Here is a 68238-nt window from a genome sequence, read left to right as displayed (position 1 = left end):
CTGTGAGGACAGGAAAAGCTCCGCCCGGGCATGTAGGGTCAGCAGATTTCCGAGAATTTACTAAAACCGTTAGCTGAGTTTCGCTTTCTCTTTAACACTTGATGTTGCTGTTTCTGCTGGGCCGGGGCTCCCCCGTCCTCGGGGGTCGGACCCTGGAGGGGTCCCCGTAGGGAGCCCTTTCCCCCCGAACGCCTCGGACGGGAGGTGCGGGGGCTGCGGGGGAGGACACACCCGAGCGGGGGCTCCTCACTGCCCGGGCTCCTGCGGCATCTCGGGGCGTTTCCCGAGCAGGTTGGGAGCGCTGAAACTGCGCGGCTCTGACGAGCGACCCTAGCACTGTGGACAGCGGAGCTGACCCCGCTCTGATGCCTCCCTTCCACCCGGCAGCCTCAAAAAACAACCAAAGCTCCCCTCTGCACCCCGCCTTTGTCCCGCTTCCTGCTCCCACTCTTCTCAGRGAAGGACGGCGGCAGCTGCCCGGGCCGGGCCGATGAGGGGCAGCGGGTGCCGTAGCTCATGCGCCGCTGCAGCTGGTTGAAGGGGACCAAATCCAGTTGCAAGTTGATCTGGTTCCTTTTTACCAGCCCCAGGGACGCATCGTCTCTCCGGAGGCGCCGTCCGGGCCGTGCTGCTGATGGGGGCTGCCGGCGTTGGGGTCCCAGCCCAAAAATACATACTTCTTAACATTCCATAAGGCCGGCCGTCTCCGTATGGGCATATGAAGAAGTATGTAGGGTTGGGAGGGAGAGGCGGGCGGAGGGGCACGGGCACGGGGCTGTTCCTGCTCCCGGCCGGGCTCTCCAGCTCCAGCGAGGTCCTGGAAGGAGCCGAAGGTCCTGGTGAAGTCCGAGGTTGTGCAGAGGCTGTGGGGAGCACCCGCTGCCCTCCCCAAACCCGGCCTCGGCCTCTGCCCGGTGCAGCCCAGCTGGAGACGCTGCCCCTATTGCTCCTGTGCCCGCAGCCGCCCCGCAGCTCCCAGATTCTCGTGTTTGGAGAGCGAGCCAGGGCCGTGGCCAGGCTGTGTGCCCCGCGGTGCCTGGAGGGTGCTCAGGCCGGGGTTTTGGGGGGTGGCTGCCCTTCGTGGCTGATGGGATGCTCCAGGATGCGGCCGAGGATCAGCACTTTGGGTTCTGTGAGGAGATGGGGACAGGGCCAAGGGCCGAGTCCTGCGAGCCCACAGGGGCCAGCAGGAATGGGTGGCACAGGGGGCCCCTGTGCCTGGAGTCACCCCCGCAGGGGGAATGGCCCCGGTTCTGGCTCTTGGTTGGGCAGGGGTCCCCCCGTGCTGCTGCTGCTGCTGCACCGGGGCACCAGGCACCAACCCGTTCCCCTGTCACCCCCCAGGACACTCCACACCCCACAGCTCCCTGTCCGTGTGCCACAGCAGTGGTGCCAGGTTGGTACAGCAGTGCCAGCCTAGGGGGGCACCCAGCTCCCACCCCCCAGCCCCCTGCCCACCTTTTTGCAGGGTCAGGAGTGGGACAGGGGGCTCTGAGCCCTTCCCACCCCCTCCCCACGCAGCAGATCGGGTGTGGAATGCTGGAGATGCCTTTGCCCATGGCAGGGGGGGCATTCAGCTGAGAGCTCAGGGCCTTGAGATCCTAACGGGGCTGCGGGGGTGCTCCTCGGCCCCTGCACAGCTTGGGCAGGGCAGGGTGACAGAGGGGACGAGTGTCACCACCACGAAATGCGCCTTGACTGCAGTGACCTTCCCACCCCTAAATCTGCAGCTGGAACGGGACCRTGGCAGGTCCAGGGARTGTCTCTGGTTCCCAGGACTGTCCCCTCCCAGCACASRGSASTGAGGGGTGTGTGGGGTGCCCGGCCATGGTCAGGAGCGCTGTGGCACTGACCGGACGTGGCTCAGCCGTGACTCAGCGCCGGGAGCCGTGGCCACACGCGCTGCAGCTCCCTGCAAGGAGCCGCTGGGTGCCAAGCACAGCCTCACCTCGGCAGCCCTGCTCACAGCACCCACAGGCAGCAGAGCTGCTGCTCGGTGGGACCCCTGAGACATCAAACAATTCCGTGGGGCACAGCGTGACACAGCCATGGTCCCCTTAGGATGCTCCCCCGGCACCCCAGGAGCTCCCGCATGGATGGTCCCGATGATCTGTCCCTGAGGAGCCCAGACACGGCTCCCAGGACACAAATCCCCATCCCAGCAGTAGCCCAATCTCCCCCCAAATCAAACCGAGTGTGTGTCCTGAGGCCAGAGGCTGCAGAGATGCACCCACTGAACCCCCGGGGCTCTGCCGGCCCTGCAGGGCAGTGCGATGCTGCCGTGAGGACTCACTGTGGCACTGCTGGGTCCCAGGGACTGGCAGCACTGGCAGGGTTCAGTGGGAGCCAAAAGCTCATGGCTGCATCCACCCTGAAACCCCAGAGCCAGGGCAGAGCGTCCGGGTTCTCACATCGCAGCCGAGTTCATCTCCAGTCACCTCGGCTGACCTTGGGCAGCCTCCCAGGAGTGGGGATTAGAGATACCCCAGAGCAAGGCGCCCRCACTGCCCCATCCCATGGCACGGCTCCCACAGCCCTCGGCCGGGCTCTCCCTGTGACCTTGGAGGGCTGCACGCAGCTCCACGGGATGCTCGCTGCATCCTGGGCACCTCGTGTGCCCCAACTCCAGCCCAGGGCTTCCCTGCCTGTTCCCAGCACCCCTTCTCGCCCCTGCCCTGTTCCGCAGTCTGGCTCTGCCCCGCTGCCCTCTCTGTGCCCAGACATTCCCAGTCATCACCACCAACCCCTCTGCAGCCCTGGGCGTGCCCCCACMCCCGCAGGCATCCTTGAGCCCTCTCCAGCCCCAGCGCTGCTTTTGGYAGCTGCAGACCCCGAGCCGAACCCCAGCAGGGAGCTGTGCCCTGGCGCAGCCCCTCTTCCASGAATTCTCCGTGTCCGCAGACCGGCTGTGAGTCCCCGGCCTGGAGAGCCCCCCGGCATCTCCACCGGCCCCGAGAGCAGCTCTGTGCCCGAGCAGGGTGGTTTGTGGGCACCGGGGGCAGACGGCTTTGCAGGGGGAGGCGGAGGAGCCAAGGGGCTGCGGGGCCGGCCGTAGTGGCACCCAGGCGCCCGCAGGCACCCAACAACCCCAGCCTGGCTATAAAAGGAAGAGTCTTTTTTTTTTTCTCCCGGCTCCGCCAGCGCCGCGTCCCCGGCCGAGCTCTGCAGCCGCTGCCCCGCAGGGCCTTTCCAAGTTTCCCATCCAGCGCTGCCCCCCCAGCCGGCTCCCCCCGGCTCATCCATCCCCGGCAAACCCACTGCAGCAGCTGCTGAGTGGCTTATAAAACACCAAGAGACCCAGCAAGGAGGAGGGCGGTGGGTGCAAGGGGAGCGCTGGCGTGGGGAGCACCCCGATTCCCGTCCTGGCGCCCCTTCACCCGCGGCATTGCCCGTGTCACGGCTGTGGATGCACGGCCCTGGTGCACACGGCAGTGGTGGCCAGCACTTCCCTCTGTGCGAGTCCAAAATGCGATGCCGAGGTGCCCAGGTGTTGTGTTTCCCTTCCCACCCCATCCCACCCGAGTGGGGTGTCCCCAGTTTGCRTGGCCGAGGGCACCCCCGGTCCCTGGGGAGGGGGTGACCGGCCCCGGAGCGGGGTACACCCGCAGGCAGAAGGGCCGGGTGSTGCCCGCAGAGCCGAGCACTCCCCACCCGGGACCTCCTTGCAGCCGGGACCTGCCGGGGGGGCCCCGCTGCACCCGCAGCTACAGAGAGTTACTGCTGCCCCCCACTCCTCCGCCTCCAACCGGGCTGGCCCCAAGCGGGGGGGACGCTGCGGTGACCCCCAGCCCAGGGTGTCCCCTCCCTGCCCACACCGAGCCGCTGCCGGAGCCCAGCAGCAGCAGCAGCAGCATCCCCGGCCCCGGCGGGCTCAGCACCGGCCGGGCTCGCTGAAGGTTAAACGCGGGCGGCGAGGAAAGCCCCGCTGGCCCCCGCAGACCCCGCACCTCCCGCCCGCAAGGCCACTCACGGTCCTGGAGGTGACACCGGCCGCAGCASGCTGGGCTGGCGGCAGCGAGCCGCGGTGACACCCGSCACGAGCACGCCGCTTCCCCGCTCGCCTTGACTTTGCCACAGGACTCCTCCGGCTCGTCCGCAGGAGCTTGCAGCATCCTCCAGTTCAGCGGGAGAAGTTCCTCGCCAGGGAGGGAGGGAGGAGGGAGGGATTTAAGGCAGACCCTGCCTGGGATGCAACATCTCCGGGTGCAGTCGGAGACCCCTCGCTCGCTGGGCACCCCGAAGCTCTCTCCTCGCTCGCCCCAACCCCTGCTCGGTGTCCCGGCACATGTGCCCATTTCTGGGGATGCTGCGTGGGTGATCTCTGCTCAGAAAACCTCTCCCTCCCGGACCGTGACAGCCAGGGCAGCCACCAGCACGCAGACAGCCGGCTACCTCCGCCACTTGCCCCCCGTCCCCCAGGTGCCCTGGGGGTCCCAAAGCCATTTCGGGGGAGCCGGCACACTCCGCTGGGCCCAGCAGCAGCCCGGGGCAGCTCGAGGGCAAAGCGGAGCTYGTGGAGTGCACAGGAGGGTCAAACCTGTCACCACTTCAGCTACAGGACATCCTGATGGTCAGGGGGACCCCTTGGGGATGGGGATCCCCGGGCTGCCCCAGATCACCAGCTTGGGGTGTCACCAACACCCACGGGGCGAATGTTCCAGCATCCAGAGCCGCCAAGTCCAGGGGTACAGAGCTGCTCTGCCCACCCAGAGCCCCGCCGGTCCTACCTCTACCTGCGGAGAGCTGGCGGGGCGAGGGGGACCCCCTRCCCGGGGCAGGATGCTGGGAGACACCTTAGCGTGGCTCCCAAAGGGAAAAGCCAGGACCAGCAGCGTGGCATCCCCTCCCGCGGCGGTCCCGGCGGTTCCCTGCCTGCCACGACACCCTCCCCACCCGGGGTGCGCTCTGTTTGCCTGCTATTTTTGGCAGCCTCCTAAGAGCTCCTCTCAGGCTATTAATAATGAGAGTGAGAAATTCGTTTGGCCTCTCCTATATAAGGAAAGGTAGAGGCTTAGAGGCAGCTAAATATACTGGCGCGTGCGGGAGCGAGCGGGGAGCCTTTGGCACCGCGTGTGGAAAAGGGATTGTTTGAACAATGGAAAGACAGACTCACTCGGCGCACGGGGCCCCGCGTGGACGGACGGGCGGACGGAGGGATGGACGGAGGGATGGACGGAGGCTGTCGGTGCCCGCGGGACTCCACCGCAGCACCGTCGGGGTTCTGCCTCAGCAGGAGGAGCGGCGGGAGAGGGGAGGAAGGAGCAGGGGCGCTCCGCAAAGCTCCTGTCCCGAGCTAGCCACGCTCGCCCCAAAATGCCTGTAAAACCCCCCCACGGCCAGCAGCGAGCCGGGGAGTGACGCTGGGTCTGTGCCCGGTCAGGAGGGACATGCGGGATGCTGGCGGCGGGGAGCAGATGGGATGGGGCGATCAATTCTCTCTGGGATGTGGCCAGCGGAGGGTCGGTCCTGCAGCTCAGCCCCCTGCAAATGCCACCCTCGCTCAGGGCAGTGAAAACGCTCCTGGCCGGCTCTGGAACAGCCCCGGGGGCGCTGCAGGGTGCCGGCGGTGTCACAGCGTGTCCTCAGCACCCCTGCAGTGTGTGCCCACACCCTCGGCACAGGGGCGATTTAAGGACCACATCGGTACTGTCACTGTGTCCCCGCGTGGCGAACGGGGACCCGGGCGAGGTGTGGGAGCTCCTGTCAGTGCCGAGAACAGGGAGAGCCCGGCTGGAAGAAGGARAGCAGCAGCAATCCGGGGAATCCTAACGACAGGAAGGCGCTGGGGAGCAGCGCCAAATCCACACGGTCGGAGCAAGGACAGCACATGCAGCAGGATGAGTACAAAGCGAGGAAAAACCGTGCTCCCCTGGCTCCAGAAAGAGCCTTTTCTTTTTTTTTTTAACTCCTCCTAGCCTCGGGTGCTGCTTCGGGAGGCACAAGGGGTGAAGCTGCGGCTCCAACCCCGAGCTCCCCGGCTCCGTCACGGTCCGACAGGTGCCAAATCCCCGCACCCGCTTCCCCCAAGGACCGCAGGGCATTCCCGGGATGCTGAACCACCCAACACTGGGACAGCCGAGGTGGGCAGAGTCCTCGAGCTGCTGCCTCGGCCACCGTCACAGTTGCCTCAGTTTCTCGAGCTGTGAAATTCCGGCARTAAAACCCATTTCACAGACTTCGAGCCTGGGGCTGCTCTGAGGCTCCAGCCTGAGCCCTATCCCCACCCTGGGGATGTGACACAGACCAAAAGCTGCTGGAGGCAGGAGMAGCTCTTTGCCCTCAGGGCAGTGAGAAACCTCATCTCTTCTCCCCGTTCTGCCCCGGGGCTGGTGCAAGTTCTCCCCTCCCGCAGCCGGAGAGCTCAGCAGATTTGGCTTCCTCTGTCCTTAGGTGACATTGAGGAAAGTGAACTCTGAGGGTTCCAGCCCACCCCATGGACCMCGTGCGCTGTTCGTGGACAGAAGGGCAGCTCTGAAGGTGAATCTCCTCCCTTCTCCGAAAAACCAGTGTCCTAGTGTCCCTCTTGGCCACCGTGGTGCTAAAGTGTGTTCCCTACACAGCCAGCCCCAGTGAGAGCTGGGCAGTCACAGTCATCTGCTTTAAGGACTCCACTGATTAATAAACGTTCCTCTGCTGCATGAGGAGRTGCTGCTATCCAAGTGTGGGGCAACTCGAGCCTCGACAATGCTGTTATTCTGTTTCCCTGTGAAATCAAGCCTTTAGTGAGAGCTGTCCCACAGCTGAAACTGAAAAAAAAAAAAAAAAAAAGCGATTGGGCAGCAGCAAAACAACTTCGTGTTTATTTGCAACAAACATTTTTTTCAAAAAAAGTGACACTGGAATCACCAAACATCATTAACCAAAGTGCAGACAGGTTGGGCAGCCCCAGCTATGCAGGTTGAGGAAAAGATTTAAGAGCAAACTGTTTCAAAACTAGAATTGACTTTAAACATCTTCACTTGAACATGTTAAAGAAAACAAAACTGAGTGAAGGTGCTGGTTCATCTGACAGATGTCTCAGCCTTTAACTTCCACACGTGGGCAACTTGTAGCCAGTGTTTCTAATTGTGAAATCATAAAGCATAGCAATGCAGAAACCTTCCTGAGCAAGGTCACACTCACGGCGCTCGGGTAACAAACCAGCAGTGAAATTAGTGACACTGGGGAGGAGGAGAGCAGRGAAAGGGATTCCAAAAGCCCAGGAAGGCTCTGTGCACCCACCTAGGGCAGGCTGTGCTCCTGGGGCACTACAGATGACCGTTCACCCTGGCCAGAAGTTCCCACTTTCAGCCTGGGGGTTCTCACCTCTGTCAGCCACACACATCCTTGTGCCCCCCAAAGCTGGGGTGCAGAGCTGCCTGTCCCCATTCCTGAAGGTTTGGTGGCACTGAGGGCTAACATGTGGAGGGGGAAGAGGCTGCATAGCCAGGGAATACTAATATGGGAGCTAGGAATGTAATGGGAGCTTGTGCTGTGCTGCCACAAACCTGCACTCAGTGACAGCAAGTGACTACAAGCCACTGGGCACGGAGCCACAGCCCTCCCCAAAGCCCAGCCTTGGGTTAAGGTGTGCAGCCCCTCAGTACAGCACCCCAAAGGAGTGATCCTACAGTGAGACACAGGGATAAAGGAAACAACTGCAGCTGAACAAAGGTGTTGGAGGGAACAGTTGCACGGATTTTAATTTCCTCACCCGTAACAAGCAGCCAGGTTTGTTGTGTGTGCTGAGAGGGGCCCTGACCCCTGCAGGAGCCAATGCCTGATGGCTGCGCCCCCATCTCCTGCTGGGGGACCTCCCTGGGAACAAAGGGCTCAAAAAGCACAAGCMCCAAGGATCAGAACCAGGGAGAGCCCAAGAGCTCCCCTCTCCCAGCACAAAGTGCTCCCAGGTGCAGCCTCAGGACCGCTCCTGGTCAATCCCTGCAGCTCCAAATCCTCCTGTTCCCTTCCAGGGACAGTAAGAGTTTGTCCACTTACACCCAAATGAAGGGACACGCTGAGGATGGTGCCACCCAAGAGTTAAGTGTGAGTGAGGCCATGGGGCAGCCAGCGCTGGGCTGTGCCCTCTGAGGAGCATCCTCAGCCCTCCCCGTGTGTGGTCCCAGGCGGGTTTGGAGTGAAGGAGCCGTGGGGAGAGCGGCTGCAGGAGGCTCCAGGAAGGGGAAGGCTGAGCCAAACCCCAGCTGTGGCCAGACAGCCCAGGCAGAGGGTGGCCCGTGCTGTGACGCCAGCAAACGCTGCGGGCTCGGTGCTGGGAGAGCTGCAGGCACAGCTGATTGCCCAAAAAATAAACTCAGCACAAGCCACGACTACATTCAGTGAGGMAACGTTCCCTCACGTTCAATAGTGTTTAATCTTCATCTAGCTCAACACAAATCAGTAGTGCAGCAATATAAATACAACTGAGGAACTTAAAGCCTTTTGGCTTTCATAGCTCAAAAAGAAGAAGAAAAAAAAAAAAAGCCGATGAAACAAGTTTCCAGTTTTTAAATTAAACACAAAGAAAGGCAATGAACTGCCCACCCATCCCCAGAGGAGCAGTGGCATCCTTCATGCCAGCACGAGGCTGAGCTCTGCCCGAGGACAGGGTGCAACTCATGACAGCAGCACAGTGAGATGGGGGAGTGGGAATGGGAAAGGACCCCCGTGCCCACCCTGGGGCTCAGGCAGCAGGGACACAGTGACACGCTGTGCCACGTGCTGCTGGCACTGCCCACTGCCCTCGGGTACCCAGAGCTCCCTTTTCCACCACCAAAAACACCACGTGTGCTCTTCACACTGCGAYAGGAGCACACAGGGCTCTGCAGCCACAAGAGCACAAGGCCAGTGAGCTGCCAGCCCGAGGGAGCAGCCAGCTGGGGACTGCAGAGACCAATCCCCGTCACCTGGGATGTGCAAATTTTAAGGGAAAAAAAAAACCCCAAACCAAAAAAACCACAGTACATAGTGTTCCATAACTGAGATATGGTTAACGTCCAGCCTCATGGACGGCCTGGTGACCAACAGAAGGTGCTGGGGCCACTGAACATGTCACAGCTTTGGAATGAAGCCAGACATTGGACACGGGTACCAAAGGTGGTACCCAGCTCTGCAGAACTTTGCTGAAGGAGGAGGTCTCACAGCCTGGGCAGTAACCACAGGTCAGCTTTTCACATGTGAACAGGCACCAAGTCTTCAACATTCCCCATGAGAGTGGCCTGACAGCGATTCAGAGCAGCCACAAACCCCTCTCCTACCTGCAAACTGCCGGAGTGTGACCAGTGTGTTTACATTCCCCCTCCTCTACACTCCAACAGCAGCCAAGTGCAYGTGAAAGGACAAGTCTACATTAAAATAGTGCTTAAACCATTAGGGAAGGTGGGAGTAAAGGAGAAGAAAKTTGTTGGACAGCACAGGTAGCCTGTGGTAGGCTACTGGAACCTGAAGGGAGCTCAGAGCACAGCTCAAAGACTTGACTTTCCTTCTCCAAGGAGCTCCAAGGCAAGTGAGCTGCAAGTCCACAGGTGCTCCCTCCACTGTATCTGAGGTGGCTTAGGAGGGTCCTGCACATTCACAGTTGCTCCAAGTGGYTCTGTCCTGCCATTCTCCAGATGCCAGCTATGTCCTTTTCTGACTCTTCTCCTGGGGTTCACAGTTGCCTTCTCCTCCCTTTAATTTCCCTTGAAGTTCAAATTCAAGTACAACCAGTTTTAACCAAATGAAAAGAAACCCACAAAACCAAAGTAACTTTTTGTGAAACGAGTTAGCAGCGTTGTCCTAATCAAAGTGGCCTCCAAAGGCCCTGGTAGGACWGGGATGGGAGCAGCCTTCCCTGCTGAGCTCCAGCCAAGGCTGCCCAAGGGGAGCTATAGGATTTCCTCCCTCTGGCTCTTGGGTTTGAACGTCACTTGTCCGTTGCGCAAGGAGCCGTTCTGGCTGCGGAGGAGTTTCCCTTTTTCCCTGTCAGGCCAYGTGAAGATGGCTTCATCACTGTCCAGCTCGGACTCCGAGTGCATCAGGCTCGTGTTGAGAACCTGGGCTTTCTGTCTGCCACCTTGAACGAGAAACATTCCCAGGTTAGAAATGCTCTTAACACCAGTGAAGCACCTCACCTTACTCCATCCTCTGCCAGTCTCCTTTTCTGATCATGTCTAAGAGGCAGCAGGCCTGACTTTTCTGTTTGTCTCTTATTCCCCTCGATGCTGAAGCCAAAGTGATCCTGTCTCAGACACTCTGGCATGTCAGAGGTCACAACAACACTCCGAGAGAGCAGAAAGCACAACAAGCAGGCAGGAAGGCAATGATGTGACCAGAAGGGGCTGTGTGTAYACGTGGGAGCTGTGTCTCCCTGACCTTGCTCGGGGCATTGCCTAAAAAAATGCTCTGAGGGCTTACAACTTGAGTAAAGAGAATGTGCAGGTGTGTGAGGGGAGATCTCTGCCATCTCACTACCCTCTCTCTACTCTCCTCTYGCTGCTCCTGCCTGCAAGGGAAGAGAGATAAATTAGCAGGATGAATYTAGATTAATGCACAAGGACAGGAGAGAGACATTTACTGATATTGTCAGCAGAGGAAATATTTAAATTTAGCTTTTCCTTAATGGAGAAATGCAACATTTCCTCTGTTAGCAGAAAGCTCCCTGGACATACCTAGAAAGGAAAAAGACTTTAGTCAGCAGCCAGCCTCAGAAGCTGCAAGATGAGTTTAGTTACCAGAGAGCACATGGTGAGGCACATTTAGTGCATTTATTGCACAGTGGGCTCTGAGGTGACAGATGGTCAGATGAAAGCAGGGTTGGGTGCTGAGGGAAGGGAACACACCCGGGTTTCCTTCAAGGGTATCCGTGTTTGAGCASTTGGGACAGCCTGGTCCTCGGAGGAACAGCTGATCAATCTGTCACTGCAATGCCCTCTGTGCTGCTCSTGGGCACTGCTCACTCTGCTGGAGCACCATTAAATGGGATAATCCCAGGATGAACGGTGATTTTCTGCTAGCAAACGAGGATCAGGGACTCTTTTCCATGCAGAGTTAACACATCCTCTTCTCTAAACAAAACCAGGACATGCTCTGATCTGAAACACTCACTTCAGCAGCTGCAGAGCTCCCTGGCATTCTGCAGAGTTGTACTTGGCACATCCTTTCCCACATTTCTCTCTTTTCCTGGTCAGTCAGCAGGTGACCACAGCTTGGTTCAGGTATCAGATAAAACCACTCCAGCCTGAAATAACTCCCTGATCTTTGCAAAGCACTTGACAAGCACTCTCAGGACAGCAATGCAGGCAGGAAAATGCTGGCTAAGAACACTGAACACAAACCCTGCACCTCTGGAATGGGCCAACGGGCCTGCAGCCACATGGAGCACTGAGGAATTTATGGCTCTCCCTCCTAAAWGCATCTGCTTACTGGAAAACTAGAGGATGAGTTAAAACGTGRAATCCTCACAGCCTGATGCTCACAGGAGCAAGAATAAATAAGTTGATGAACCAGTTGTTTGTGGTGGGTGAGCAGCAGAGCAGAAATAAACCTCAGTCTCTCCAGTGCACGAGTGTTTTCAGGCTGCTTTCAGGTGTTGATTGGTTTCTGTCATGTTTAGTGCCACTGAATTCCTKCTTTGCTGTAGAGAGTGACCAAGGAATTTCATATTGGCAAGAAGGGAACTACCAGAACCCATGGGAAAACTTCAGAGCAGRAGAAGTTACAGCCAAGACCCAGTTTTGGGTTTCCTGGGTAAAGCTGTTCTGCACAGCTTAATGCATCCACTCCCTACTCCTGACACACCAAGTGGAGGCATCAGGACCAGGCCAGTTTCAGCCTCAGTTTCCAAACCTAAGAGTTAGATGAATTCACTAAATATCCCATATACAGATACTCTGAGACCCCTCTGTCAGTCCTACATCACRTTTGTTTCACTGTGATTTTAAGTCCACTGAGGAAGAGTTCTCAGTCAGCACTCTGGAAGTGCTGAGCTCTTCCCTCTCATGTTTTACCTGCTTTGGGATTTGGTTTTAACTCCACGCTTTCTTGATCCGTGGCATCCAAAATCTTGTATTTGCTTTTTCTTTTGGATTTTCCTTTCCGTCTAAAGGGGAGGAAAAAGAATTAAGAGACAGACCATCTCCACAAGAGCCAGAAGAAAAACAACTCTGATCTTCAAAGCTAAAGCACTTGCTATTYAGGATTATGTTCATATTACAAAGTGAAACATTAAAATGTTGCTAAATTGCACATTTGTAAGTTAATCCAAATTTTGCTTCTTAACATAACCCAGAGTTCTGGGGCTTCAACGTTTCACTTGAAACACTTAAGTGAGAAACACTTTAAGTGAGAAAACCCAACACCCCAGGGCTCAGCAGATGACCTGCTGAGACAATAGGTCAGAATTTTTAACTTCCTAGTGCAGCTCCTTGGCTCTGAAGCCTGGACACAGTGGGGGTTGTGGTCTCAGACCCACCTCTTGCAGCAGCAGATCACCATCCAGGACARGATCCCGAGGGCAACCACGATGACRAAAGAGGCAATGATCACATASAGCACGCTCCACTCTGCAAGCAAAACCCTAGAGATAAACAAATTCTGGCACCTCATACAGTGGGCATTTTAGGGGAATATTCTTGGGAAAGAAAAGGTAAAGCCTGGCCCTTTGCAGAATTGGAGGCTGGCATTTCCTACTGGCAGCACCACCAGCTCCCCTGGGGAAGCTCAAGATCCCACGTGTGGACTCACTGGGCAGTTTTTATTGTGTGCTGGTTTATAAAATCAGCTTTCYTGGGGCAGGGAAGCCTCTGTATAAACATGATAGAAGAGAACTGTGATTTCTATACTCAGAATGGATTCAACCCTTAGTGAGGGTTCACTGGGAGGTCTGAAGAGGAGTCACACCCTTATCAAACATCACCTGCCCAGAAGATGAGACAAGAGACTGGTGTGAGCATCTCATCAGAGGAACTGGAGACAGCAGGTGCCTGTCACTGTGCCCACCCTGGGTTTCARACACGAGTTTCTCTCTGAAGATGCCCACCCTGGGGGTGTTCACTTACCACAGTTGCTTTCACCATCGCCCATCTGCACCCTGAGGAAATTCTCCATCCAGAAGGGGTCACACACACAGCGCTTGGTGAAGGAGTCACAGCGCCCGTGCTCAGAGCAGTTCAGCTGACAGGCTGGGGGCCAAAACCAGCAAGGTGAATTAAATGACTCACAGGTGAGGCAAAAATGGGATAAAATAGTTCAATACAGCCAACCCCTGCAGGCTCTGACCTGAATGTGGCCCCTCTGTAGCTCATTCATAGCTCAGCCATAATCACAAGAAGTGAGAAATGCAAACTGTAAGCACCTGGGCCTCATGCCAAACTGAAACATCCCACTTCACCAACAACATACATTTTGCCTAATAAATCCTCATTTTGATATATGCAAGTTATGGAATTTGTATATTTGTCAAGTAAATGTTTTTAAACAAAGTTTTGATTTTCCAATTCAAACCCAGCCTGTGAGACAGACAAGCAAATGGATCATTTGGAGGGACCAAACAGAACTGAAAAATGGCTTTTGAAGGCCACAAAATGGTAAGATCAGGAAGTAATGAAAATAATTACTTTACACAATTCTAGTTTCAAATCTCTAACTGATCAGCATATGATCCTCACAGGATGAATCTCATAAAAGAAACACAATGCTAATGTAAAGTTGCAAACTAATGATAGAAAGGAAGCTTTTCCTGCAGACTGATGTTTGTGCTGCACAGGAAAKGAGTAGGTTCACAGCTACCAAGATATGCAGTTTATTGGTTTCAGGATAACACACATTTCAGTGGCTGTAGTTCATTAACGCTGTATTTTAGTTCTATAACTATGAATCTGCTTTTGGTTTTGTGAACTCTTATCTTTACAGCAACACTGCAAGTAATTACTTATAAGAAGTTGAATAGTGAATAGAGGGAATTAATTGGTAAATAACTGATTGGTGAATAGTCTAATAGACTTAATTTTCTGYTTCCCATTTATTAGCTTGAAAGCTCCTGCAGTGAATGTAAGAGTGAGAGCACGTGGGTGTTTTTAGCACCCACAAAGGTCCTTGCTCTGGCAGACAGCTAAAAGGCAGGGAAAAGATGTTAAGTGTGTCCCAAGAGACTCTCACTTACTGACTGTGTTAATCTCCAGGGCCCGGAAGATGAGGAAGTCCGACTGTTGTTTCCGCAGTTCGTTTTTCAGMGTCCAGGCCACCTCTCGTCCTTTGAATATCTGATGGGGAGGCTGGTTCTGCACAAAGAACACCATCTTCGTGCTGGAAGACAGACAAGAATGATGATCTGCTGCTTCTCCAAACATCAGGTAAAGAGCCAATTCTCCAGTCTATCATTAGAGGGACTTACTCAGAATCCCAAATTTATTTCAAGACCAGACTTCTGGCTCTGTTTGTAAGCAAAATTGGCAGACCTGGTCCTACAGTTGAAAACCCTTCAGGATATGTGATCCATTCATATTTTCCAATGTAGGGCTCCACTGTTCTTGAGTTTGCACATCAAGCATATCTTTCTATGTTCATTCTAAGMATGAAATCCCCAAATTTTAAGGTCCTGCTGTTTTCATATTCTCCTCCCTTCCTCTGTTGGGATCCTTAGACTTTACCAMACCTGGAACTTGGGGGTCCATTAACCTGCTGAGCACAGAGCTGCAGCATCAGACAGTGGAAGTTTACAGGCTTTTGCAGAGTTTAGTTTGAATACACCAAGTGCTATAGCCAGAAAACAGCCCAGGTGTGAAGGATTCTGTATTCTGCAGCTTTTACTGCATTAACTTCATGATACAAGAACTTGTTCCTCATGGCTTGCTCCCCTTGCAGAGCCCTGTGGATCCTTTAGAGTCACAAAAGGATGCATGAATGTTTGGGATTTATGATCACTAGTGAGCTTATGAGTCAATGGGATATCACTAAAACCATCAGAGTATGTGAAAACCCAGCAGAGGAGAAAGCYCTTTTTTAAAMAGCACWAGCTAGTTTGATAGTGGAGGCAAAAACAGGATCTTAAAGCCATCTGTCAGGAAACAATCTCTGCTCCTTTATAACRCTTCCCACTTTTTTGTCTGCYTGAACATAYAGATGAAGCATTAATGACAAGAAKCTCTTACTTGYCTAACTCAGGGGTGACTGGCTTGGYCAYGGCAGAGACAGAGAGMTAATATTACAACAGAAAGTGCTGGCTCCTCTGTTCACAGCTCTCTAGGTTTGCATGGACAATGAATTCTGATTTTCCTGCTGGCCACACGGACACAAAGAAATCGATACAWCACTGCACTCAGGGGAGTGTAAAGTATCAGCAGATTTATTGCTAACTTGCTGCAGGACTTTAAGCATGCCCCTTAAATCTTCTTCAGTGCTTCAGGTATCTTAAAACCACTCCCCTTTTAATAAAAACTAAATGCAATATTGCACTTATTTCAACAGAYTGCCACTCATGGCTTGTTGCCACTCTTCAGGCAGGCAACACARCCCTGACCTCCAGCCCTGCTCACAGCCAACTTCCATATGTTTAGGAGACATGCAGTTTTCTGTAAGCCAACTGGTAATCAAAATTAAGCTTTTCTATCTCTAGAAGCAGAAATTACATTGGCTTTCAACACTTTTTTTGTACATTAAGTTGGACAGTCGTGCAGGCAATAAAGCTAATGCAGAACTAGTGAAAGGTGTCCCTGCCTGTGGCTGTGTGGGTGGAACTGGATGATTCTTTAGGTCCCTTCCAACCCAAACTAGTCTGTGGCTCTGTGAACTACCAATGTGCCATGAAGGTGAGGAGGATTGTTACACACCACCTCTGGTGTGTCAGAAGTGTTTCACCAAATTCCTGCACAAAGTTCTGTTATTTCTCCAGTTACAAATCACAGCTGCAGAACATTCCTTCAGACAGTCTCCACAATTTTCAAAGAACAAATCAGATTTGTTCTTATTTTACAGGTTGGAGGTGAAAGACATTAGCAGCAGCAGTTTTCAAGGACAATGCACCATCTCCAGAGGAGAAAGACACTCAAGACCTGCTTGGCAACTCTGATCTGAGCAGGAATATCAATGTTTAATAACAACTCCACACATTCTGATGGTCCAATCTGCTTTCCAAGAGAAAACAGACCTCGATTTTCTGAACCCTCAAGCAATTCCCCACCTCMCAGATGAATCCCACCTTTGTTCAGTGTATGGCTGGATCTTCTGCACGGTGATGTCTGAGTCAAGGACCCCCAGCAGCACCCCAATCTGCCGGATGAACATCCCCTTCTGCCGCTCCGTCAGCTGGCTCACATTCACATCCAGAATGATCTCCACCAGGTTATTTTTCCTAGGATCTAGGGAGAAGGCAGAGTACAGCTCTTTAGAGTTTCTATTTAGCAGCCTGGGTACATGGCTGGTTTTTAGCATCTTTTCAGGATGTTTCTGATTTGAACACAGAACTATGGATAGGCACTGCAGGAGGGGACACAAGTATGACCTGCACATGTAACAGAAGCAGTGAGAGTCAGCCCTCAAGAACCACAGGAAAACACAACAACATCCCCCCAAACTTTTGACTTTTACAGTTCTAAACTGGACTGGATGACATATTTTAATCCCACTATTCTGTATSCAGAGGGCTGTAGGCAAATGTGGTAAGGCACAAAATCCAGACTCACCAGGTTTAACCTCCACRGTGGTCCTTTCCACATCACTCTCTCCTTTGGCATCTGTTACTCTGAGGTGAAATGTGTAGGTCCCTTCTACCAGATTGGACAGCAGGAGGACAGGATGATGGTCTGAATTATTTAAGACTTCCTGGAAGGCAGAACAAAGTAAGCATGAGGATACAAAGGATCAAAGTAGCATGATGTATCATTACATTTCAGGATATGACAAGGTAACAGCCCAACAAYGAGCTCTGGATTTCCTCAGCAGCTGTCAACACTACCTTGCACTGATTTTTGTGATGCTTTACAAAAGAAAGCTCACCCCAGCTGCAGGACTCGCCTCATCCCTGGTCCACAAGTAGCTGACAATCCCCTTATCATCAGAGGACTTTGATCCGTCCAGCTCYGCTGTGTTTGTGGGCAAGGTGATGACAACATTACCAGCAATCTTTGCAATGGGAGGCTTGTTTATCTCTAAATRAACAGAGAGAAAGCACTTAGAGAAAGACCTTCTAATGCCCAAAATATCCCAAAAATGCCCAAAATATAATCAAAAATTAGATTAGATCTCCAGTATACCCTGGAAATCCACATCTAACCCCAGGGAAGAAAAGAAAATACTGCAGGATTAAGCTGAAGATATTGYTCTTCCAGAAAAGGGCAAACCCCTGACTTAGGGAAGGCCATTTCAGGGCTCTTCACATTACCTCCCTCCATTCCTYATTTTATTGTGTCTCTGAACACAGAGTCAATGTGTGACTTGAGCAGYTCTGCTCGTGGCTGGATGTACCTTCTTTGACAATGACGTTGACAGAGCTTTGGCTCTGCAGGTTCCTCTCATCCTTCACTGTCAGAGTGAACTCRTATGTCCCAACCTGGAGGCCTGTGACAGTGGCAATGCTGCTGTTGGCATTCTCCAGCTTCACACCATCTGGACCCCTAACCAAGACACAAGGGGTTTGTTCAGTTTTTTTACTTTTTTTCAGGGGTTTTTGTTCAATTGAAACTTTGCACAGAGCACTGGAGGCAGCCTTGCTCCAAACAGAAGCCTRGAAAGTAGAGTCCATGACAAAAAGCAAAATTATGTTCTCCAGTTAYAAGATAATCTAAAGAGTAAGTGCAGCATCCAGAACAAAAAGCACAATTTCTGGTGGTTTAATGCTTTGTTAATTTTAAGCCAGGGGAGCACTGATAATGGCATTTAGGGGGTGTTTACAAATAGTGGTACTTTCAGCAAAATTGCCTTGTGAACTGCATAATGAGCAAATTTTGTAAAGAAAAGGTGCAGAGCAAAAATARTCCTTCATTTCTAGGGCTTTTCACAGACTTTGCATTAGCAAACAGAAAAAGCTACTGCAAGTTGCTCATAGGCTTTTTCCTGAATTTCCTGAAGCATTCCAGGGAATTTAGAGTTGGAAGGGAAGCATGACAATGAGAAGGGAACTGCCTCATTCAAACAAACTGCAAAAGCATCSAGTTAGGAGGCCCTGCTGTTGATTTGATTACAAGAATCAGTCCCTCCATGAGACCAAGACTAAGCTCCACTTTTGTGGATGGAAACACAGCTCAGAGCAGGACCCAGATGAAGGCAAAGCTATTTTTCATGCTCAAACAAAATCCCACCTCTCTCYAATCAAACATAAATCTTTGTCTTATTCAGATCCCTGGTAAAAACTTCTCAGGCCCAATGTGACCATGACTGAATGCAAGGGAGGTCTGGGGGTGTGACTTGTTTTAAATGGAAGGTTTTAATACACAATACCATGGAAGGTGACACACACCGTGTTTTTTCCCAAAGAAAGAAGACTATCTTCTGGTCATCCGAGCTCTTGCTGCCATCTAGAGTGGTGCTGTCCACGGGAAGAGTCAATTCTTTATCTGGACCWGCATCTGCCTTTGGGGGCTTGTTGTTCTCTGGAAAAGAATGCAGAATTTCTCATAGACATGCCATAAAAGTGGAGCTTAAAACACCACCATTAAGATCTTCTCCATGATCCCCAGTATAACTCTTGTCCACTACCTGGTATTCAGATAAAGTGAGGTTAAAAGCTGTTAAGAATTCCAATCAGCATTTCATTCACACATCTGCAATAAAATGAGTTTGAAATCTAGGAGCTCTAATTTTTACTCTCATTCTCTTAAGTAATGCTCCACTTTTCCTGCCCCTGGCCCAGGACCGAGCACTGTGGGCAGACATAGCTGTTTGGAAATACAATCCTGCCTTTACTGTGGGAAAATATCACTGAGGTAAGAGAACACCCTAGAAAGGCAATATTCCTACAAATTTGCTTTTGCTCATTTATCAGCAATATGCCACCCCAGAAAGGTCCTAAATCAGAGCACTTTTCTGAAAGTCAGCATAAGATCTAGAGTTTGCTGACAGATTGATGCTCACCTCTAACACTTGAAAGGGAAGCAGCAATAGCAGGTAAAGGCAGCTTACCTGGTTGGACTATCACAGTGACCTCTGCAGTGGACTGGTGCCCAGCAGAATCAGTCACTATGAGCTGGTAGGTGTAATCACCTTCCTGCATTGCAGAGAGCTGCAAGACTGGTGTCCTCACACCCTGTAAAAAGAGACATTCATGGATTAAAACACAGATGATGATGGAMCAGAAGACTCTGATTGTAAAATAACTATTACCAGCACATTCTAGGGGGTTATTACTAACTCCTGCTATGGAGGCAGGAGTCTGTGCCACTTCAGCATGCAAAGCTCTTAAAGCTAAATTTATGCACAGCTACAAGGACACTGTCGTGGAACATAAGAAGCAGAATTTTTGGGATTCAGTAGTTCCCAACTCCAGTAAAACCTCTGGGGAGCCCAGTGCAAATCCCACATTGTGAATTTGATTCATGGGCTTTCTTATTCTACAAATCTGATAGTAGTAATAATCTTTAAAAGAAAACGTAGAAACAAGTTCCAACTTCTACTGTTTAGGACTGAGGAGAGTCTGGCCAGTACCAGCAACATTTAGACTCCAAGATCCAACTCCAAAGTTCCCACCTCTCTCAATCCCCCTTCTTCAGCTGGATTTAAAATTGAATTGCTCAAGAAAGGAACAGGATGCCAGTGGTGAAGCTGATGCACCAGCTCAGCCACTAAACTTGGATTTAATTTTAAGTACATATTTAATCATCACAGGTTTGCTCTGCAGGATTCTAAGAGACATCTGCTAAGAGTCCATTAAAATTGGGTTGATTATAGATAAAAGCACAGCTAGTGAGCAATCCAGGTGCAACACTGGGGAACCTTCACTGACCTGCATCTCCATCACCTTCCCTTTGCTGTTGGGGCTGAGCAGCCACTCGTAGCTGACGATGCTGTGGTCATCTGTGCTCTGGTTGCCATAGAGGGTGATGGAGTTCTGGGGCAGGGTGATCACCTGGTTTGGACCAGCATTGGCCACTGGAGGATAATCCACTGCCTTGTTCACAGTCAGGTTGGCAGTGGTGGAGTTGCTGGCACCATCTGAGTCCACAACTGTTAGACTGRAGAGAGGAAAAAGAAGTGAAAGCACTGAAGAGTGATAGTGATCAGAGCTGAATATAGCCTTTTCTGAATAGAAACTTCCCCCAAATGTCCAATTATCAGCCTCAAAGTGATAGAAGAAATTCAAGTCACATCCATCTCTCCCATGAAATCTCCCAATCAGTTCCAAGGTGAAACACAGAAGTTCATTATTAACCCACAAGTGGCCTGGACACAGCAYATCTCCTCAGGTAGGTTGGTACCACAAAACACAGCTGCTTTTTGCTAAATCTGGATGTGAATATGGATCTGATTAGTTTATATACCAATGKCTTAAGAAGAAAGCAGTGCTCAGTTAGAGGTCCTCCAGTTTATTTTATTTTAAATAGATCTGCTGATGCAGTGATGGACATCACACCAAAATAGAGGCCAAAGGAAAAACACAGGAGAAACACAAAAGCAAAATCAGCTACTATCTACTGCCCAGGTTGTGCATAAAACCACTGGGCCTCAWTCACTTATCTGGGACAAACACATTGCATTTAAAAACTGGATTTGAAGACTGCATTTCTTCCTAAGCCTTTACCCAAAGTTTAGATTTGACATTTCAAGAGACGTTTTGTAGCACTGTTCCCTTCAGCCAGCATCCTAACCAGGGCTACAAGTGAAGAATAAGAAGTAGCTGRACAGCTTATCTCTCCTGAAGTGCAAAGCTACAAAACTACTTCAAAGTGCAGGAGTGGAGAGAGAGAACATCACAAAAATGGAATTCTTTCCGTGTTTGTGTTCGGGTTTGTTTTTTTAACCAGATGAATCCTTCAGGAATCTCATATATTTCACTTTTAAGGGATGAGAACTGCTGGAATGTCCCAGGTGTGACCTACCTGAATGTGTAATTCCCAGGTACCAGGTTGGTCAGTGTCAGTATTGCAGTATCACTGGAAACCTTCTCCTCCCGCAGGGGACCCTTCAGCTCTTCCCAGTGGTAGCTGACAATTTTATCATCATCAGTGCTTTCTGTTTCAGTAATGGAGGAAAACACACATGCAAGGAGTTGGAAAATGCTGCTTCACAGATTCCAGATGGTCAGTCCCTACTTCTGCCCTGGGCTTAGTGGGCAAAGGCATTTTTGGTCCAAGCCCAGAGTCTCTGTTATGCTCAGAGACTCAAACTTTAAGTCAATGCTAGTTGGGTCTAGGACAATCTGATTTTATTTAAAGGAGCTCCTGAAAAGCTCCAGAGCAGGCCAGGATCACTGAAGCTGGTGCATCAGTAACTTATACATTTGAAGTTTAACCAAGGGCTCAGCAATTTTGACTGACACTATTTTTTGATTCTAAGCAGCAACCTCCAGAGCTTTTCCTTTTTTAGGAGATTGGCTGTGGCCAGTGTCCTTCAAAAGGGAACACGGAGAGGTGCTATTGTGCGTGTTCCCCTCTCCTGGCCACAGAGGCTGATTCTTTTCACTCAATTGTGTTTSAGAGTGTCACAGTTTCWMCTAAACTTCACAYAAAAAGCCAGCCCARGACCAAACACAAACCAGCYCTGCTGGATGCTGCACTTTAACCTGCAGGTAAAACTCACGGCTGCCGTCGATAACGGTGGAAATGGTTGGCAGGGAGATTTCCTGGAACTGTGGGGACACGATGGCAACAGGAGGCTGATTCACCCGGGGCTCTGCAACAACAACCCCCTGTTACCATGACATTACATGCAGGTCACGACAGAAAACCCCAGCCAAGGAACTGCAAAACTATCAGCAACAGTGATTTGTGCTTCCAGCATGTTCTRCACCAACTTGGGGAATCAGTGTGATCCAAAAGGGGTTCAAACAGCAAGGAGGTGAACTGCCAGCACACCASKGYTCTGGGAAGGCTGACCTACTGGGTCAAGCACCTACAGCTTCTTTCAGTGGCTGCTGCTCTGAAAAGTGAAGGATTTTGGTGCAYGCTGCCAGCTGCAGAGTCACTGCTTATAAGGAAAATCAGCCACAGMACCCAGAAGGCCAGCCACACACTCTTGCTAATTTAGGGAGTGCAAGAGCCCTTCTTTGACCACAAAGGTTGTAGAAAAAGTCTTGCTGAAGACTACAAAATGAAGGGGTTTCATTGAAACTTGTGGTTGTCTCTTTATGCAGTCTGTCTAAAAAGTGAGGTGGTCAGCACGAGCTGCTCTATCTCCACCAGTTCATCTGCAAACCAGGTCTTACAATAAGGAATGAAATTTGACTTAACCTGCCTGTGGTTGGGAATGATATTCCTTACTGGACAGGGGAGAAAAGAATCTCCAAAGGAGCTTCAAAGCTCTRGCTTTTAAGTTTTTGCTCCTGCTGCTSTAAGTTTTTTGCCAGAYTGCAGCTAGTTTTTATGGAAGCAGKGGCCTTTCAGGATGAGGTGTTTGCTAAGCACTTCTTTATCAGGATTCCAATGTTTTTATCGAGTGGTTGGCTTGATATAGTACAGCAAAAATACCTGTGTATTAGCAATAGCTTCCCAACTCAGGCAATTATTTAATACATACATATATATGTATATATATATATGTATATATATACACATATACAGACACTGCAAATTCACAGCACACTGAATTATCATCACATTAAACCAAATAACCAAACCCCACGATACAGCTGCCTTGGCTTGTCAGAGACAACAGGTGAAGCCAAGGAAAAATCCAATCYCACCACTCACTTGGATTCACTGTCACATTCACATATCCCTCTCCATGTGCATTCTCCCCAATGACGACGACTTTGAACTCGTACAGCCCAACAGTAAGCTGGAAACAAACACAAAGGATTATTTACCTACAGGTTGGTGGCATCTTGTCAGGACTTATTRGAAGGTCAGGTTAGACCTTCCCAAGAAATTGTGCTTCAGCCTCTGCATACATAGTAAAGGATGGTTTCCAGGACAAAATGGTATTACACATATTTTAGTTTACAATGGCTATGCAGAAACCAAAGACTCATATTTCTCTCTGCCACAGGATTGTCAGTCAAGCTTTATTTTCCAGCAACAACAAGGGAACAGAAAAGTGATAACACAGATTAGTTCAGGTTGTCTGGCCACAGGAATCTGTACTAGCAGATTGCATTTGAGGTGAGAAAGGCTACATGTAAGAAGAAAATCTCTTCTTGTGTGTTTACATAAATAAAAGTGTTTCTTCTCTTCCTTCTAGGTGACATGGGCCAGGCAGTCACCCCTTAATCATTCACTGTTGAGCCAAAATGAGAGGGTAAAAGATGAGGTGGTGGATAACAATCTTGATATCCAAAAGGCTGAAAATGTGAGAGAGATCTGCACCCTCCTTTCAAAAGGCTTGGCTCTGCACGATATCCTTACCAAAGCCTGTAGATTTTTTCCTTAGTGCAGCGGAATCCAGGATGCTCAAAGGAATGTCTCAAATACAGAACTGTATATTCACAGTACTTAGAGTCATTTCCTTGTTAAGAATCCCCATGTGCAGGAATTAGCAACMCTTTCCCTGTTAGAGCCTGTCTGAGAGCAGCAGTCTGGGACATGCCACAGGGTATTGCAGGGCTCTTGTTAATGGAAGTCCCTCTTCCAGTGGGCAGTGCAAGGCTCACACCTAACCAGACCACCACACTGCTCCAGGAATATTCCCACCCCTTGTTCCTGTTAAATTCTGCCATTTGTGTRCCTTGTCACACTGCTTGTAGGCAGCTTTGTACCTCCTGAAATCAATTTCTTCTTTCCCTCGTGCCAGATCAATCTCCTTTTTCTAAGAGCCTTAGAAGAGGGGTTGTGCAGTCAAATGTTGGCTGCCTGCCCATCATGCAATTTCCTATTCATCCTGAAATCCCATACAAGTCTTCCCTGGCTGATGGGGTCCCCATCTTGTCCACTTGGCACTTAACACAACAGGATACAAAGCAGCAAAAGTTTTACCTTAGACAACTTCAGGGTCTGGGAGCGTTTCCCTGCCATTTCTCCACTGTAGTCTTTTGGATGAGTAATCAATTCCCACTCATAGGAATATGTGGTTCCTTCAAAAAAAAAAAAAAAAAAAGGTCCAGATGTTTGTTTTCAAAGCCTGTTTTTCTGCCATACTAAAGAACTGCAAAGGTATTAAACATTTACAAGGCACATTCTGCTGCACTGTGGAGAGATGAGACAGCTTGGGCTGCGGCTTTTTGGGAATACACCCAGGAAAAGAGACAATCTGTGCTTCTAAACTCAYTTACTCTGGAGTCAAACCCCATCTTTCAGCCTCTTAGGCAATCAAGAGCTTTGGAACAATCACARTTCCAGGATAATAAGAGAAAAGCTTTATCACATCCTCAGATTCTGCAGACACAGGAATGCCAATTCTTGAACAGGAATGAATCAASCTGCACAACACAGAACAAATCTGCTTCTGCTCTGCAGCTCCCAGTGCCACACYGGACAGAGTTAAGATAAGAACTCTAAAAATACCTGCCAACAATTTGCATGATGAAATGAGGAGTGTATACAATGTGTTTTTCAACAGGCAAACACCTCAATCAGATTTTGATCATTTGCTAATACAGCTCAGCTCCTATCAGCAAACATCAATAGATGCTGAAAATCCACTTCTCCCTCACAAACCAGCCCGAGAATGTGCCATCTCCCAAATTTGGCTTTGTAGCACTTCCATTTTTTTTTGTCTCACTATTTTCTCTAAGAGGCAACACAAGCAATAGCTGAGTATGAAAAATTTCTGCAGGAAAGTGCCCTCTGACAAAAGACATTTTCAAGACTGCCCTTATTTCAAGCAGTACATAATGCCTGTTTGCCATTTCACATCCCAACCCTTAGCAGAATTCCCAGGKAAGCCTTACCAGGGGGTGGTTCAGGAAGCACAAATGCATTCAGCTGAACTTCATTCTTTGGCAGGGTCACTTTGACGCTGTCTCCAGCAGAAACCACCAGCTCCTTCATAGCTGAGAGGGACAAACACAGAATTGGAAGAGGAACAGGGAAAAAAAATGTACATAAACCCACCTTGGTTTCAGTTTATGGAATAAACTCCAGCTACAAATGATGTATTTTGTAAACATCCTGTCCCTCAACACAGCTCTCGTTTCAGGTTTGCCCTCCCTGTTAATGCAAAAGCACTAATGGGGGTTTACAATTTTTAGACAAGCCTAAAATCACTCAATCACCTCTCTCTGTGCTGAAATGTGGCCCTCAGGCCTTGCACAGGGGGATCTCTTCCCCCAAGTCCAGCAGGATGGGAAGGGTTTTGCTTGACAGCTTTTTGGCAGAGAACTCGGCTGCAAGCTCAAGGCACAGCAAGACAAACACTGCTACTTCCAAACTGCAATTCCAGAGCTTCACAAATATATAAAGAATCCACAGAATTTCTTTTCTGAAAAACTGCTTGAGGGCTAAGAGAATTTTTTATACCTGCATGGCTGCCACTCTGGGTATGGAAGCTCAAAACACAAACCTGGTCCTTTTATTTATATTTTCTTTTCCACTGTCGCTCAAGAATTTTCTTGCCATTCCATTTCAAGTAAACTGACAGGTTGTTTTTAAAGACTACAGGGTAACCTTGAAAAGTATGACCATGAACATATTTTTTTGTCTTTTGTTAGCAGAATAAGATAACCAGAAAGTTGAGCACATTTCTTAAAAGCACCTCTTGGCCTCTTCATCCACCTCATCCTTCCCCATTTGCTTTATGTTTGTCTTTTTATTATTGAACCTGGGAATTATGCAGAGAAAATATCCTTTCTTTAGTTTGACCCTGTCAAAGACAATGTTCAGAGTTATGCACAAAAAATCCAAGTTAAAAAAAGATGAGAAAAAAGGCCCTTAAACACTTAGCTATTTTCCCACCTTTATTATCTATTATTTATCTATCTTCCAATTTTAATAGCTACTGGAATTAACCACCCTTTTTCCCCATCTCAAATACTCCATCAATCTTTCACCTGTAAAGAGCTCCAAGGCAAAAAGCAATCAGATCTCAGTAAGAAAAAAATAAAAACAAAACCCAGACAAACAGACAAAAAAACTTGAAAAAAAAGGTAGTTTGAAAAGACTACTCTTTACATCACCTTTGTACTGCAAGATGAGGAGGCCCTGGCTATGTTMGTTTTCCAAGACAAGCCAATGAAGATGTTTAAAGTATATTTTCCAATTTTAACTGGGGTAAGCCCTTATAAAAAAAAATTAACTTGTCAGCACTGGCATCCAATGAGCTTCCTGCCAAAAAACATCTTTGGATGCAGTGCTTCCYTTACACTTTCCATTTGTTCCCTTGTAAGGGAAAGGAACCCTAAACTAAAAAGAAATTCAGCTGTGAATACTTCAGCAAACTGGATTAACTAAATTCTGAGACACCATACGAGCAGAACACACCATTCCCTGTGCGTAGCCACCCCTGCAGGGAGAGCTGACAGCCTGGCTGAGGGAACAGAGCTGCCAAAGGGCATTTTAGCCTTTATGCATTTTCAACAGTCTGTTTTAGGAAATACCAGTGTGAACAGAAACATCATCAGGCTGCAAAGCAAAGCACGGGCTAACAGCCAAGTACACTGTTCTCCACGGCTGAGCTGTGCAGTGACACTTCAGGGACAGAAAATAATCAGTTACACCCTTTCTTGAGCAGGCATTAAGATTTCTGCTCGATTTGATGGATAGCACYGTGCCAAGGCTACTGGAAAAATGCTTCCTGGGACTCTGCCTCGCATCACATCTCAGCCTTCACTTKGGGAATTAAGATATCCCCATAGCTGTCCTCACATGCAATGGTGAGGAAACATGCCCAAGCCCAATTCCCAGACCTCAGGGGTTACTGGGATCTGACAGCACATGTGCTGGCACAGGTRCCTCCCTGTTTTTTCCAAGCTACCATAATTATCTCCTATTTTTCCACACTGCCATGGCTCAGAAAAACCTGAACAAGTAACATTTGCTGGAATCTTGTGTGTCCTCACCTGGMGTGGTGGCAGCAGTGCTTGGGGCTGCAGCAGTGCTGGTCTGGGCTGTAGGAACGCTGCCATTTGTGGGGATTCCACTGGGCACAGGAGTTGCTGCCTGAGCCTTTGCTGTGCTTTTCACAGGCATGGGGCTGGATGAGGGCAATGCCTCAAAGGAGTGAGCATGGGCATCATCAGGCTGCCCAGGCTTCTCAGTCTTCCCTGGAGCTGTCAAATCTTGTGCCACAGGACTGGAGGACGTAGCCAGCACTGATGGTTCTGGTGCAGATGTTCCTGCATGGATCTGCAAAGGAAAAAGTTGTCCTGAGTTTGGTTTGAACACTGAATGTCAGTGTAAAGTTGCCCTTCCCTTCCTCACAGTTAGGGAGGCTGAAAAAATCCCTGGTTTGTGCTTCCAGAAGCAGGAATTTTCACTGCTTCCTCTTCTCACTTCTGAAGTATTTATCCATGTTCTTCCTCCATAGCAGACCATTTCTACCATTTCTAGGTAGAAATTTCTAGGCCTTTCTAGGCCATTTCTACCCCAGCTGAACACCAGTTAACACCAGATTTAGCTACAGCATCTTAAATACCAAGGCTGTAAGAATGGCAAATGTAAGAGAAGATCCAGGTTCAAAACTGAAGTGAGTGGAGCCARAAGAACAGAGAGGTGGGATAAGATAGACCCCCAAAACAGGGATCACAAACTGGGATTCATTTACTTTGGCTGTGATTTCCTTTCCCTGAAGCCATGCAGTTGGCCAGCACGAAATAGRAGGCATTTTTATGTAATAACTGAATTGTTGCAGCAAGAGGAAATTTATTTTGGAATCACTCTTCAAAACAAGGTGAGCTGACACACACAGCTCCCTGCGTGCCTGCCCCTGGAGATGCTGCTGGGGCAGGGAGCAGAGCTGGAGGACACAAAGTTTGCTCACATCCACACAGGATGAGCCACTTGATTGAAAACAATCAGAGTGGAAGGAACAATTTCCTTTCTTTCATCAGAAAATTCCTTTTACCTAGCCCCATTCCAGTTCCTAGGCTGCCAGAACATACTCCTGACAATTCACCCTCCACYGTGAAGTCCATGTGTGTAGCACTTTTTTAGCTAACTCTATTTTGAGAACATCTGCTAAATATTTAAAATGGAGCAATTTACCATCTTTGACTTGGGAAAGTGCTTTGGAACTGAATTTCCCACCACTACTCCTCATCAGAGGAGTGRTTAGAAGCTCATAYTGGAGGAAATATACTCCAGATTTTMGACCATGCTGTTGGCATTCAGTCCAGAAAGCAGGAATTGGGARAACACTCCAGACCATGGTGRGMAACATCCTTGTCACTGAATGGGCYRGGCTCTGGAAAACACTAAATGTTGRTTGTAAAAATAAAGCTGTGCTGCCCACACTGAGCAACCAGCCAGGCCAGAAGCAGCACTGAAGGCTTCTCTGMAAGGGGTTTTTTCAGCCTTGGACAAATCAGTTCCTCTCATCATATCTCAGCTCCCTTTTGTTCATAGAATACAAAACAATTGTTTGATTAATGTCTGAGCATTATGGACCAAAGAATCAAACACTATTTGTCAGTGTTACASACATAAGCTGTCTTCCTTTATTTGGTTACTTATTAATGGGCTTACTTAAACAAACTATGGATTCTTTGGAATCCATGCAAGCAATATCTGCTCTTCATCTGTGGCCTCAGGACAGCTGGCTGTCCCAAGCTGTATCATCTGCCACCCACTRACATCTGCAAAGGGTACTGACTCCCTTTTCCCAAGATAAAGCTTGAAATGCKGGCAGGACAAGAGGGGGACAGCCAGGCAGGAACTCAGGTGACCCTTTAGGAAAGGCACAGAAGCAGAATGTTTCCATGACTTCTACCACTATGGRAAACCACTTTTTGCTTTTCAAGAATCAACCCAGAAGGGTCACAAGAACGTAAGTCACAAATAAAACCCAGGAGATCCACATTTATCTGCTGGCCACAGCAGAGCCCCTACTTTGCTAAGTAATGTTTCCAATGAGCTGAATGCTTTCTTGACTCACTTTAAATCCCCAAAACACCCCCACTTTACAGTTAAAGAGATCCTCTTCCTTCTTCAGGATGAATTGACAGCCAAATGTCTGTGGAGAGCTTGAATTTGATAAGCTTTGCCTGGGGCAACGTAACAGTCAAAAATGCCTCTAATGCTTGCGAGCTGAGACATTTCTTATCTTTGCTCCATAACTCTGAATTCTTTAAAGCAAAGAACAGATTATTTCATTCTTGGGGATAAATGACAAGGAGACTAGAAGTTTGCCAGCTGTCCTATCTTATTAGCTTAGAAAATAGAGAGAAGTGACACRTTGGCCTGAGTCAACACAGGAGCCTCAGACAATTTTCATTCCGACCCCTAACTGCCTTTGGTCTGAGACAAATGACCTGGTGTCCTTGTCTGAGAATCCCATGTCTGTTGGAGGGACTAGAGCAGCCCTGCACATCAGAATCCACACTGAGCCCAAGTTACTTCAGAGAAAAATACCTCTGTCCTGCAATTTTCCTTTATTCACAAAATGGGCTCTTTTCAGCTTAGATGGTGTCCTTGCTGTCTGCAGTATGCGCCACATCCATGAAGACCCTTTAAGACACTAAAATGTGGGTAATACCACAAACCATTAGAGAGTTAGTGCTGATAGTAAAGAGAGACACTTCCTTCTTCCTCATGGATGAAAAGCACCCAGCATTTGCAGGAAGTGTGGCAGCAAGAGGCAAACAGGGGCTTGATGTGAGGGCAGAAATGAGTTCTCTAGCTCTGTTGCAACACTCCTGCTCCAGCCTTTCCCAGCCTGTCTGCAGAGCTGCTGCAGTGCTGCAGCAGCCCTGCTCATCAGCAGTGCTGCACTTAAATACTTCTCCTGACTGGCTATTATTAAATGTGTTGCTATATTTTAAAATTGACAGGAATTCTGCAATGAGACACAAAAAAACTGGTGCCTGGCAAATGTCACTCATTATAATGGGAAAGCACAAATCTCACTTCCTTAGTTAAGGGCTCATGAGCAGAATATACTGTGGTTTATCCTGGTTCCATAGCATGGATACAGTAAAACCACAAATTAATGCTCRCTGCACATTAGCAAATGCCATTGCAGATGGCCGTGGAGCCATCAGAAGTAAAAGTGGAAAAATAAAACCCACAGAGGAAATGTTTTCCCAAAACTGTCACTTTCCTCTCTGAACCTGCAAAAGCAAAGGAAAAGATTTGCCTTCCACACATTCAATGCTGAGCAGCTGCAGWGGAGCAAAAGCACTTTGATTTTAAATGCTCCTTCCGATCTCAGGTGTTTGATGCTCCAGTACTGTGCCCATCTTCCAACCCTTCCTAAAAAACAGTATTAAACACCCAGCCACRTGCTCCACAGATTGGGCCAAATGCAGCCCAGGTGAAATTCTACTGATTTCAGCATGTGTTTAACTTTATTTTAGTCCATAACCAACCCAACTTGGATATCTCACTCCTAGAAGGTTTGGCCATGTCCCAAGRAAACAGCCTCCAATGCTGTATCCTTGGCTCACATTAAACTGCTCTTGGATCTGAAGTGCAAGGACAGCTGCAGAGCTGGCTTTGCATTTTGCAGGTAAAGTTGGATGGTTCAATAATCCTGGAATTAGCCCAGATGGATATTTTAATTCTTCCTTTTCTTCAAAAACTCCATCCTAAACCTCAAAAACACAACTGCCAGGAATTCCATCAGAGCACTATATTTTAGTAAGAAGTCTTTAATTTGATGAACTTGCATTTCCTTAAGAGACATGGACTTTCTTACTAGCAAAAATCATCAAGGAGAACAAAAACCTTCCCCCAGCACACATCCAACAATGCACATTAATGACAATGGGAGACTTCCTAAAGGTGGCAAATCCTGGATGTTCAGCAACATTCCGGAGCTGATTAATCAGTGTAATCTAATATTTGCAACCAGTTTATTAGACACACACTGGAAAGTAATAATAGGACAACTTAGAAAGCAGCATTGCAAATTGAACAAGAAGGGAGATGTAAAAGCTGTTCCCCAAGAGCAAGAGAAGACATTTAAGAGTGGCTGCTAAGATGTCTCCTCACATGTGTGACAGCTGAGAGAATGGGGTCACCCTGCTCAGCTCAACTGCTAGGAGGAGAAAACAACAGYGAGGGTGGAATTGCTGCAGCACTGCAGAGGAGAGAGAAAGCTGAGCTCGAGTCAGCCTCAAATGCTGGGGGGGTTCTGGAAAATCAAACATTTGTGAAGTTTTAGTGCCTGGTTTCACACACGTCACCCGAGCTGCCCGTGAGCTCTCAGCAGAGTCTCTTGGCTGCTGGCCACATCCTGCTCCAGGGTGGTGGCTCAGGCAGTCACAGCCCTACCTGCAACCAGGATTTGAATACACAGGGAGAAAAATGTTGTCATTTCCAGAACCAGAGGCACCGGTTTTGTAGTWCAGTGCCAAATCCTTGAAACGTGGCAAAAGCTATTTCGAGARTAGCTTCACAAAGTAGAATTCTATTTCATCATCACAAGTGCCCAGGCTTTTTTGTATGATAAGGCTCAAAAAATTATTTGCAGATGTAAAAATACAAACATCACCTAACAATTCAGATATGCCAAATTCTCTCTAACATTGAGATTTACTGGCTTAACACTGTATGTGTTTGGAGTAGAGACKAAACTGGTTTCATTCACCCAGTGCCAAGGTAAGCTTTGGTGGATTTGAGAAACTGGAGCACTCTTCAAAAAGAGAACATTTGGCATTAAGATGCCAACACTAGCAAGCAGATTGACATCAAARTACACCATGAGTTCTATGCATGACTCTAWAAAATAATGTATGTAACTGCCTTGATTCAGCATTTAAATGAAAACAGCTTATTTTATTGTGTGGATCTAAAGAGGTGCTTTTACAGGCAACAGTTTTCAACTCCCACACACTTTCCACTGACATCTCACCCTTCCTTCTCATCTGGCAAGCACACTGTGTGATTATACAGTGGATAAGAATTATCATGGACTCCATTCTGCCTCACGTCCCCACTGAAAGACACTTTATCCCCAGCCAAGAAAAGGGGCAGGGGCAAAAACCTACCCCAAAACCCAAACAAAACCCCAAAYCCCAAGGCATGGCCTTGTTGATAGGAGGTGGAAAACTGATAACCTGAAAAGGTATCCCATCACTTAGGCAGTTTCAAGACAAAATCTACCTAAAGCCAGACTGAGGAGGGGGACAGCTGTCCCAGCAACCACACTTACCTGGATGTCGGCATCCCGTGAGCTGCTCACGTTATTGCTCTTAGGAGGGAGTGGACTTCTGGGGTTCTGCTCTCTTSGATTCTCTCCATTTTTCAGCAAGTCTTGCTTTTGATTTTCTTTCTCAGGAGCAGCTCTGTCTGCCACTAAGTGCCTCAGGACCTGATCCTTCAAGCGYTCTGCTTCACTCTGGCTGTTTCTGGAGCTCTCTGCCAGATCCCTTCTCAGGCGTTGTACCCTGTTACCTGTCAGCCTCCACTTCTGGAGTGATCTACGCAGTCTTTTYTTCCTCTGGACAGGGATGTCCCAGTCCAACCACTTGTGACTCCAAGTCTTCATGTCACCTTCTATGTGAAACTTTAACAAGTGCTCTGTGCTTTTTGATTTCTTTAAAAACACCAAAACAGAATCGGAAGAGTCAGTCTTGTCRGCCTGACACACGCCAGGCATAGTGCAGTTCACCTGGATGCACATATTTTCCAAGAACCAAAAGGCATCACAGGTGGGGTGCTGGCAGCAAGTGGTTTGACAGGAGCTCAGAGTATGGAACCCTTCCAGAAGTTGCAAATGGTGACCTGCCCACGATTTCAAACGGCCGCCAAGCAGGATCTTTCCCAGCTCACATTTAGATCTGTTCCAGTTTGCATCTGGGAAAGAGAAGTGAAGACAAAGAGACAATTCTCAATCCTTTAAAGTGGTGGATAATAGATCTCATCACTATYGTCAAGATGAATTKGGGACACAGGAGTAACGCAGGAGAGAGTATATAGGAAAGTAAATCTGACTTCTCAGAATCTCTACCTGGCCTYTGTGTGCAGTAYTTACACAAGATTTTAAGGAMTAATCTGCTCCTCCTACCTAAGCCYYCACCACCTTTTCCAACAGGGAAGGAGCTAAAGCCATCTACAGCAACAGAAGTGAAGACAGAAACGTTCCTGTTTCAGAGGATACTGTAAGGCAAAAACTGAGCAGAGAAGCCAAGGTCACCCAGCAAGTTCAGAGCCAGAAACTGAACCCTGAAATCCCAAATGCAGTTCCTCACTCTAACCAGCAACAGCCTTGCCTCTCTGCCCATAGTCTGCCTCAAAGGAAAACACTATAAACTGGCTTGGTGCACAGCACAGAGGCACTTTAAACTCTTCTATGCTGATATTTGGCATCAGTTGCTTATTCTGACGGAATTTGCTCTACCTGGGAAGTTGTTACAGCTCCTACAAGARGGGTCTGAAAGCAAAGCCTTACCACCCACCCTGCCATAGTGTTTTTCATTAAAAAAACCAAACATTCGACATAATTTCTATTAAGAGTCAAGTCACTTCAGGTCTCAGCTCTGCAGTAAAGCAGCAAGTGCTTTGCGTATGAATTTTTTTTTTTCTTAGTATGAAAATTTTGAGTGCTTGCAGGGATCAATGGATTAAAGGCTTCCAAAATTCAGAGCTCGGCAGATTAAGAACTCCCTAAAAATAGCCTAATGACCTATGGGACTGTTACASTGTGCTGTGTGCAGCATCCAAATGATAATAGGTCATTGGAAGATTACTTTATAAACAGMGTTGCTGGACTGGGAGTTGTGCAGCTGGAGAATATGCTCCAGATCTGGCTCCTTGCCTGTCAAGAATCGAGTTCTTGAACACAACACAAATGGAAAACTTTTCCCTCCACTAAAATAAAATCTGAATTTAAATTATAATGTTCTGATTGAGAATGCACTGAGATGAGTGACCAAGTCATGAGGGACAGAGCTGAACAATGTCTGAACCAGCCACTGTGCAGGAGGGGGAGAAGTTCCTCACTTGAACAAYGAAACTTGTAAATGAAAYSCTGCAAATGTTCAACAGCAGAAGTTAGTATCAGCACCTTCAAAACCCTCAGCAACCTTATCACACCTCAACACACAGCACTTCCTTGGAGAGAGAGCAGACAGGGAATCTGTGTGCCCAGGGCAACAGCCGACCACATCACACCTGAAATGCCTGGACAGAAAATCCCTGACACCACTGTCACAGTTACAGACAGGGACRAGCACCTGGCACCAACTTGATGGGTCTGGAATTAGAACGGAGTACAGAACGTGTGTACACACCAAACCCACGTGTATGCACACACACACACTCTCCAGACTTGGAGAAACAATAACAAATGGAAGAATTACAACATTSCTGTGAATTTCAGCAGGATCTTATCCACTCAGACTCACATTTTGCCTATAAAACTTCCTTTCTGTTAAAGGTGAATCACTGTCCCTAATATATGCTCAGGATGAGGAAAATGTACTGCTTCCCACACKCCTAAAATCCCTCCTGCTCCTCCTCCACCACTGCTCATCCATCTCTCCTCAGATGTCAGCCTGGCTCACACATACCACTCAAATTAAGGCTTGATATAGAAGCAGTGAAATTCAGCAGCAGTTTCTAGTACCAGGCTTAGAAGTGGGGCACACACAGAATGGGGCATATTTAAGAGGAAAATGTTCCCAGGGAAGACACCCCTTGTGACAAACCACTACATAATGTAACTATTATATTTATTAATCTAAAATGTAAAGCCTGAATCACTAGAAGCATCTCCTCAGCATGTCAGAGCCATGACAGCCCAGATGACACAACACTACCATGCTGAGAGCATTCTGCTGCTCTTTTAACACACCACTGAAAAAGATTTGAATAATATTTTGGCCACATTTCATTTCCAGAACTCTGCTAATGCCCACCTGGGACATGTTAATTTGAAATTAGCCAGTATGTTTTTCTGAATTGCTGTACATGGACAGCTTAAAAATCAGATAACTCTCAGGAATGACAGAAGTGAACAGGCAACTCCCAGCATGCCAGATGTGAATTTTCCMCACAGACATACAGATTTTCACTTTTCATTTTCAAATTCCATGGCCTTTGGTGGGTATCAAACATTCAGACAACTCAAAGTGCCCTGGGAGAAAACAGAGCTCTTCAGTCTACACTTGCATTTCATCTACTGGCAGATAAAACTGGCAGAAAAACAGGAACATTCCTGAGGATGMGTTCCCTCCTAAGCTCAGCACCACACAAGTCACAAGACACCTGCACAGTGGGTGTGCTTAGTCACTTTTCCATATTGTTTTTGTCACAGCAGTGCAGAAAACACTGCTCTTCCCAGGAACTCAGGAGTTCCTGTCCCAGGGATGCAGCTCACAGCTTTGCTGTGCAGCAGGGGAATGGAACACACAAGAACAGCTTCTATTAATAACCTCAGGTTCACAGACTTGCCCGGGCAGTTAATCCTGCCTGATATCAGATTAATGATTAAAGACTTGACTCTGTGGACTTTTTAAACCTGCCACACGTCAGTCAGTTATGTCAACACAGTCCCCCTTGCGTAACTCCACATGACCACGCTCATTTCTAGGCAGCCATAACTCCTCCTCAGCCTCATCAACTCTGCTGCCTGAGTGACACAAACAAGCCCAAAATAACAAAAACTCTGCAATGGAAAAAGTGTCCACATCGAGGCAACTATGTCTGTATAATTATATTTATTTCTGCACACGCAACAACCTTAGTTTAATGGAATCTTCACTCATTTAACCATTGGACTTGATGATTTCAGACCCRCACTGTTCCAGMYTTAATGATTCTRTGAYTCCTGGCTTTAACTCTTCCAAGCAGAGCAGCCCATAAACACATCAACACTGTCAARAACACCCTCTAGGAGTCTCATAAGAGCTCTAACTCTAAACTTCCAAGAAATCACTAAAGCCAGGAAATGTATGCAGGAAGCCCAGCTGACAAGGAAACGCACCATTCAAACACACAACCCTCTGCTAGGACYAGGAATACAAACATGTCTTTCCAGGGTCTAAATTAGCTGATTAAGGTCACACAGCTCATTAGCTTAATCAAATCTGCCACTGGGACCTGTCCAGGAAGGTCCAGTAACACAAAAGGGAGGCTGCAGCTGCCTGAAGAACACGTCCACATAACTGAGAAACAAAGCAAACCAACCCCTTCTCAAACCAAACATCACACARTCCATTAGAGGAAAACTTCCATCCAAGCCACTAACTTGGTTATTTACTTGAGCAGGAGGTTGGTTACTCAAGTTTCAACAGGAAACAAAGAAAACAAACATAACCATTGCCTGTAGGCAAATAAAGACTTCTGACACACCGCGCTTGGGGAGAACGTTAAACATCTTAGGGCTAAAAAACATTCCTGCCTTTTCAAGTTGTTTTCCTTAAATTAWATTATTTTCCAGATTATCACTTGTTCCTTTTGTAAAAAATTAAGGTCAGAAAAAGCTCTCTCTGAGMTRWAGACTRCACTTTTGAGARSTCATTTAGTAGCTGCTAAGGGTGGYGTTTAGTTTGATTTAAAAAAAAMMAMCMMYTTKGKTTKKKRAWTWAAAAAAAAMCAATTAAAAAGGAAATCAATAAGAAAACAACTCTACAATGTCTACYAGCAAATCATATCACTTTTCTCTCTGAGTATTTTAAACAACTAAGAGAGATAAATACCATAAAAAACCAGACACACAGTCCCAGAGAGAACAGAAGAGTCACCTGCAGAGGAGCACAAGGCACACAGGCAAGTGCACAGGTAGAACAGCTGCAGAATTCCCAGCTCCCTCGCAGCTCTTCCCAGGCAATATCGTGACAGGAACCAGGTGCTGATGCTGGACTTGGCTTCCAACCTCTTCTCCATGGCCTTTGTGGGCAGCAGCAGGGTTCTAGAAACACACAGGGTATGCAACACAAAACATCCCGTGGCAATTGAAACGTTCCTGCACATATCCAGCGGCAGTGCAAAGTGAACAGAACATTTGTGGAGGAAAAGGAATGTCTTATCTGCTGTGATTAGTCCAGCTGTTGCTAAGGAACTATCAATGTCTGATACCAAAATGATATCTGTAGTGGCACAGCTCCCAGTGCTGAGTGAAGAAGGCCTGTCCCTTGTGGTTTTCTCCTCCAGACCCCATTTTTCATTTARTATTAGAGTGGCTGTCCACTGGATTCCAAACAGGCATTTGGGAAATTTCAGTTTCAAACACGCCTGAGGATTGGACACCCAGGSAGCAGCAGGAGGATAACACAGGCACTGACAACCCTTGCACATCTGCCCAGCGATGTCATCGCAGGCATGTCCGTGCTGGTTGGTGCCAGCCAGAAACAGGGAAACGAGAGCACAGCAACGCTGGGAAACTGGGAGCTAACGCCCTGGTTTGCTTGTTGTTGTGCTCCACAGGGCAGGGATCACCAAACTCCACTGCCTTTCWAATGCCAAAGACTATTTAACAGCCTCATGTGCTAATTAAATGTAAATTATCTCTAGATGCTACAGTAGGAAAACATTAATTATTTCACAGGTAATGAATCGTATATATTTTAAAGGAGCAATGAAGCATCGTTAGGCGCTAAACGGCATTAAATCTGCCAGTTCTGAAGCATCCAAAGGGAATGCTGTTACAGGGAATGCTGTTACAGGGAATGCTGCTATAGCCAGATCAACCAGCGCTGCTCACGCACTCAGAGCTTGTTACACCTCGAGAAATTTCACTCAACCGCCCGCAGCAGAGCAGGAACAGACGCGGGAGGAAAACTTCACGGGGGGGGAGATGTAAATCCGCGCCCGCTCAGCCAACAGGTCCTTGAGGAAACTTTSGGCCGCCCCCAGACCCCCGGTCCCCGCACCTGCCCGGCCGGAGCCCCCGGCACGGAGCACCCGCGGCCGGGCCCGAGCCCCGAGGAGGCGGCAGCGCCCCGTGCCGCCGCCGGGTACGTACCAGGGGCGCATGGCGAGGCTCGGCAGTTCCTCGGCGGCTCCTCGGTGAGCTCAGACGGGCACCGGGCGCCGGGTGCGGCCGCGGCTCCAGCGCGGCGGGCCCGGGGGCACCGCGGCCTCCCGCCCCGCGGCCATGGCGGCGCCCGCGCACGCTCACCCGGAAGCTGAACCGCCGCCTCCCCACAGCGGGGCTGGGTCCGGCCGTGCGGGCAGTGCCGGGGCCGCGGAGCCGCGGGTGCCCGCCGCTCGCTCCCCCGCCGGTCCCGGTCGCACCGGGCGGGGCGGGCGCGGAGGCCGCGCAGCTACAGGTGATTTGCCCACAGTTCCGCGCGGAGGCGGTGGCTTCGGGCACCGCCCAACAAGGCGGCACGCGATTGGCCGGCGGCGCGGAGGTCGCGCGTGGATTGGCTGGCGGGACAGGCGGCGCGAGCCTGCGGGCGGGAGCGGTGAGGGAAGGGAAGGGTCTGGAACGGCGWAAGGGAAGGGGCTGGAGCCGTGAGGGACGGGGCTGAGGGAAGGGTCTGGAACGGCGAGGGAAAGGGCTGAGGRGCTGGAGACGTGACGGAAAGGGCTGAGGGAAGGAGCCGTGAGGAACGGGGCTGAGGGAAGGGACTGGAGCCGTGAGGGACGGGGCTGAGGGAAGGCTGCCGGAGTTCCCTTTCAGTCCCTCACCCGCGCTTCCCGGCCATGGCCTCGGACTCCGAGGACAGGCACGCCACGCTGAAGCGGTGTCTCGGTGTGCTCAGAGACGCGAGGAACGACAGCGAGCAGTTCGCAGCGCTTCTCCTGGTAAGGAACCGCGGAATCGCCTCAGGGGCGGGCAGGGGAAGGCCAAACACCCCGCTGGACACGGGAGTGCCCGGGAGACGCGGAGAGACGGGGACTGGAGGGCTCAGAGCAAGCTGTTTCAGTGCCTTSGGTTCCCCTCAGCAAAGCGAGGGAGCYTGGCCTTGACCTGGGTGTGCGGAGRGTCAGTCAKTGCTGCCATACTCTTGSAGCACCCTGGCAAAYATCTGGGCCAAGTGCCAGCTCAGTGGGTACTTTCTTGCACTAATTAAAGTTATTTTGGCTTCTTATTTGCCTTTTCCATCTGGTAAATGTAGCAAATCCTTTTGCGATGCTCACACGCACCCTTGTTTTACCTCGCAGGTGACAAAAGCAGTCAGAGCCGGAGAGGTGGACGCCAAGACCCGTCGCCAGATCTTTGATGCCATCGGTTTCACATTTCCAACCCGCCTGCTGCTCTCCCAGCAGCCCCCAGCCGGCTGCCCCCCACACACCTTCCGTGCCCTCGGCCTCACCCTGCTGGCCTGCTTCTGCACCGACCCAGAGCTAGCTGGGCACTCCCAGATCCTGAACAAAATCCCGACCTTCAATGACATCCTGCTTTCCCCCTGTGACCCGGACAGCACATCCATGGTCGATGACGTGTACCAGTGCCTCAGCGCTGTCCTGGCCACGGCCAAGGGTCCCAGGGAGTTGGTGACCAAAGGGACAGTGTCTGCCCTGTGCCAGGCATACCTGAAAGGTGGTCATGGTTCTGACCGTGCCCTCACGTTGCTCATGGGACTTTTGGCCATAGCAGAAGCCAAGTGCTGGCAGAGAGATGCTCCACAGCTCCTGGCTGTGCTCAGCAAGCTCTCTAGTGACTTTCTTAAGGCTGAAGACATGACCAAATTTGAGCTGTGTGAGGTTCTGCCTCACTTCATCCCCCTGTCACCTCCACTGACAGAGAGCTCACAAGGCTCCGAGTGCCTCCGCAGACTTTACAAAGGGCTGGYGGACATTTTGGGCAGCAAACTCAGTCAGTCGCAGCGGGACCCTGCKCTGAAGCTTGCAGCCGGCCTCGTGCAGGCCTGTGGGGCTGAGTGGATCCCAGCAGGCAGTGCTGGCAGCAAGTTCCTGGCCCTGCTGGTGAACCTGGCTTGTGTGGAGGTCCGCCTGAGTCTGGAGGAGCCAGATCCTGTGGATATGGAGGGGAAAAAAGAAGTGATGACAGCCTGCTATGTCCTTATGGAGATGGGCATCCAGGAGTGCCTGAGGGAAGAGGGCTCTCTGCTAGAAGATGGACAGAAAATGCAGCTCATGAGGATAATGGAGGAAGCTTTTGGAGCTGTAATATTCTACTTGAGACAGGTAATGCAGGGCTATTAACAATAAGCAGTTTTTGGGGATGTCCCTGTGTGGAGCAAACTGTGTCTCTTGGCCCACTGTGCTTTCCAGACCTGTGGTAATGGATGTACAGTGGCAATAATATATCACTTTGCTTTTTTCATGCAGGTTAAACAGGAGGAGCTACAAGATCCATTCATCTTTGCTTCTGTTCGAGTCCTTGGAGCCTGGATGGCAGAAGAGACATCCTCCCTTAAGCAGGAAATCTGTGAGCTCTTGCCTTTCCTTGTTGATTATGCCAGGAAGCTTTTTAAGGAGGGCAGCCCAGCTGTGAGTCTTCCCCAGGCAGAGCTGGTCAGCACTGAGGGCTCTCCCTTACCCCAGGATGCTCTGAGGTGAGCATTTTAAGCATGCTTTTGTTGCATTTTAGCACAAACCTACTCAAATATTTTTTCTGTTTTCTTTCTCCCTGCAGTGCCAATTCTATGGGGCTTTTTCTCCCCGAGATGGATGTAAMTGCAGGGTTTAGACACATTCTACCTCATGCTCCCAGTTTCTTTTCCCTTTCAGATTTCTGCTACCTGGCTTTTGCCATCTGACAGCAGAGGACAGGCCCCGGGACATCCTCATCTCCAAAGGGGCACCAGCACTGCTGTGCRAGTACTTCCTCCATCAGTGGGAGGTTCTGACCTCTGAGCCTACAGCCCCAGCACCTCTGACAAGCACTGAAATGAGCCTCCAGACCATGTGTGGGATTTTCCTTAATCTGGTTGTGACAGCTCCAGACCTGGTCAGGTAACAGAGCTGTGGGAGCTGGCTCTGAAGTTGGCAGTGGGAAGAAAGGGTACCWTGTGTATTGGGCTTGAGAATCTGTTAACACGTTATGTTGGAAAGGAATATTTCTTTTTCTGCCCAAATTTCATTACATTTTTCATGCTGTGTTTAACCTTGACATTTTCAGGCACTTGTTGCTCTGCTCAGGAAATGTGTCACAGGGTTTATTTTCTCTTTAGGCAAGACAAAACCTTTTCCTCCTTGATGGATGTGTTGCTSAAGTCTCTTCCACTTCTGCTGCCCCAGGAGCATCACCTAGTTCTGGCAGCAAACATTGCCACYCTGGGCCTGATGATGGCCAGGATCCTTGCAGGGTCAGCAGGTAAAGGAAGTTCCCATTGGCAAAGCCCACGTTGTGCTGCATGGACAGAGAGACCAGGAGCTGGGAGGTTGGGCTGAAAAGCAAATAGAAGGAAAACTGGTCCAGTTTTTCACGGGAAAAGTGATAAATCAAAAATCTGCAAGAGCAAGGAATACACAGAACATTCAGAAGGCTGACATGCTGGGATTAAGAGATTTCTAGGGAAGGAAGATATTGTCCTGCTCCACACAGGCTCAGCACAGTGCCCTTCTTTGAGTGAGCAAACTATTGTGTCATTCACTTCCTTTTTCTTCCAGCCCTTCAGGGAACACAGTCTGCCAWGGAGTTTTTTGGAGCTGCCATTCGCTTCCTCTCCCAGGCCCACAYGGCCCAGGCAGACCCTGGCAGTGATGGCCTGGCCGTGGCCGTGTCACCCGCCTACGTGAGTGCCTGGGATGACATCCACGAGCTCTGGTTCCTGGGAATGCAGGCCTTGGCCAGCTGCATCCCCCTTTTCCCCTGGCTGCCCCACACTGCTCTCCAGGCCCGCTGGCTGGAAGGGCTCTCRCAGTTGCTGTCCCGCGTCGCTCCAGCCTCTGTGGATTTTGAGCTCATCACTGCTTTCCAGGGCGTGCTGGTGGAGCTGGCCAGAGCCAGTGAGCAGTGCAGGGATGTGATCCTGTCCCACCATGGCACAGAGTGGGCCAACCTGTATGGAATGGCAGCTCTGGAACAGTGTCTGGCTGAGCAGGGAGGAGCCAGCACCACTCCACGTGGGCAGTGAAGCCAGAATCTGCACAAGGTCTGTTCAACACTTCTCCCSTGCTCTTTGCTGCCAGGTGGGCACAAAAACACCCATTTAAATGACCAAACTTTACGAAACTGGGGTGATGTAGCAGAGCCCAGGACCAACACTGCCCATGCTGATCTGCAGAACTGCTGCTGCCTCAGAACATTTCGCCACATCCCTGCTCGACGCCCTGTGAGGATTTCTCTGTAAAAACAGCCTGTTTTTATATTAAAAGCATTTCCTGTCACGTTGTTTTTTGATCTCCTCAGTGCTGGGATTTCTTTCTGCCCAGAGTCCTGACAAGGATGCCTCCCATTAATATGGTCACAATTTTGTCACAGTAAGACCTGCAGGTTTTCACCTTATTTTCTGTCAGTTCTGCACATGTTAGTAAGTTAGCACTACACATAAAACCCTGAGAAAGGCAGTGATAGGAAAAGCTTTATTACTTACTCCTAGCATCGGGAATAACCTCTTGTGAGTTGAAGAGGCTGTGCTGCAGGATGATTYTCCCCTTTGTATCCACCACTGGTACCATCATCCTAAATTCACACCTACAGAACTTTCCCAGCACCACTTGCTTTGCTTGTTTTGCTGCATAAAACACCTGAAAAAGAATATCCATGGGATTTTCTATTTGCTCCTTCCTCCTGTTTGGGATGGGATGTATATGGGGAATTTTCCACTCTTGCAAGTTGAAGGATTCAATCTGCTTTGGCTCCCTTTAGGATGTGAAAGCCAAAATGAGTAAATTACCCCACAGACGGAGGAACTTGCTTTACAGAAGAGAAAGGTCATAAGTACAACAGAGTAAATCACTTACAGCACTGGCTTTTACAGCCTGGCCTTYCAGCTCTCAGGTACCCGATTATCCCGAGGATATTTCCCAGCAGTTGCACAGGGTGGCTGCTGAGGCTGCCTTCATCCAAGCAGAGCTCCCTGCTCCCACTTTTCCACCAGGTGTCAGCCGAGGCGTTCTCTGGGAGCTGCTGCCTCGCTGGGATCAGCTCAGCTGCCCAAGGCGTCGATCAGAACTCACTGGAGGGGTCTGTGGAATCGTCTGATCAAGGGAAAATCAAGCACGAAGCTGCCTCACAAGCAGGGCTGGCTCGGTGTATTCTTGCTTTAGACCGTATTTTTGGCTCACTGCTTTATTAGCCTTACACAACTGGAGAGGAGGCTGTTGCTCAGGGAATGTATCTTTAGATCTTTTCAGCTCAGCCCTGAGCAGTCAGTGCAAGTTGGAACAAGGGGAGGTGCTCCCAGCAGAGCGGTGCGAGCCAAACAGGCAAATGAGCCTCCTGGCCTCGGAAAAGAGCAGAACTTTGCAGAGCTGGGCTGGGAGAGGCTCCTCAGCCTGCCAGAAACACATCCCTACGCTGCAGGGAATCATCAGCAGGAAAAGTTAGGAATATTGCAGTGTCAGAAAAAGCACCCAAACCCTCAAGTCCTTTATCTGCAACTGTTCCCAGTCCCATACACTCTCATGCCTCTGGTCAGGAGCGTGGGCTTCCCATTAATGACAGCCACTAATTAGTGCTAATGAGAGATATGARCTGTCACCAGGAGGATGCTCTGCTATCCCCAGCACAGTGCAGGGYTCGCTGTGGACAGCTGATCTGGTTTGGCTGTGGTTCATCCCCATGGGCAGCAGTTAGAGCTCCCACAACACCTGAGCAGAGACCCAGCCTGGGCCCTCAGGATCCTATCCAACACCAGCACAGTCCTAACCTGGAGGCCTYTGGCTGCTGGTCTTTAATTTCCTTAGAGGCTACCTGGGAGCAAACCAGGTAGTCCTCCAGTTTTATCCTTCCCCACATCTTAGGGAGTGGGGTTTGGCCACCAGCAGGTGCCTGGAGAGAAGCAGCTCTGCCTGATTCTCACACTCTTCAGTCCAAAGTTCCAAAAAGGTGTGAGGAAAACCATCCATGCCCTGCCAGAGCTGGCCCGTTCCTGAGACCCTGATGTCTTGTCATGTACTTGTTTCTTTGCACAAAACAAAAGATGCTCTTCATGAGCACCTCACATCTCCTGAGCTGACAAAGGAATAGGTGAGACACCCACCTTGTTCTGGGACATTACCAGGCTGAATGCCAGTGGAGGTGGCAGAGCTCCTTGAGCAATATCACTGCTTTCTTGCCCCAGGACACTTTCCAAACATTCTCAGACAGAGCACCCCCAAAACCACTGTTTTGTCTCCCCAAGACTGGACTCAAACTGCTAAGAGTGAGCACTGCACGTTCAGGAGGGGAGGGCCCTGGAGCTGTTGGAGGCCTCCTGCCACGTGGGCATCTCRGTTGGCTCTGCGTGTGCCGGTCTGCAGGCCCTGGCATGCCTGGCTGGCTCAGCCCACGCGGTGGAGATGGTGCCCCAGCAGCCTGGCCAAGGCTTCAAAGGCTGCAGGGTGTCCTCAGCCACCCTGAGCTTTGCAAGCCCAACCGCAGGTTCTGCCCCCGGCAGTTGGCATCTGCGGGCACCGATGAGCTGGTGCCAGGGAGGTGGATGTGGCACCATCTAACGTCCCCTCTCTGCCAGTGTTTGAGATCCCAGCACGGACTGGGATTGCAGCCAGCAATTCCAGAGCAAACCGTGCTTCATCTCSCAGTGCATTTCCAACATCAGGACAAGCTCTCCAGGAGCACGATGATCCTTCACTGTGCTCTGACAAGATAGACAAAGCCCCAGAGGAGCAGATCCACATTCTGTTTCTCTTTGACAGCTTAAATGTCATAACGCCATTGCAAACCTGACCTTCACATACATTATCTTACAGCATTTATTCATCTCACCCCAAAAGCACTGGCAATAAAATTAAATATTTCATAAGGTTGTTATTTGGCTTCTGTGCTGCAGGAGCCCAGCACAGGCCCCTCACTCCTGCCGTAAGATGTAGCAGGGGTGGTGAGGGTGGAGGCCTGAGCAGCAAGGGGGCTGCCCTGTTCCCTGCTCACTCATCAGGGTCCCTGATTTCCCCAAAGCTCTGCCTGGTTCTGYAGACCCATAGCAAGGAGATTCCTTTCCCACCTGGATTCCTAAGAAGGGGATGAGGGAACTGATATGAGCAGCCTGTATTTCCCTGAGATATTGATGGGAGCTGAACTTCTTGAGATGAACTGTTTATCTTTGACTGGGAAAGAACAATGAAGAGCTCTGCTCACATACTTTAATCTCTGTGCTCCCATCGCCCTCCTCCCCTGGTATGTTTGTTGCTGACCCCAGGAGAAGAGGTTGCTGCCTCAAGCCCCTCACACACTCCTGTCAGTGCCAATGCACATGTTGATCTCCTGGGAAAGAGCTCTGGGACCTTTGTTACAAAACCAGCTTTTCAGAGATTTCTGATTTGGGTCCAAATGCAAGAAGTGGTCCCTGGGGTGGAGACCTCACCCAGACTCTTGGAGAATGCTCCCCATAGTTGGAGGGTGAGGGGGCAGCTCTTGAGGACCTCAGCAGGACAATGTCACTGCTAGGAAACACAAAGGATGTCTGGCAGAGTGAAACACAAGCAYATCTGGATGTGTGGTCCTTAAACAGGGATGCTGAAGAACACAGTGGAGAGCTGTGTTTGAGTGTCCTGTGCTCGGAGGACCCCACTAATTGCTCTGGCCAGGTTGAACCARTAACAGAACCAGGAAGCTGTTGGGATATTGTGTTGGCAGCCCGCTGTGTGACAGTCCTGGGTCCTGCCTGGGACCTTGGGACATCAGGTTAAAGTGAATAATTGCTCATCATCAGCAACTGTGGCTGAATGAGTGTCTCCTGTCTGTGTGAGGCCCAGGGGTTTGGTTTGGCCTCATCATCAGGCAGGTGCTCTATAGAGGGTCTGGGGAAGTGAAGGACTCAGACAGGTCTTGGACATCTTGCAAGGATCATTCTGATGCTCATAGGGCTCTGGGGATGCTACTGGRCAGGACCCCAGGGTTGGGAAGGTGCTGTGCTCCCAGAGGAGGTGAGATAAGTTGCCAGGGTAGGGGAGATGCTGGGGGCTTCCCAAAGCCCAAAGTCTGTTGTAAGGTCCCTTGTCTTTTTCTTGGGCACTGCTGTGCTGTTCTGGGGAGGGTGAGACCCCACAGCAACCCTACAGCCCCACAGTTCCAGGCTGCTCTGGCTCACTGCCCCAGCCTAATGTGTTGCCCGGTTTTTCCAGCATGTTCTGTGAGAGGCAGTGGGATAGCTTTGCCTTTTGTTTTTCCTTCTCTTTGTCCATCAGTGTTACAGGTTTCCTCTGCTCTGTTTCATTTTTGGGTGGAAACACAGTTTCCCTCCAAGCTGCTTCCAGGGACCATCCTCCCACTCCCTGTGCAGGCCGACTCACAACCCTTCCCGCCTGCATTTTGCACAGTTTCACCTCTTTGAGATGAATAAAGACTCGACATTATACGGACTAGACGAGCAAGGGACATTAAGAATGAACTGGAACATAACTGCAAAATACAGCATGTCCAATCCAATTTTTCCTAGCAAATGAAACTGATCTGGTGGAAAATAAATACAGAACTTCCAGGAGCAGCGTCCTTGAAGAGCATTTGAGGGGGATGAAGAGATTTGAATGGATCAACCCTCTATACCTCTGCATATCCCTCCTCCCACCCTTAAATGCCATCTTTAACAGAAATAAATTAGAATAAACGATCAGCCCTTGCCTCCTAAAGACAGGTGGCAGGGTAATATTAAAAGAAATGAATAAAAATTCATTTAATGAGCATTGTTAATTAAACCTGGAAATCAAAGAAGTCTGAGTTGTGGGAATTCAGAGGAAAAAATGAAAATTAAGGGAGCTGTAGCTCGGGGCGGGAAGAGTGGAATTAAATTAACTGCAGTGTGGGGTTGTGTTTGTTGATGTCGATCACACAGCGCAGCGTGTTACAGCTGGGGGTGAAGGGTTTGTGCTCTGCTCCGCGCAAAACACGCGCTGCCCATGGAACGTCCCGCCCAGCCATGGTGAGACCGCGGGGACCTGCGGTGACACGCCACCCCACAGCCCGGCCACAGCGTCCCTGGGCCGCGGGGAGCTGTGACSATGGTGTGCGGGTGCCGCGAGTGTGTGTCGGGGTGTGAGAGTGTGCGGGTGGGCATCGCCGCACCGCCGTGGGACTGTGGGGACAGCCTGCGTGAGCGAGATATCGTGGGGAGKGGGGATGTCATTGGGGTCACTGAGTGCGGCTGCCGAAGTCTTCCCGTCTGCCCGGTTCGCCCCGCCGGTGTCCGGTGCCGCGCTCAGGGACCCGGTGTTGCGGGCCCGCCTTGTCCTGCCCCGGAGGGAGGGCCCAAACCGAGAGCGAGGGAGGGATGGAGAGGCGGAGGGAGGGATGGAGAGGAGGCGGGAGGGATGGGGGAGGGCGGAGAGGCAGGCGCGCTGCCCGTCGGTGCTCCCCGTTTTCCCCTGGCTCTGTTGCAGCCGGCGCCCACCCTGCCGCCCGTCCCTTCGGCTGGGGAGCCAGGCACGGAGCACCCCCAGACACTTCTTTCTGTCCCCAGTCCGGGCTGCGGCTCCCCGCTCCCCGTCGGGGAGGAGGGTGAAGCGCACCGGGAGGAGCCCCGAGCTCTCCCGGCAGAACCAGCCCCGGGCCCCGCTGTCGCCACCGTCGCGGGAGGTTGCAGCTGCCGCCGGAGCTCTCCCTGCGCTCTCGGAGAGGCCCCGTTCCCGGCTCGGGCTAATAAAGTCAAACCTTAGAGCATTGCGGCGGCCCCGCAGCCCGCCCGCACCCTTGGGCTCTCCCGACCCTCGGGGTTCGCTCCCCGGAGCTGCCCGGGGCTCTCTGCGACAGGACTCTGAGGCGGCGCGGCCCGGGGCGGGGGGAACCGGGGTGACACCGGGAGGAGGGTGCGCGGAACCGCGCAACARGGAAGCGGGGCAGCCCGACGGCGCGGGGAGAGCACCGGCCGCGCTCCCAAGGGGCGGCGAGTGCCCCTCGCCCCCCGCCCCGGCCGCCTCCCGCCGCCGTCCCACCTCGCCCGCTGTCGGGAGCCGTCGGGGCCCCGCGGGAGCGGGCGGCGCGTCCCCGTCCTGGCGCTCTGACGCGCGCTCCCGGGGCGGCGGGCGCGCCCCCGCCGCTATAACTGGCGCGCATGGAGTCGGGGCCGGCGCAGAGGAGCGGGCGGGCGATGGGAGACGCCGCTCCGGCGGGATAGAGGGGCGGAGACGGGGGCACCCCCGGGGCCCGGCCCGCCCGGGGCTTGCCGCGGGCCCGCACCGATGCTTGTGCACAGCTACCCGGGCATGGTGAGTGCGGGACGGGCACGAGCGGGACGGGACAGGACGGGACGGGACGGGATAGGGGGTCGGGGTCTGGAGCCGGGGGTCCGTGCCCACCTCACCATCGTTGTTTTCGCCTCCGCAGGACCGCGCCGAGGGGCTGCCCGGGGCGCCGGCCGGGGCCCGCCTGCCGCAGCTACCCTCGCTTAACCAGGCGCCCTACGGCTCGGCTCCGCCGCTCTGCCACACGCCCGCCGCCGACTTCCAGCCGCCCTACTTCCCCCCGCCGTACCCGCAGCCGCCGTTGCCSTACCCGCAGGGCCAGGAGCCCGCTTATCCGCACCTGGCGGACCCGTACGCGGCGCTCAGCCCTCTGCACCAGCACCAGCAGCCGGCCTGGCCCCCGCAGCGCAGCCGGCAGGACGAACCGGGGCTGCTCTCGCAGACCCACCGCGCCCTGGGGCTTGACCCCCGCCGCGAGTACCCCGCCGTGCCCCGCCTGCTCCACGGGCTGCCCGACGGCGGCCACGGCCTCGCCGACGGCCCGCTGGGCCTCCACGGCCTCGGCCACCACGGCATCGAGGACATCCAGGTACGGGGGCACGGCGGGAGAACCGGGAGGGTGCCCAGGGTGGGTTGGTTGCAGGGCGGCGGGACGGATCCCTCTGCCTGTGCTACCGGGTGCTCCTGGCCGGGACCAGTCGGGCTCCGCGGCGTCCGTATCCCCGGGCAAACAGAAACACCGGGCCGGGAATTCCCGTACTGCGGCTCGCTCGTACCCCCCGGATTCCTTCTGGCCGGGGGCAGCGGGTGGATCGGGCCGCGGCCTCTCTGTCCCTGCACCGCGAGCAGCCGGTGCCAGGAGCCGGCTGACGGCTCTTTCCTCGCTGCTTTCAGGCCGTGGACGACGGCGGGATGAACCTGCTCGATCAGTCCGTGATCAAGAAAGGTAAGAGCGCGGCGGCTCAGCGGGAAGCGGCACCGGACCGGGCCCCTCTCCTGCCCTCGGTGCTCCCCAGCGTCGGGTCCCCCCGCGTCCTCCGTCCCGCGGAGCCGCYYCCTGCCCGTCGGGAAGGGCTCGCTGTTGTCCGCGACGGGACTGAAACGAAAGCGGAGGGTCTCGGCGGGCCAGCGCGCCCACCCGCCCCCTGCCCGCTGCTCTCCCTCGGGCGGTACCGCGGCCGCCGCTCYTTCCCGGTACCGAAGGGCCCGGACGGGCGGACCTCGCTGTCGGGGAGCCCCGGGGCTCACCCCGCCGGCGGCCGCGGACGGTTTGCATGGAAAACCCGGGGGTGCCCCGGCGGCGCTCGGCGGCAGCTCCCGGTGCTCCCGGTGGTCCCGCCGCTTCGGGTTAGAGCTCCGCGCCCGGCGGCGGGGAAGGCAGCTCGGGCCGCGAACCGCTTCACACCGCCCCGGGCCGCGGCGGATCGGGCCAGTTCGGCGGGATTGGTACCGAGGGGAAGGACGCGTTTAACGGAGGCGAAGAAGTGGCGAGGCCCTTGGGGCCGGTGCTGCCTAYCCTTGCAACCRGGAGCGTCCCGCACTCCCCCGGGCSCCTCGGCCCCCGTCTCGGCAAAACCCGGKCCCCTTCTGCCGCTCCAGAAACGGGGCTTTTCCCCGGGACCGGAGGGGAGGAACAGCCTTTCCCCCCGGGGCCGGCGCGGGAGCGGGGCTGCGGGCAGAGGTCCTGCACCACCCCTGCGGTCTCCAGCGTCCGGTTCTGCCTGGCACGCTGAGCAGTCCCTAAAATGTTTTTGTACTAAACCTTCCGCCGGGGCGTTGCGAGAGAGAGAAGAGGGGAGCCGGGAGCTTTCGGTGCTGTGCTCTGGCCTATCCCTACTTTGGAATATTCCAGCAATGCTCTTGGCTTGTCCCCACCGTGTTTTACAGAAATATATGGATGGGAAGGACGCGTTTAACCGCCGACCCCCGGTGCGAACGGAACCGCAGTCACTGGTGCGGGACAATAACGTGGGCCCGTGGGTGCCACGGCCCCGCAGTCCCGGTGCTGGTCCCGGCCGCAGCCGGTCCCCGGTAACCGCACAAAAAAATCTCCCGATCGTGCGGTTCTTCCCCGCTGCCACCGGTCGTTTCACGGGGGGAGCGGCGCTCCCGGTGCGCCGCAGCCCCTTTCCCTAGAAATGGCTGTTCTAGGAACACGCGGCTGCCAGCGGGACATTAATGATCCGCATTAATTGAGCTTTAATCAGAAGGCTGGAGAGGCGTTTCATTRAACACTAGGGCGTGAGGAATGGTTGCAGGAAGCTGAGGGGTGCGTGGGCCGGCACCGGCTGTACCTCCGTGTCTCCGGCCGGGCAGGAGCAGCCCGGAACCCTCGGGAAAAACCCCGCTGTGGGAATGTTTGTCTGGAAGTTCGGCTGGAATTATAATGGTTTGTTGGGGTTTTCCTCCTCCTTTTTTTTCAAACGTACAATTAGTTAGAATTTTTTGTCTCCTGTCGGGAGGATTTGTGGTTGTTCAGTGCCTGGTTTTTTTTTTGCCTGGAGATTCTCTACTCTTGGAAAAAAAAACAAAAACAAAATCAAAAATAAAAGCAAAAACCAAAACAAAAAAACAAAAACGAAAAAAGGAAAGGAAATAGAAAATTGAAATATCTCTGGCTGAAGGCAGGCATGGTGCAAAGAAGTCGACCGCAGCCCTTGTGCYCACAGACACTTGCTCTTCCCATGCCACTTCTCATTTGGGTTTTTAAAACTTTTAAAACATTAATATATTTTCCCCTGGGTTTTGCCTTCTTTTTATTATTTAAATTTTCTTCTATTATTATTCCTGTGTTTGGAGCGCGAGGCTCCGAGTTTGCTGGAGAAATCGATGAATCCAAAGGCAAGAGCGTTTTTATGGGGGGAATCGKGCAGCTACACTGGAAGCGGCGGGACAGAGCCACCGAAACGGCGGCAGCATCGGAGGCTCTGTCCTGGGACCGCTCCGTTCTCCCACCGCGCTGCCGGGGATCGGGAGAACGGCGACCAGAATCGATGGCCACGCTCCCCTTTCCCTGGCCTTGGAAGCTCCGAAATGGGCTAGTTCAGCTCAAAAAGAATCTGAGGAATTATGGAAGTTGCAGCCGCGAATCCCAGATCAAGAGCCCTTGCCCTCCACTCTGCCCTGGGAATAAATTCCTTTACATTCGGCTTTATTTAATTTTAAAAAATATATAAAATGTGATCGTTCTCACTCTGGTGGCTTTGAACTGTGTCCTGGAGCCCCAGCGGGGCCACAGCCGAGCCCGGGCCCCCTCGGGTGAATGACACCCCAGGAAAAATGAAATTAAATTAAAACCATCTGAGGCAGCTCCCGGCGGGTCCTGGGCAGAAGGTGCCGAAGGGGGTGGCTGGGCAGCAGGGCTAGGGGACCCCCTCTCTGAAGGGAGCGAGGGTAAACCCTAAAAAGCGCGGTTTTGTTCTAAATCGCACCGAGATTCCAAATACCGATTAATCCTGGAACTCCTGACAGAATGGCCGTCGGACAGAAACCTGATAGAAATCTGTGCCTGTGAAAACAGATATATCTCGCCTAATTAGTTGCCGAGATACTGTTGTCYTGGTTCAACAAAATATTAATCACCKGCCCCAAATCCCCAAATCTCCCTTTTAACTCCCGTCCTTGGAGTCGAATTTAGTCCCCGGTGAGAAACAGAGGAGGCAGATCCGCAACGGGAGGGAAGAGCCCACAGCCCCGCGGTGTTCCAGCGCTGTCCCCTCCGGTACCCCGAGATTTCGGGGCCATCCCCAAGGCACGGCGGTCACTGCCGCTGTCCCCATGCACGGACGGGCCCCGCCGCGGGCTCGGGGCTGCGCTGCCCGGCGCAGAGAATGTGCYGCCCGGAGCCTCGGAGCGCGATGTGGGAGCATCCCCTGGCTGCGTGTCTGTTTGCCCTTTTTTCCCTTGTTAAATAAACCTCCGCGGTTCCAGCCCTTAATGGAATKCCAGGGATTTTGTGGGGATCTCGGGGACGCGGTGCACTGACACCCTCCCCACACGCGAGTGTTTTCCYGAGCCGGCAGCGCTCCTTGGCTGCAGGTAACCCCGAAATTAGAGTGGAGAGGAAAGGGGGAATTGGCCCCAACAAATGTTCGGGGGACCGTCCTGGGAGCCCCATCCGGTGGCTGCACTGTGCCCGCATCGCGGCGCGGGGAACCGGGTCCCGGCTGCGGGTGCAGCCCAGGGAAGTAGATCCCGGCTGGAAACATGCGCTCAAATACCCATTTCCACCGCTGCCCTCGGGACTGGTTCCTGTTCGTTATCCCCGTGGTGATCCCTAGGGCTGGAGGCGCTGGGGGATGCGGGGTACCGGGGTACTTTACCCCGGTAAAGGGGTCCAGTTCAGTTGCAGGGTGCGGTGTGGGAGCTCGGATTTCACTCGGAGCAAGGAGAGATGTGATAGCTCTGAAAAACGGAGGATGAGTTTTCCCTCTGTGCTGTCGTGATAAATGGGGAAATAGATTTAATTCAGGAGTTAACAGGATAAAATTTTGGATAGGGCAGCAGAGCCTTCATGAGTATCTTGTACCTTGTTTGTTCACTCTCCCTTTTTTCCCTGACAATATTTCAGAAATGGTTTTCTGAGTCTTTCTTTTGTTGTTGTTTTGTTTGCGGTTTGGAGTTGGTTTTTATTATTATTGTTGTTATTATTATTATTATTATTATTATTAATTTTATTTTTCCTTTCAATCATTTACATAAGATCAGGAAACTGTTAGGCTGGGAAACATTAAAATTAGCTCTGAAAAAAGTTTTGTTTAGTTGGGGCTCTGACTGCTTTAGTCTACAGCAGCTCAGACATTTTCTGCTCCATTCACCTGCTGCCTTGGTGTTTAGATGTCCAGGTCAGCTATCAAGATGTGGCTGTGAGACCCCCCAAGACATAAAACAGGGGACTCAGCAAGCCCGGAGCTCCTGGTGCAGGGTGCAACTTTCTGATTATGAAATCAAGCATTAGATCRTTGTGCTCAGTAGCAAAAAATCCTGCAGCTTGGTTGTAAAATAAGGAGGGGTTTTATTGCTTTCACATCCTTTTGGGATCAACAGAAAGCTTCTGAGAGAGCCTTTTTATTACAAAGAAAAATATAAATTTCTTTCTGTGGGTGCGGGAGCAGCCCAGGGTCCTGCCGGYGGTGGGCCGGGGTGAGCTGGGGCCCTGTGGCAGCGTGAGCAGGGTGAGCCACAGGGGCCGTGCACCCGCTTGCGGGCACGAGTTTTGGCTGTGGCATTTTACAACCTGGAGTAGAGACAGAGCAGGGTGTGCCCAGCGTGGGCTCACACTGGCACTGAGGCACGCATGGTGCGTGTCCCTGGGCTCGGCAGTGGGGCAGTGGGACCTGCTCGTGGTTCTGTGCCTTGTGTTTGTGGATCTGTGCTGCCACTGTCCTTCGTGTTTGTGGATCTGGCGCTGCCAATGTCCCTCGTGTCTGTGGATCTGGTGCTGCCACTGTCCCTCGTGTTTGTGACTTGTTCCAATTTCCAGCCCAGGCTTTTGAGCCGCTCCGGGTGGCAGTGCTAGCGTTTCTGCTTAGGAATGTGGACCTGTTTGGCTGGATACCGGACAGACAGATGGAAAGCTGTGCCTCAGAGCCCACAGTCAGGAATATTGCAAGAAGTAGCTGTCACTCCTAAGGAATGCGGCAGAGGAGGGAGATTAAGACTGAGATCCTTAGATCCACTTGCCACCGCACGCGAGCTCCAGGTTTTGAAGCCAAATCTCCCCGTGGGCTTCTCAAGCTGGTGGGACTGGTGAGACTGGGGCACTGCCATGGTGGCAGGGGTGACATTTCTTCTTTGTTTGGTGCAAGGAGGAATCGAGCCGTAAGAAATGTAAGAAGCCAGATGTGGCAGGAAAAAAAAAATCCTGAAAGAATGGTAGATTAGATAAACATCATTTCCTGTGACGAGCAAGGTAATAAATGAGGTCACCCTGTAAAACACCTGGGGCTGCGAAGACACAGCTTTTATAGGACTGTCCAGGGCTGTGGGTGGAGGTTTTTGGCCTCCAGTCAGCTCCAGGGTGCTGGGCTCATTGGGGAGCCCTCCCAGCTCTCTGCAGCTTCATCCGCAGCGGTAGTTTGCCTGAGTGGGAAAAGGGGCTCACCCGGGACAAGCCRGGTCTTGACTGGGAGCTTTGCTGATCACGAATGCTTTAAAGTTTGGACAAGCCCTCGCACACACAGGGAGACAGAGCAGCGTTCCTCAAAACACAGTCACACCTCCCGATCCCGGCGCTTCCCCCTCGCGCGCACACGCTGCGCGGCAGGAACACCTACTAAATCAAACAGAGGGACTTAAAAGAAAGTTTTTACTCTGAACTGCATCCAGATCACCATTCCTCCATTAAAATTATATTTTTAATGTCCCATAATTGCACCAGGATAAGCCCAGGTGTGTGTTCGTGTGAGATAACACACGCGGGTACCGGTGAAGGCGCTGGGCTTTGTCTCAACCTCCCCGGTGCCTCCCAGGCATGTGTTATCTCCAAGTTTCATGTACCTTGTCATGACTTACTGTTTAATTAGATGTTTTTAAATGAATTTTTTTCCTTTGTTAGAAATAAAGAGCAGCTCTTAAAGGGTAGGTTCAGAAAAGCCAGCTGGGGTTGTTTTTTGGCATGTGGCTTGAGCCAAAGCAGCAGCACCTCTGCTCCAGGAGGTGGACCCCAGGTGATGTTTCTCCATGGATGTGCTGGGCTGGCTCTGGAGCACCTTTCCCTTCCTTTTGGGGGCTGTGAGGTGTTTTTGCAGCTTGGTGGCCACTGCCATATCGCTTCCCTGGCTCCCATAGGGGCTACTTCATCCACAGGTGGACTGGCAGTGGGACAGCCTTGGCCAGGTGACACCCGTGGTGTTTGTCCTTGCAAAGGAAGTGTTACTATGATGTTAATTTTGCAGATTGTGCCTCAGCACAGGTACCTGCCTCACTGGGGTCCCACAGGATTCACCCATGGCAGCACAGACACAGGCAAGACCAGTAGAGACCAATCAATGTCATTTCAGCCCAGGGTCACACCAAACCTGCAGCAGAGCAGAGGCAAATACAGRCTATTCCTCCCACTTTAATAATATTCCAAGATAYATGATCTCAGAAAATAAAATGYTTGCAATCTGTCTTAATTATTTGARCAGMCTAAATGAGGTTCTCTGAAGTCCTAGACTAGCACTCTAACCACTAAACCATCCCACCCTTTCCTGTGTGATCCAGGGAATTACTCATTCTTGCTGTCCTTCCATTTGTTTGTTTATTTTAATTTTTAATGGAGAAACTTATTAGCAAATGTGGATGTGGTGCTCGGAGCTGCTGTGTGCTCAGCTCTCGCTCTGTGGCCTGTCCCCAGCCCAGCTCTGCCATGTCAGGGTATTGCCTCCCATTTGGTGGGAAGTGTTGTGGTTTGGTGGGAAAAGGCTGAGAAGGACTTGAGAATGAGGGGGAATTGCTAGAAAGGAGCCCTAGGTACCCATTGCAGTTAAAAACCCCAAAATGGAGTGTGCTGGGTGCTCGGAGTGGGACGAGGGGAGTCAGGAGCAGGAGGGGAGTCAGAAGCAGGTTCATCTTCCCAGCTTAAAAACCCATCGAAGCATCTGTGATGCGTGCTTGGGATTCCAGCCGGGTTGAGCCTCCCCACCCTCTATCTCAGGCATTTATCTGGCATCAGTCACCAGAGTGCCGAGGCRCCAGGGAGCGCGGGATCGGGTCAGGCCCTGCTCCCTCTGGACTGGTCAGACAGGTCCCAGGGAGCAAGTGGTGTCCCCAGGGCTGCCTGGGAGCCCCAAAGTGGCCACAGGCATGGGAGAAAGCAGAGCCACCAGGCCAGGACTGGAGAGGTGCGAGCAGAGGATCTGACTGAGGGTGCTCAGGGTGGTTTCAAGCACAAGATCCCAGTTAGCCTTTGACAAAATATCATCAGAGGGTTTGTCCCACCAGTACACTGGTGTCAGCAACCCAGGCCATCCGAGCAAGGAAAAGGAAAAGCCTTTTTGCTGTGGTAGTGGGTGAGCAGTGCCTGTCCCTGGAGCATTCCCTGGCCAAGCCAGCAGCTCTGGAGGAGCCACTGAACAGAGAGATTCACATTGCTGCGCTCAGACCGAGACAGAAACGCCGCYAGCTCGGCGGGCTGGCAGTGGGCTCAGTACCAAGGGAAGAATTTTTTCCTATTATTATTATTATTCATGTCTAATCTTTGCTGAAGGGTCTTCTGCCYTTTGACAACCTGAATGAATTTAACAAATTGACAGGAACGTGGCAGTGGCTTCCACGGGGTCGGCCGCCACTCACCGCGGCGTCACCGCTTTTTCCTCCACTTTTACCTTCCGAGATCCCAGCCACCCAAATTCAGGTGCAYCTATAGGGAACACAGGGAAAATCTCTCAAGAATGTTACTGTAAAATGGATTAATTGTTTAAACACATAATGATGCCATTTGCCTGGGTGCCAAAGCGATCGTGCTGCTAAAGGAATAAACTTGGGGTGGTTGATGCTACAGGCAGAGCGATGGAGAATGCGGGGCTGGGAGCACTCGCTGCAGCACAGCCAGGGGTGCCACAGGATGGGAAACATCCCTTGGTGTCAGCATGGAGCACTGTGGGCTTCCAGTTCCTCTGGTTTAAATCCTCGGGCTGTCCAGCCTCCCGTTTCTATTTCCTGCCTTTCCAAGACCTGCTTGGTTTGTGTTATGAAACACTAATCCTGTACGGGCAGAATCTGAACTGAATTTTAAATAATTATTCTGTAATTGAATTGAAATTTAAATAGTTAATTTTCYRGTGTAGATATGAAAAGGCATASCTGCAGATTCAGAAAAAAATAATTYAGAATCAGGGGGAGGGAAACAATGTGAATTACCAGACTAAACTGACTTTTCCAATGAAGTCGCTGCATTGGAGCAGCTTCCAACCAACAGCACAGGAAATATCTCCAWGCACTTTGTCACTCAAAAGCAGAACCCAAATAATTTTCATTTATTCCCTTCAAAGGTTCAGGCACGTGAGTTTTACCCTTTAAGGGGATATTTTAATCATTAATATTTGGTGACTTCCACTAAGGTGTTTCTGCAGTTACTGCCCAGGCTGTGAAATCAGGGCTCCCCAGACAGCAGAATCCACTCCATTAAATGAAGCTTGGAAAGGAAACACGTGGGAACTCACCACAAATTAATTGTGAGCAGTTTCCAAAACACTGACAAAGTGTTATGAACAGCAGCATGTTTGAGGCTGGGTCATTCCTAAATGATAAAGCAGGAAAATACCTAATACCTAATTAGCTGAAATTATCGATTGCAAAGCATTTAATAATCCCCTTCCCAGTCCTGCAGGARGCTGAGCAAATTTTAATATTGTATCACCTGGCCATTTCTATCAAAGCACAATCAAAAATCARAATGTATCCAGCARGGACCAATCTTAACCAAGGTTATAYCGACTAARTTGGGAGAGTCTGAACCTCCCTACTCTGTCAATCCATCCCAAAGCTCTCCAGGAGACACCTGCAGTGATGCATGGTCGGGACTTCACTGGGTCAAACAGAGGTACAGAAAGAAAAATGGAATTAATATCACACGGCATCTTCACATTTCTTTCATGATCTGATGAAYTGATTTGCATGGGAAACAAAATGTTAAATGTGGGAGCTTTGCATAGGCATGGGACCTCTCCCGATTAGCTTTCTCATGGGAAGAGTTTGAAGTTGTACCCCTGCTCTCCTCTGAGGGTCCGAGATTCATTTCCCTATCAGGACTCAGCAATCTCGAAAACCCGCAGATAAAACCAAGATTCTTTCCATCCATCCATTTGAAAAGGCCGATGATGGTGGTTCCTAGAGAGGCTCTTTGACACGGGGACTCGGTTCAGGTTGTGCATTCGAGATAAAGAGAATACCTGTATAATCCCCTCTGGGAAGAGAGGATAATTACAGAGTGTGCGTTTGAAATACAGCTGATGGCTCTGACCTCCTTCCCTGGACCATCAATAAATACCTCTCTGCTGAAACACCAGGAAATTGGAGCAGCTGAACTCTGCAGCACCTCCTCCCTGAAAAAAAAGGCTTTTAAAGGGATGGCGGGAGCAGCTCAAACCCACTTCCAGATACATAAATGAAAAAATATCTCCATCTTATAATTTACATCAGAGACATTCAAACGAAGGTTGGATGAGCTCGCTGAGTGTTCTTCCTGCAAGACAGCAGCAATCCCTCCCCTCTRTGCAGCATTTTCATCAGGAGCTGCGCACAAACATCCACCAGCCCGGAGCGGGGCAGAGCAGCAGGATCCCGTTCCAGGGAACAACCCCGGCGATTTGGGGCTGTCATCGCTGCACCTGCAGAGTCCTGCAAGCAAAACCTGGGCACCTGAGGCAGCTTTGGAGGGTGCAGGTGTCCCCTTGCAGGGCAGAGCGGCTCAGGTCTCTGCCCCTCGGCGATGCCCGAAGCAGCCGAGCTGACCGAGGCACGGCCCCGGAGAGGGACGGGGGGCTCAGAGGCTTTGCAGGGGGCTGGAGACAGCGCTGTTGTGCCTGAAGATGAGCGATTGCWTTGTCCCAGGTTGTCTCCTAAGGCGATTCACTGATACCTCTTTAAAATGCAATCTCAACAGCAGCGCGCTCCCACTTTTTAAAGGGATGTCGCAATAAAAACTCCGATATCCAGTGATTCCGCCTTACAGAGGAAGAGAATTTACCTGTGATGATTCTGGGGAGAGAAGAAAACAGACTTGTAAGACGGGGAGCGATTTGCATGTTCCCTCTGGACTTGTTTTTCCCCTCACAGCACCCCGAGCTCCAGCTGGAAATGGAACAGAACAAATAACACCACGATTAGCAACTCAATTCCCAAGTACCACAGATTTTCCTGCTTACAAATCATTTTGCAAGSAGGCAGCACATTTCTCCTATGGAAACGAGTCAGTACTTCGTATTTTTCTCTTTATGTAGGCAAAGTCTATTTTTCCTCAGACCCAAAAATCGACGGTTTTGCTGCCAGCCCCGAGCACGGACTCGGACCGGCTCCCGCAACTCCCGGCAATTCCCGCACAGGAACGTCAGGCGGGCTGCAGATGCACCTTTTTCACCGAATATTTGCATATCAAAGTGTCCATTTTCAGGAATCACAATGGTAATTTCAGCCTCAAACTTCGGTCAACAAAGATGAAGGAGGAATGCAGGAGCTAAGGAATGGGGCATCCTCAGCCCCATTTTCTTCAGGAAATGATGAAAATTTGCGGGAGAGGGAGGATGAGGAAGCAAARGTGAAGAACTGCGGATCAGTTCTGACGAGAAATCACTAGGGAAAAACGGGGAATTCTCCAAGGTTTTCTAGGTAAAAGACTTTGAATGGTTTTGTTTTGCTCCTTCTTTTTATCTCGAACTTAAAAGCCAGAGGATGCACCTCTGCAAGCCAGAACAGAAGCACGACAGAAACTTTGTGCTTTCTTTTGGGACGCTTTGAAAGCATTAGGCTCCTTCCTCCATTCRTTGGATTCACAGCCCATCAATCCATTCAGCAGTGTTTTTATCTTCCTCCCAGCTGTCTCCTGAAAAACCCTSAGGGAGACAAGGCTGTGACATCCCATCCCACCTGCAGCATCGCAGGTTCTCCTGTTTTTTGTGGGAATCGCCTTTCCACTGCCTGTCTGCTCCAAGGGGCACCATCCCACCCTGTGCTCAGGCACTGAACCAACTCCTCCTGCCTACATTCGACACCCAAGGCCTTCTCACCTGGAGAAATGTCTCACCAGAGCTTACTTGGCAAGTTTTAATTGGGTATCACAGCATCCCCCCAAGGTARACATGATTATATCATTATCTGCAATTTGTTGCTGGAGACAGTCAAGCCCAAATTGGGATAGTGACTCGTCCTGTGTCRTAACACAATTCCCAGGAGATAACCCCAGGCAGGCAGGGTGTTCTCCAGCTCAGGGAACTCAAGGGATGGAGCTTTCAGTGTCTTTGGACACCAGAACTCATTTGAAATCACTCTCTCGGTCTGCATCAGGTGTTTTTGAGCCACAGCAAATGGAGTTGTGTCAGTTTATCATCTCACAGTTACACCATGGTACCTTTAAAAGGCAAACCAGAGCTGATTCAACACAAAAGGCTCCTCTGATGAGAGATGACCAAGCTCGTGGTTCACAGGGAAGATGAAGCCAAGGTGTACTTGCTCCAAGCACTGGGGCAAGCGACTCCCTTGGGAGTTTGGATCTCTCCAGTGCTGCTCACACACACCTGAAACACAGTGTGGCACTGCCCTGCGAGGTTAAAGGCAGCAGAGAGAGTCTGAGCCTGATGGAAACGCTTCCTGTGATGTTGCACAGAAGAAATGAGGATCATTTCCCATCCCACACTCAGCGAGATGCTGTCGTACTTCTGTTTTTTCTGCCATGCTGCCGCTCTCCAAACCACCAGAGCACCGTGAGCCAAGAGGCTGCGGTGACAAACAGCTCCATTTCACAGCTTCCTCCTGAAAATCTGGAGCCATGAAAACAGAGACCGTACGTAATCAGCCTGCAGCACAGAACTTCCAGAATTTGGGCAATGCTTGAAACCCAGATTGCTTAGAAAGGAAATCCCACAGCCTGGATTTGCACACACACAGATCATGCCCGTGTTCCTGAGTTCTGGTAAATCATTTAACTTGCTCTGTGCCTCCATTCTCCCCAGGTGCACTCAGGCTCTGGCTTGAGCCAGGAGTGAGTTAATGGCTTTGGTGGCCGGTGTTGTACCAGCACCAGGCTGAGGATTAGCAATGCGTGAAGCCCTTTGAGGTCTGCCAGCATAACCTTATTCCAAAATCAGTTTTCCCTTTCAAATCTGACCTCTCAGACCTGGGCCAGTGCTTACCTGTGTCCAGTGCCAGCTGCAGCATCCCCAGGGCAGGTCAAAGTGCTTCACAGGAGCTTTAGTTTGTGAAATCTGCAGCCAAACTCCCCTGGATTTAGTGAGTTAGAGGTGGCAGGAATCTTCTGAATAAGCAACCATGGGAAAAAAAACCCTCAGGAATACCAGGCAGTTTAAGAAAAGAGAAAAAAAATAAAATAGGGGGACAGAATGAAGCAACCAAGCCTCAATAAATAATAATTCATAAATAATAAGAACATATAGCAAAGGTGRATGTTAGAGAAAAGGACTTTGTGCYCCCCAGGAGTGTTCTGAGCAGTTGCAAAAGATCTGATATCACCCTCTTCCCCTTTCTTTGGCTGAATCAGCCCAAACCCAGCTTGTGCCCTGTCACTTCGAGCTTTCTGGGGTGCCATGGGGTGACCCAGGGGTGCCCAGTGCCACACATCAGATAGGGCTGGAGGGGCGCTTGTTTGGGCACCAGCACCCAACCCTTCCTTGGTCAGCCTGTGTGATGTGCTGCTCTGTCACCGTGAGCAGAGCTCTGGGAGRTGTTTCTGCTGAGAAGCCCATCCTGCATGGTCAGGAGCGGGACCTGAGCCTGCCCAAGGGGACGAGCAGGGAGAGAACCATGTCACCGAGGGAAAGGTGATGTCCTCCTCCCAAAAACGCGTGTCACCTCAGAAGGGCTGACGAGCGCAGTGACACCATGTGACATTTCCATCCCCAGCTGCAAAGCGGGGCTCAGCTCCGTGTTGTGCCCGGCTGCTCCTTCCCTCGGGCACCGCCGTCACTCTGGGGCTGTCCAGCTCCTCCAAATTCATCGTGCAGACCCCGGGAGGAGCTCTCCGCACCGAGCGGGAGCAGCACCGAGCGCTCCCCGGCTGGGCTGGGCTCGGCCGGGCGCAGGGGGTCGGCGCCGGGGCGTTGCGCTGTCGGTACCGCTCTCATGCTTCCTTCTTGTCTGCAGGCTGGCTCAGGTGCTCCGATCACCTGCTGCTTGCGGGAACAGGAAAGCAGCAGCTGAAGATCGAGGGGGACTTTTGGTTTACTCAGATGACAAGAGACAATTTTGGTTCCCCAAAAGCCAAGGAAACAAAGCTGTCAGGCTTTAATGGTAGCTTGTCTCCCTCCTGCAGCATGTTTATGGGCAAACAAGCTGCAGATCAGACCAGGCAAACAGCAGCAGGTGAGGCTCAATAACAATAATTCATGATTAATGGCGAATGTGGCTTTGTTTATTCTTGTTGTGTCGAGGCGACGCTGTCTGATGGATGAAGCAGCACTGCAGGACTCCGGGGCCTGGCTCAGTCCTTCCCTCGCCCCCTGTGCACCCCAAGCTCTGTGTGGCACCTTCTCCCACACCYACATGTGCCCACCGAGGCACAAGAATAATGCCAATGTCCCCGCTCAGCGCCGGTGCCTGCCTGGTTTGCTCATGGCACAGAGCCCGACTGCGCTGGGCTTTGCCCATCACAGCAGCCAGCTCCGGGGCACGGCTTTGCAGGCTTTCGTTTCTGACCATAGCATCATCCCTAAAAGCATCATCCCTAAAACCTCCASTGTTTCCCAAGTGTTGTGTCTCCGTGCTGTGCATTGACATCGTCCCTGCCTCCCTCTCACTGCTCATGGGGAGACTGGCAAACGCTCCAGAGCTGTACCCAACCCTTCTCCAGCCCAGTTTTCCACAGGCTCCAGTGTTAACTCATGCTGGTGCCAGCTGGGTTTGCCTCCTCCTGCCCAGATGCYGTGTCCCACGGATGTGTGATGAGGCACAACCCCTGTCCCTGCATGGCTCTGCTGTCCCTCGGCTGTGCRCAGCTCCCCGGCCTCGCATGCGGCTCGAGCGCGGCCACGGCACAATCACAGACATTCACAGATGAATCCAAACATCATTCTGAGTGTATCAGTTATGCACAGCTCTTCTCACCATGCTCCAAGCAACACCTGCTCCCCAGGAGGGTCTGGTTTGGGGGTGGCCCTTTCTGCGGCCTGGGACCCTGCACGGATATTTGCAAACCACGCTCTGAYTTTTGATTTTAAGGGATCCCCTAGAGACTGACCTAACCTGTTCTGGGACTATGGAAGAAAGCTTTGAAGTTGCTCCCTCCTGAAAATAGCTCTGCTTTTCTACGTCTTGTGGGGATGTTCCTGTGTTTGTTCTGCCCTGAACCACCCTCAGTCATGGCAAACACTGACCGCAGCTCCAGCAGGGCACGAGTGCATCCCGCCCTTCGCTCCCTGATGTTGTCCAAGTTTCATGCTGGGAGGAAACTCCATGTCCTTCAGCTCCTTTCCATTCATCCCTCAGTCTTAAAACATGAGTCATTTTTATGTAGCATGTGCTGATTTTTATTGCCACGCCAGCGAGTGGTTGAGCTGGATTGACAATGTGCTGATTGTAAGCGCCCCCTCGTAGGTCCAGCCCATGTACCCTCCCCGATTAATCCTGGTGCTTCTGTTTCATTTTGGGCATGTGTATTTCCTTCATAAACCCTGGCATTTGCTGCTGTGTTGCTTGCAGGAACCATCTGACTGTGAAACAGTCATTCCTGAGGAACCACAAAGAACGAATGCCAGGACTGAAAATGATCTTTGGATTCTTTCAAAACCAGCTTCTTTTCCCCTCCTGAGTTAAATTGGTTATTAATTTCAGAGCATAAAAACCAAAGAGATTTGGCACAAGCCTCAGCCAGTTTTAATTTACAAACCTTTATTGTGTCTAAGAACATTTCTTCTTGGAATGACAAAGGGAAAATTGAGACCCCGAGCCCYGGTGTGATGCCGTGGGCCCAGTGAGATGCTGCAGCCACCAGTGCCTCCCTAACCTTATGATAATTGACTTTTGCCCATTAAGCAAAGGGAAGTCTGTGCTGGATTAACTGGGTTTGATCTTCTCAGGCTTCCTTTAAGCCAGGGATGATGAAAGTTTAGGGCTGTGGCTTRTTGTGGGGCTAATCCCAGAGCTGAAGGCAGAGAAACTCTTTCTCCTGGTTCCTGTGGGCACCTAATGGAAAGGCAGCTCTCAGCCAGCCCAGCAGCTGCTGGGTTTGGGGCAGGGAATGGAGGAGGTGGCTCAGGAGGTTGATCCTGCCTGCTGGGAATGTGCTGGGCAGGGCTGGGCTCTCAGGACTGGCATCCAGAGGGACCAACCACATTTTGCTCAGTCACCCACCTCCATGGAGCACCCAGAGGTGACAGGGAGGGCAGTGCTCAGTCCTCAGCCTTCCAGAAGAGCAGCTGTCGTGGGTTTAAACCTGATTTTTCCCAATCCGAGTCACGGCACCAAAAATGTCATGGTTTGAACTGTGCCAAAAGCCAAAAGCACCCATGACGTTCCCTCCCTTCCCACCGGAGAGGGCAGAAGGGAGAGCAAAAGCCCAATTAACACAAAAATTTATGGCTTTCAGATAACATAACATAATTGAGAGAAAGATACGTATATGCTCCAGAAAATGGTCAGACAGGCTGAATAACTTAAGTTGCAGCAGCTCAAACCTTGGCTTTAATTACAGCTGAGCTGGGAGGTGTGGGAACGCAGGCCAGGGCAGCGTCCAGGCTGTTTCCTTTCCTTTAACCTTTATTTAGTTCAGTTTCATCGCCCCACCTCGCTTCTCTCACTGAGGAAAATAAGGAAATAATGACCCCAGCAGCCGTGCTGCCATCTGGGGAAGGGCTGGAGAGCTGCCTGGACACTCTGGGTCTCTCAGCCACCTTCTCCTCTTCTCTCCCTCTTCCTTATCTCCAGTGCCCATCCCCTCGAAGGCCAACGGCACCAGCATCTCCAGCCTGTCCATGAACAAGGATGGCCTGATTGGAGGGGTGACAAACCCCAACGAGGTGTTCTGCTCCGTGCCCGGCCGCCTCTCGCTGCTCAGCTCCACCTCCAAGTACAAAGTGACGGTCGGGGAGGTGCAGAGGAGGCTTTCACCCCCTGAGTGTCTCAATGCCTCTCTCCTCGGCGGGGTTCTCCGCAGGTAAGCTGCTCTGAGAGCCTCAAGATCCGTGTTCAGCACTCTCAGATAAAAAAAAAAAGAGAAATTCTGATGTGTGGCACATTAAGGAATAGTATTTTTATTGGTTTTTTTTTCTTCTTTCCTTTCAAACCTCAAAGCTTAAATGAGGGTTATGGTTATTTTAACATGGATCACATGGAAGTTTATTTCCYCTCTTTGTTTTCTCTTTTCAGAGCSAAATCAAAAAATGGGGGTCGGTGTTTAAGGGAAAGGTTAGAGAAAATTGGACTAAATCTACCTGCAGGAAGGCGCAAAGCTGCCAATGTCACCCTGCTCACATCCCTCGTGGAAGGTAAGAGTGCCAAAACTGGAGTGCCAAAACTTCCATTCTCTTCATTTCCAGCTTCCCACAAACCAGAACTCTTAAAGCATGGAGTGGCCACCACTGAACGAGCATGGGAATGTCCCCGTGTGAGTCTGCATACCCATTCAAAAATGTAACCTTTTAAATGAACAGATTCTTGGCAAGGCAGTGGGCTGAACACAAACAGAACCAAGATAGCAAATGTCCAAGAAAATGTCCAAGAAAATGGTCACCCTGCCTGTGGTAGGACGTTGGAGCTGGATGATCTTTAAGGTGTCTTCCAACCCAAACCATTCTATGGTTTGTATAACTCCACTATTCTCTGTTTGTTTTCCAAAACTCAGCAATTGCTGTTAGAGCACGSAAAAGGCCTCCCTGTGGATGCTGAGTGGGACTGTGAGCACCCTGCTGGCTGGAGCTCAGCCTATCCCTCCTTTCTATGAGCTGGTTCTAACAGTTGGGTCACAGAGATAAAACACAAAAAAATCCTGAATAAAGCTGCCAAAAGTTTCATAGCAGCCTGTGGGCCCAACTAGGACACAGCACGGGTGCTTCCACACCGGTGGAATTCCAAGCTCAGGTCCCTGTCTTGTCTCCTGCAARAAGGAAATGCCCCAAATCCAAATTGTTCCCTCTTCCAGGGGATGAGTGAGATGCTGAGATGTCAGACAGCTCCCAGGTCTTGCAGGTGGAGCTCAGGTGTGCAGCAGAGACCCTCAGAGCTACAGAAAATGTGCTGCCCTGGCAGGCAGACCCTGCCCAGACACRCGAGGTGCCCCTGCCTAACTCAGTTACTTCCTCCCCTCCTACTCCTCTGCACCATGGAAATGATGATGTTGCCWCTGCATCCCGGGAGAAAAGCACACGGGGATGCAAACAAATGGAATGACAGCTCTGCCTCCCTCTGAGCTCAGGAATCCATTGTGTCCGTGCCYGGCGCGGTGCAGGCAGCTGCCTTCGGATCCTGAATAGAAAATCATCCCCATTGTCGCCAGCAAAATTAAATGACCCGCTTCATTAGGCCGAGGTTGTTACCCAGGGCAGTTGGTTCTTCGTGCTGAATGAAAGGCTGATTTCCATGAAAAGAAAAGAAAGAAAAGAACGRAGGRAAGAAAGGAAGGAAGAAATGTACGGTTTGATTTCGAGAGGCTGCTGATGTTTTGGTTCCTGCTTCCCAGCTCGTAGCAAACAGGAATGGTGTGTTTGATGGATATAATTTCCTCCTGCACGTAAGTGTGATGGAACTAGGGGATGTTCCACCCAGAGGAAGGTGCTGCTGCACTGTCACCACCCAGCACACACAAACTGACTCGTGCCCCTCTGCCCCAAACACACTCTTTCCTGGACATTTGTCATCTTGGCATAATTTGTTTTCTACCCTCTGCCCTTCTGATGTCTGATCATTTTAAAAAGCCACCAGGTGGATTTTAGAGTGCTAATGAAATACCTTTTTCTAATGCTGACCCAAAGCCACTCCCTCAGATGGGGAGGATGTTCCTGGAGCAYCCAGGGAGCATCCAGGTAGAAACAGCTCCCTTGGGAATCCTCACCACAGACACGGAGCACTCACCCTCTCTTGGGCAACTGCTCCATCACAGCAGCTCCAGCCTGGACCCAGAGGAGCAGCAGGGCTGTATTTCCACGCCAGAAACATCCCTAACTCTCAGAAGGAGGTGTGCTCTCAGCCAGCCCCTCTGTGCACTCTCCTGCAGCCTCTCCTCCTCAGGAGCTGGCTCGGTGTGGTTTTAACACCTCTTTCCAAAGACAGACTGCCCTGTCCCCCAAAACATCTCCAATCCAGCATCCAAATTGCCTTTAAAACATTCAGATGTGCAGCCACTCACACACTCATGGAAGAAATAAATTCTGGCTCCAGCCCTGGCTCTGACCATGGGGTCACTCAACYCTTTTTTATCATCCCAGTAACAATTTTCCAGCAGTTGCTCCTTTCTGACTGTTTTTTTAACACACAAACAAAGGCAGTTCTGATCCTTTAGGCTCTGATCCTTTAGGTTYAGGTTCCTTTACCTTATTTGCTCTTTCTTTGGAGGAGGAGATGAAGTGGAAAGTGCTGTTGTTACGTGGGAAGCAGAGACCTTTCCCTATTACAGGGCTCCACAGAACGGGCAGGCTGGGATGGGATCTGGGTTAATGCTCTTAGGATGGATGGCCTAATACATGTGAGCAGCAGGAGGGCGAGGCAAATTAGCTCTGCCTGCCCGGCCGGGATTTCGGGTGTTGGGCATGATGATCAATTGCCATCAGCTCTGATTATTTCCACGGGGACGCCTGGAGATGGATCAATTCCATCAATGGGTGGGCATTTCCACGGGGTGATGGATACGCTGCCTGCACGTCCAGCCCGAGGGCCCCCGGGCACTGTGGGGGATGTGACCCCTTCCTCCTGCTCTGCCTTGTCCAGCAGTCACGGGGTTCAGGTCACTCTCTGACCCTCTGATCTCCCTTCCAATCTCTGCTCAGTTTGGAGAGGCCAATCAGGAAATTTGGGAAAAATACAGCAGGGGATGCTCCCAAGTGAGAAATGTCTCTGCTGTTCTTCTTTTAGGAGCAGGTGCCCAAAGTCACAGCTCACCCTGCTCACCACGGTCTCGGTTTGGAGAGGAAAATCAGGAAATTTGGGAAGAAGGAGGGGAAAAATACAGCAGGGGATGCTCCCAAGTGAGAAATGTCTCTGCTGTTCTTCCTTTAGGAGCAGGTGCCCAGAGTCACAGCTCACCCTGCTCCAAGGCCGGCACCTTCTCCATGCTCTTGTAAAAGGCAGTAAAAGCTGCTGTTTAGAGCTGGCAAGGGCTCATTTG

The 68238-nt window shown here is 51.0% G+C and overlaps 3 protein-coding genes across 4 annotated transcripts in view; 2 read left to right on the top strand and 1 right to left on the bottom strand.

Annotated features, from left to right (window-relative positions):
- Positions 1-8310: 8310 nt before the first annotated feature.
- On the bottom strand, positions 8311-38123 carry KIAA0319L (KIAA0319 like). Its single transcript, XM_057383541.1, has 21 exons — positions 38041-38123; positions 36821-36987; positions 32287-32930; positions 27035-27320; positions 24929-25030; positions 24015-24112; positions 22794-22881; positions 21685-21777; positions 20985-21117; positions 19892-20120; positions 19072-19195; positions 18410-18542; positions 17419-17567; positions 16951-17102; positions 16638-16776; positions 16154-16313; positions 14120-14262; positions 13017-13139; positions 12431-12521; positions 11967-12058; positions 8311-10033 (listed from the first exon to the last, which is right to left on the bottom strand). The coding sequence occupies exons 2-21, from the start codon at positions 36960-36962 to the stop codon at positions 9846-9848; spliced, it is 3309 nt and encodes a 1102-aa protein (XP_057239524.1). The 5' UTR covers positions 36963-36987; positions 38041-38123; the 3' UTR covers positions 8311-9845.
- A 378-nt stretch (positions 38124-38501) lies between these two features.
- On the top strand, positions 38502-42360 carry NCDN (neurochondrin). Its single transcript, XM_057383543.1, has 6 exons — positions 38502-38828; positions 39189-40175; positions 40320-40546; positions 40722-40946; positions 41165-41307; positions 41604-42360. Exons 1-6 carry the CDS (start codon positions 38727-38729, stop codon positions 42068-42070), a joined length of 2151 nt encoding a protein of 716 aa, XP_057239526.1. The 5' UTR covers positions 38502-38726; the 3' UTR covers positions 42071-42360.
- Positions 42361-48175: 5815 nt separating this feature from the next.
- Positions 48176-68238, top strand: part of TFAP2E (transcription factor AP-2 epsilon) — a 21578-nt gene continuing 1515 nt past the window's right edge. Inside the window, exons 1-6 of one of the 2 annotated variants that reach the window (XM_057383512.1) lie at positions 48176-48296; positions 48415-48861; positions 49167-49218; positions 62070-62288; positions 64848-65076; positions 65289-65407. In XM_057383512.1, coding sequence (XP_057239495.1) covers positions 48270-48296; positions 48415-48861; positions 49167-49218; positions 62070-62288; positions 64848-65076; positions 65289-65407 — 1093 coding nt within the window. In that variant the 5' untranslated portion in view covers positions 48176-48269. The remainder of the gene's footprint in view (positions 48297-48414; positions 48862-49166; positions 49219-62069; positions 62289-64847; positions 65077-65288; positions 65408-68238) is intronic. The other variant, XM_057383513.1, reaches the window with a different exon arrangement.

This window comes from Malurus melanocephalus, unplaced genomic scaffold (genome assembly GCF_030028575.1).
Source record: "Malurus melanocephalus ecotype Western Australia unplaced genomic scaffold, MMel_1.1 scaffold_638, whole genome shotgun sequence".
Lineage (NCBI taxonomy): Eukaryota > Metazoa > Chordata > Aves > Passeriformes > Maluridae > Malurus > Malurus melanocephalus.
This window is presented reverse-complemented; position numbering and strand designations above follow the sequence as displayed.